At 40.6% G+C, this 52000-nt stretch overlaps 2 protein-coding genes across 2 annotated transcripts; one reads left to right on the forward strand and one right to left on the reverse strand.

Moving 5' to 3' along the window:
- Positions 1-20298: 20298 nt before the first annotated feature.
- On the reverse strand, positions 20299-42829 carry lpcat1 (lysophosphatidylcholine acyltransferase 1). Its single transcript, XM_084562937.1, has 14 exons — positions 42668-42829; positions 35755-35894; positions 34168-34382; positions 33322-33434; positions 33116-33176; positions 28653-28711; positions 25709-25743; positions 25357-25411; positions 25084-25166; positions 24848-24973; positions 23545-23698; positions 22700-22798; positions 22489-22630; positions 20299-22013 (listed from the first exon to the last, which is right to left on the reverse strand). Exons 1-14 carry the CDS (start codon positions 42752-42754, stop codon positions 21880-21882), a joined length of 1503 nt encoding a protein of 500 aa, XP_084419063.1. The 5' UTR covers positions 42755-42829; the 3' UTR covers positions 20299-21879.
- A 3768-nt stretch (positions 42830-46597) lies between these two features.
- On the forward strand, positions 46598-48694 carry ndufs6 (NADH:ubiquinone oxidoreductase subunit S6). The gene is made up of 4 exons (XM_084562552.1): positions 46598-46770; positions 47080-47133; positions 47508-47630; positions 48557-48694. Exons 1-4 carry the CDS (start codon positions 46627-46629, stop codon positions 48623-48625), a joined length of 390 nt encoding a protein of 129 aa, XP_084418678.1. The 5' UTR covers positions 46598-46626; the 3' UTR covers positions 48626-48694.
- The last annotated feature ends 3306 nt before the right edge of the window (positions 48695-52000 follow it).

A 52000-nucleotide genomic window follows, 5' to 3' on the forward strand; every position in this document is an offset into this window, starting at 1 on the left:
ATTCTGATTGCAACCTTTTTTTTTAGAAAATATAAAAGGTTTATTTGTTTATTTGCCAGATTATTTCCCCTGAGATTACAGGAAAAAGTCCATTCTAAATTATTTGTATGAATGAAAGTATGTATTAAAAAAAATGATACACAGAAAAGCAGCTGTACGAAATGGGTATGTTTGTTTGCAATAGGTTTTTTCTCTTCTACTTTTGGCAAAGTCCATAACACATCATGTCCGTGTATGAGTTGACGTATGTGCCATCACAGGGACTATTTTCTGTCTCTGTTGTCGACATGCTCCTCACACTTTGAGACCATGTTTGCATGGCTGATTTCAGCAGGCTAGGTTTATTAGCAAGTGTATGTATGTGCATAATGAGATAGAAAAGTGGAAGCGGCGCCAGCGTTTCCTGTGAAGATGGAGGCTGATATGCTCCACTGGCTGCAAGGCTTGGGAGTGTGAGTCACACTGTTGCAGGAGAGAAGCACACAGCCGAGGATTGGGCTGCAGTCTGCTAGGCTGATTGGCAGGCCCATCCATTCCAGCGAGTGTGTGTGTGGGGGGGGGTTGCTTTTGCTCTATCTCTGGGTGCTTGGGAGTCTGCTGTTCTGATATGATACTGTAACATCTCATCTGCTGTGGAAAACAGACACAAAGCTGGTATGTCTCTCAGCTACCGTGCAGGGTTGGGCACTGACTGCATCAAAACAGGTTGGTTTCTAGGTTTTCATGTGGAAAATGATAAATCAGTCCTAGTTCTAAATACAGGCTTGACTGAGATACAGGATCTTGACACTTTTAAAGGAAAATAAAAGCACTCTAAATGACTGCTACAGTGGCATTGTTTAATGTCAGATGATCATCACAAATGTGCAATCAACTTGGATAGCATAGAAAAAAACATGCCCAAAGGTGAATGCATTTATGCCAGAAATAACTTCATTTTATCCATATTTTGTACACAGGGTATATAATATGTTCAGTGTTTTACACAGAGTTGCTGGCTCAGCAAACCCAAGCATCAACAATTAGAAGAATCAAGCCAATGTGGCATTTGAAAAAACTTGCCAATTGAGGCTGGCTCCAAAAGTGATTCCTATAAGTTCTATTTTAAAATGCTCCAGTGTACAGCATAAAATAAAACATGTTTACAGCCTGGCAAAAACCTTGGTAAAGCTGGGAGCCATCATAGGTTGCTAGCTACAGTATATGCCACATGCTCCAGCTGCACTAATAGGTGGTTTACACTTCTGCGTTAAGTTGACACAGAGGATACGGCGACAATGCAGACACCTGTGCAGAGGCTAGCAGTCACCCAGTTGACATGCACCTCCCTAAAAATATAACTACGAACTACGAGGTTGGGTGATATAAATGTTTGTATGACTCATCTTCGGCTGACTTCAGTCGCCAGTGTTGAAAGTGAAGAAGGACGTGGAAAGTGAAGCAGGAAGTAGAACCAAAAAAAAATGAACCTGACTGGCAAAAAAGACACAGCGCCGACTAGCATTTTGGGCGGTGTTTTTACAGAGCGCACAAGTATAAATGGCTTGCACCGGCGTAGGCTATGTGCATAGGTTATGGCGTCAATGTCCCGCAGAGGTATAAAGGACCATCTTTAGATACATTTACTGAGCAGGCCAAATATGGTTTGAGCTAACATGCAAACATCTAGTAGGTATGTTCCCTCCCCTTAGGTTAACATGTGAGCTTGCAGGTATAACTGTGTGTTTGGCCACAAACTAAAACCTGAACTTATCAAAATTGATTATAATGCATATGAATTAAACCACATAGCACTTCATTTAAAAGTTAATGAGACACATAAGGAATAAAGATTTGTAGGTTTTGTTAAGCAACAATAATAGGCTCAAATTTGACTATTTGCTTCCTATTAACAAACTCTCCATGCTTAGGTTTGTCACCTGTTTTATACCTGCTAAAATCCAAAGATATATGGTGAATTCCCTGCTGTTACGCTACACAAACGAACAATGAAGACAATTCATGTACATTCATACAATTAACAATTAAACCTATCAGGCACCACCTTCATAATAGTAGGTCTCCCTTGTGCTTCCAAAACAATTCTGACAACACCCAAAGGCCCCCACTAACATCAATAGTGGGGGCCTTTGGGTCCTATGTGTTGAGGGGAGGGGCCTCTGTGGATCATCCCACAGATACTTGATCAGTTTGGGATCTAGTGAATTTGGAGGCCAGGTCAACACCTTGTGCTGTTCTTCATGTTTTTTGTTATTTACTTCTCCTGTCAGTGGTTTTAATGTTGTGGCTGATCAGTGTATATTCTCACAATTCACTGAGGTGGTGTTTATCATTTGACGATCATTACTACTGTTTTGCTGAACCAAACTCACTTTTATTTTCACACTGGCCTCTGTTGTCTCTTGTTGTTTGCATTTTTCTTCTGACTCTCACCAATCTACAGATCGGAGGTTACGATATTAATGCAACAGAGCAAAACCACAAAAGCAGAATGTTGAGAATTCATGTCCAATTTTTGCCTTCACAATAATATTACCATCACCTGTGCAGCACTGAACTCCACACTGACTTGAGAAGCAATAAAAGAGCAGAGAGTTGAGTAAAGGGAAGGGGGGAAAATACAGGGCTGCCGCAGCAAATAGGAACTCCTTATCATTTTTATTTGTCATTACATGCCTCCAGGCTGAAATTAACATTTTCTTCTAAAAGAACTGAACGCACGCATGGCTCCATTACAATGGAAGCCACAGCAGGCAATCACATTGCCAATGAACTCATCAGAATTCTTGAGATGGTCACGGTTGACCAGGCTGATGTCTCACACATCATGACATGAAGAGATGTTATTTCCCTCCGCAACCACAACTCAATCTAAGCATTTGCAATGGCCAAACTCTTATCTGAGCAGCACCGATGTGAAGTCACTGTGAAATACACAGCTGCAGGCCACTGCTGTATGCACGTAGACAATATAGGAAAGTGTGTGTATCTATAGACAAAGTCATGTCAGTTAGGAGAAATGTTTACTAGGTACCATTTTACTCAACGGCAGCCTGAACTATTTCATACGGAATCAGCCCTCTGATGTGCTCTCTGTACATTCGAGACGAAGTCCTCCACATCCCACAACCAATCAACCTTTACTGAGCTCACGTAAGAAGCTCTGAAGATGAAACACGATCTGGTGGGCAGACCAACACCCTGTTTCATCAGCCCAAAGTCTCATTAAGAGTCCAACCTCCCACATCAAAAAGAAAATCTGCAAGCCAGAGGAAAAAAAAAAAAAAGAAATCAAAGATATTTATAGCCATGTCTTTCCAATCACACGCTTTATTTACAAGACACTGAGTGGAAGATCAAACTAAAAATCACACACCGCTGAGCAAATTTACGTTAAGGTCAATCTTTATTAAAAAATCGTAGCAATTCTATGAATAAAAACTCAATTCAGAGCGCAACAATGGTTATTTATCACCCTATGTTCTGTTTCACTGAGCAGTGCTGGGTTAACCTAATCATTGTGATTAGTTTTTAAGTGATGTTGCTATGGTTATTTGGCAATTCAGTTACCTTAGTGAAAATGAATAAGGCAGTGTTTTAAATGAGAAATGCTCATATTTTTACAGCCTCACTGATGAGTTTAAACATTTAAAAATCTTTAATGATCCACCCAAGGACAAGTACAATGGACTTTTTATATATAATTCTTTCAGCTGGCCACACACTCAGTCCACCCTGTGGTTTAACTGTTTAAATGTCTGAAGTCAGCAAGTGAAATTGAACATTTAGGTAGGACCCAAACGCAGGACACAAGGGGCAGCAGGAACAGGAAAGAAAAGAACAGGTAGGCAGGTAATACAAAATAAGGTAATACAAAAACCAAAAACTCTGGAAATCAGGAACCACAAGAACACAACAACAAGCGGGTAACAAAACAGTGACAACCCAACAGAGGTAACTTCTTCTGTAATCGCTTGTCTTGTGAAGGGTCGCCAAGAATCACCAATGAACCTAACGAGCATGTCTTTGGACAGTGGGAGGAAGTTGCCAGTCAGCTCATGGATTCGAACCTGGAACATTCTTGCTGAGAGGAATCAGCGCTAACCACCACACCACTGGTTGAAATTTAACCCAATGAAGAGGTTGTTATGTTTAGTGGTGAGGTAGGACCCAAATGCAGGACACAAGGGGCTGGAAGCGCTGCAGGATAGGGAGGTATGGCAAGAGTGGAATCATAGGGAATCATGGAATCATAGGGGTGGGAAAAGACAGAGACAAAGAAAACCAATTTCAAAATAAAGCATGAAACCAAACTGGATAAGAAAAGGTGCCAAAACACAAAATCATGGGAGGGGTACCCTAAAGTTCAGTACCACTGATAGGTGCAGTCTCTCTGGCTCTAATAGACGTGTCTACAAAAATCCTTAACTTCTCTCATAAAACACTAAGTCAGTAAATTCGATTGACATTATTTATTCATTACCAATAGTAAATTTAGTAAATTACTAAAAGAGAGGTATGTTTGTGGCATGACTGACGTGTGCATTATAGATAACGTCACCCTGCACAGACAATCACAACACCGCCATATTGGCAGGAAAGAATGCTTTTTCTCGGTTGACAACTGCGGCAACTAACTTGTCCTTGTACCACTTACATGGACTACAGTTGAAAATTAGCCTGCTGGCTAACACTGGCACATTTACATAAATGTTGATTAATGTGCACTGTCCTTAAATAAATAAATGAAATGAAATGAAATCCAAAAAATGGTCGACAGCTGTTGTGCCCCAGGATGCCAGAATAGTCTGGGACAAGCAAAGGGGAAATCGTTTGTGGATTACTGCAATAAAACAAGCAAGAAGCAGGAACGAGAAAATGGAGCTGTGGGATCCCTCAAGAAACGGGTTTGGCTTGTGTAGCGATCACTTTATATCAGGTACAGAATCCAACGTCTTCCAAGTGTAATGTCTGTTAGCATGTTTTTAACACGATGTCCAACAGATTTCTTTTCATAAAGGCAAGTTAGGCAAATGTGTATAACGTGGATTACAAAGGGGTGTTGCTCATTCAGCAATAAAACTACTCACAATGAGAAAGAAATTCGGGATTAAACATTTACTTGTTATTGTAGTTGCGTTATTGTCATGAACCTCCTCAGAAAAATTCTTCAATGTATGCTTTCAATGACTCTCCAGAGTAGGACGAAGGAAAGTGAATGAGGTAGTTACATATATCCAGATACTGCAGGCCAGGAACATTGAGCATTGTCCTTGCTGGCTCTTTCAAACCACACCTGGGACATGATAAGGGTCCCTGATATATAATCTGTCGAGTTGCCTTGTACTGGTCAATTTCTATCTTCTATCTTAAAGTGCTGACGGCTTGAAATCAGCGTTGGCACCATTCATTTTCCCTCAGAGTTTTCCCGCCAATATGGTGGTGTCAACAAAAAAAGGTCATGTGACGCCAGGAGCTCTACACAGTACTTTTTATTGGGTGCTTTCACACCTAATATACAAGATTTAGGTTTAGGTTTAAATGATACAATATTGTTACAATGTTGCATTTAACCTTGATTTGGTTCCTGCTCACATAGTAACTGAGACTCAGTTCTGACAAGCCCTCAACACTACGTTCTTGCAAACAGATTTGGTCATAATTTTGCAGGGGGGAAAACTAGACTTGTAATTTGTTCCTCCAGTCATGAAATCTTTATTGTACAGTACATATTACTCTTATCTCAGACTGGCAGCATTATTACTAGTAGTATTACCAATGTGAACATTTAAAATATCATCATTTAAATAAAATATATGCTATAATAAATGAAGAAATTAATGACTTATCAGCAGACAAGTCTTACTGTATTCTGTATAACCTTTACTATTATAAAAGATTTTATTGGATGGGTAGTCATGCCTTAGATCAATAAATTTAATGTACCATATAAAACCAAGTATAAGCCATGGGCTCAAAAACAAACCAGTGAGCAGGCAATCAGTGCATAAATTTAGAGCTCAAGTTCACACCAGGTGTTTACCACTGGTGTTGAATTTTTCAGCAGCTGATTTCAGATAGGACAAAGGTACTGGAAATTAAAAATTCAAAACTTGTGGTCTTAAAACCATCCTGAAGTCGCATGAAACCTTATACAGTATTTCTACTGTTGTGATATTAATGCCCCCCAAATGCCCACTTAGATTGAAGCCACTACTCATGCCTCCCTGGAGGTTGTCACTAGTCATTCATGCAAAAGCAGGAAAAAAAAAATGACATGACGCTTAGACGAGAAGAGAAGAAGAAAAAAGTAGATTAAAACCCTTCATCACAAAATAACTTCTGGAGTCCATTAGAAATAATATATTAGTGGTGTATAACAAAGTAAGATGATCTGAGGTTTTTAATTTCAGTTTTAATAACTTGTAAAAGTCTATCTTTTTCTCCCAACAGTTTCATCTACTGTGTTGATCCATCTTGTTTAAGTATTTATGAGAGGAAGGTGTTAATAAGGTAGCTAAATTCAAGACTGCAGGTATGCAGAGACAGGTCTTAATAAAGTGGTAAGCAGTGCTTTGAATTATTATTCTGACTTAAGACAAATCCCTTGTGGAATAAGTGGAAGTGTGCCGTAAGTGCCGAGTTCTGCTTCTCCACACTGATTTCCTTACATGTCATAACATTGTATCCCAATGAGCATTAATTGTGTAATTCTAGTTTAAATATAAATCTGTGTCATATTAAAGGAGGGCACATATAAGATTACCCCACTTAGTATGACAACAGAAGGCAACGCTGTCATCCCTGATAAGAATGATAAATGACAAATAAGGATTTTTGTGTTTATATGGTATTATACACTGCCAGGCTCAAAAACAAAAGGTCACACACTCTAATATTTCGTTGGACCGCCTTTAGCTTTGATTACAGCACGCATTTGCTGTGGCATTGTTGTGATAATCTTCTGCAATGTCACCAGATTTATTTCCATCCAGTGTCGCATTCATTTTCACCAAGATCTTGTATTGATGATGGGAGAGTCTGACCACTGAGCAAAGCCTTCTCCAGCACATCCCAAAGATTCTCAATGGGGTCATGGTCTGGACTCTGTGGAGGCCAATCCATGTGTGAAAATGATGTCTCATGCTCCCTGAACCACTCTTTCACAATTTGAGCCCCATGAATCCTGGCATTGTCATCTTGGAATATGCCCGTGAACATCAGGGAAGAAAAAATCCATTGATGGAATACCCTGGTCATTCAGTATATTCAGGTAGTCAGCTGACCTCATTCTTTGGACACATAATGTTGCTGAACCTAGACCTGAGCAACTGCAGCAACCCCAGATCATAGCACTGCCCCCACAGGCTTGTACAGTAGACACTAGGCATGATGGGTGCATCACTTCATCTGCCTCTCTTCTTACCCTGATGCCCCCATCTCTCTGGAACAGGGTAAATCTGGACTCATCAGACCACATGACCTTCTTCCATTGCTCCAGAGTCCAATCGTTATGCTCCTTAGCAAACTGAAGCCTTTTTTCCAGTTAGCCTCACCAATTAATGGTTTTCTTAAGGCTACACAGCTGTTCAGTCCCAATCCCTGGAGTTCCCTTTGCATTGTACGTGTGGAAATGCTCTTACTTTCACTATTAAACATAGTCCTGAGTTCTTCGATTTGATTTCACCAAATGTTAAAGTGATCACCGATCACCGTCAATCAGGATTTTTTTCCGACCACATTTCTTCCTGATAGACGGTGGTTCCCCACTATCCTTCCAGTTTTTAATAATGTGTTGGACAGTTCTTAACACAATTTTAGTAGTTTCTTCAATCTCCTTAGATGTTTTCTCTGCTTGATACATGCCAATGATTTGACCCTTCTCAAACATCTTATCCACGACCACAGGCTTTGTCTTTAGACATGGTTGTTTAAGAAATGAGAAGCTACTCATTGCATCAGTTGGGGTTAAATAACTTGTTGCCAGCTGAAAGATAACCACCCATGCTGTAATTTTCCAATAGGAGGCTCGTACCTGTTTACTTAGTTAAATCCACGTAGTGACTTTTTTTTGGCCAGGCAGTGTAGTTTGACTGTGTTTCCTAGTATATTTAAAGATTATCTTCTTTCTTTTTTTTAATACGTCTACAATGTCAATTTAAAGTCAACTGACAGGAGAGCCCAAACACATCGCGCTCCTAATCAAAAGTTTGCATTGCGTAAAAAGTCGTTTTTCCCTCTCCTTTGTCTGGAACCCATCAGGAGATTTGGCACAGTCAAACACCTCTCCATATTTGCAGTCACCATTGGTTTGTTGAGCATTAAAAATGTTAATTGGAATTTTTAAAAAGGAAAGAAAATATCGCATTACCATCCCACCTCCTCCAGTCACAGGCTGTCAAAATGCAATATTCCAAATTAGATTGTATTTGGATAATCTTTTGAACTGTAATAGGTTTCCAGCCAGCAGGCATATTACTATTGGCACATCATTATTAAACAAAAGTGACACCGAACCATCACTTTGCAGGCGCCGCCAGATAAACGTTCGACACCGTGCAAATAATATTAGTTCTGCTTCCAGAGTCACTGGCTTATCTCTGGGATGCTATATTGGGTTCATATCCCTGTCGGCTGGCGAGGGCCTTCTGACGGAAGTGTCTAAATTTATGAGTAGCCCATATGTGAGGTGCATGTATGAATAGGCTGCTGTGTGTGTGCACGCTGCCTAACGTGTGTGTCTCACATTAACCCTTTTATATGTAAATGCTGTGTATGTGTGGGCGGATAGATGAGTGTGTGCTTGCTTGTGGGTGTGCGTGCAAAACTGGATACATTCATATGTAAATAGGCAGTGTATGTGAGCCTGTATATGCAGACGCGACCCATATCATGGCATAATGAGATCCGCCACTGTTGGTTACCCTCAGACAGTGGTAATTATGGCTGCAGTGAAAAGGACTGATGCTGAAGGCAGGATGGACGCTTACACACTAACAGATTCCAGCCACCACACAGGCCTCAGTCCCACTGACAGCCGGCTGCAGGCAAAATGACGTCCTGTCCATTTGGCACCAAGACGGCAACGCGGCTCCGTTAACTGGATGTGATAAATTAGACCTGCATCCGCTTTCTAATCAGCTTTACAAAACCTGAATACCTGTTAAAGTCTTCAATACCAGAAAGATAGAGGACATTCACCGCCGTGTCATGTCATTTAAAACCGGATAAAGGAACCTAACAGGGGACAGCATGATGCAAAGAGCTACCAATGAAAGGAAAGCGTTTTGTTTCTTTATTCAGCCATATCATGTAACCCTCTCAGTTTCACACTGCTTCCAGGAATGCCAAATTGAACATTACACCTCCTAACAGCCAGTCAAGTGCTCTGGGTTGTGTTAAATGGACCAAACAGCCGGTTCTTTATTGAAATGGGGAAAGCCTGGTTAGTAAAACAGCGTGTGGTGCCTTTCACAAACTCCCACATGAAATTATCATTGATTCCTTGGTATAATCTATTAATAAAAAGTGGTAAATTAAATTATAGGTTGTGTTGAGTGATAACATATAGTTGTCAGATCCCATTAAAGACCAGCAGCACTACTCCATTGTATTCTCCATTGGGACAGTCAGACCATGCCCCAGCAAAGGGAGAAAGAAGGGGATTGCTGTACCACATTTAGCCACAGTGTCTGTCTGTCTGTCTGGCTGGCTGGCTGTCAGTGACTGCCACTGCTGTAGGTTATCCACAATGTCTCTGACTATATTCCAATCAGCATCCAGCCATGAACCATGGAGTACTGATGGCCTGTTCTTTTTGGGGTAATTTCAATCTGGCTGCAAATCACCTAGATCTTTCTTAGAACTCTCATGCTAAGGTACTTTTTGATTTAAAACTGCAGGGTTCCTCTAGTGATTTGTCTTATTTAACCTATTTTATGCTTCCTTTTCATTCATTGGGAAAGCCATTTGGCTTGCTGGTCCCCCTCAGGTTGCTGGTTGTTTCCCTTATGGCCAGAGATGGTTTTAAGGCGCTCCCAGACTCAGCTGGAGTTGTTCTGCTGCAACCGGTTCCCCAAGTTCCTCTTGCAAACACACTTCCCCTCTCTGATCCTCCTCCACGGCTCCCTCTGCACAGTCTTCAGGTCGTCCTTGATTCCTGACTTGAAGGCCCTCCTCTTTCCCCGAAGGAGAGCCTTAATGTCTGGAGTAATCCGCGGCTTGCTATTGGAGAAACACCAAACAGTCCCGGTGGGTACAACATTCTCCACACAGAAGTTGACACAGTCGGTTACACACTGCGTGAGGCTGTCAATGTCATCTCCATGATCCTCTGCAAACACCTCCCACACAGTTGACTCGAAGCAGTCACTGAGAGTCTCTTCAGTCCCATCAGACCATTTCTTTACTGTGCGAAAGATGGCTGGTTGCCAGTTCTTTTTAAATTTGATTTATTTTTATTTTTTAAAAAATTCTGCACTGTGGCCTCAGCTGCAAGCACATTATAGTTTATATCATACTACGATCTGAGTGAATACTTGATTCTGATTGGCTGCAAGATGTCTGATTTAGGACCTGTGTTCATAGTTCTCACTGAATGTGTTGGCTTGGCCCGCATCTTAACTTTGTAACAGTTAGGTCTTCCATTTTCATTTTATTGCAGCACTCAAGCTAACATCTGTTTTAACACATCTACTCTGGCCTGTAAACCTCTGCTGGAACAACATCTAACTCAACATTAGAAATAAATTCAATGAAAAAAAAAAAAAACTAGACATCTCTCATACCACTGAGTGTAGCCCTTCTGTGCCTCGTCCATGAACAGCATGGGATGGAAACCATTTCATGCACAATGTAAGAAGCTGGCTACACTGGCCGTGTGAATGCGTTGGTAATTTGTATCACACAACCGATCATCTGGCATCCTTTTAGCTATTAAATTCCCTGCTCTGCAAGCTGCAGACAGCGGTACACGGCCGAGTCTTGTAGTTAAACATACTGTTAAATTACATTTACTGTCAACCACGCGCAGTCCTATTCTCTTTGTAGCCTGCCACCATAAAGTTAGCTTTGTGGCTCAGAGCTGAGTCAAAGAATGCTAAGAGCAGACAAATTTACTGTGTCTAAGGTTGGTCCTATTTACTGGAGTAGTGAACAACATTGATCATGATATTAGAATCTTATAGGATGGTAATGATGGTTCCAGGTATTCATCCAAACCGCAGGTGTTAGGGAAGGTGGGTAATGGCGGGTCATTCCTTTACTTATTCCTAATAATGATCAACAAATACTGAACATTTTCACATTTTATATATATATAGCTTCCCCACCGCCCGACTGATTATTATTGGTCCTCTTCAGCAGCTTTAGTTGATGGATCAGTTGCTGCCACTGCTGTTTTTTTAAAGTAAATCTCAGATTAAATTAAATATGGCATTCTGTTAGGGTGTTAATACAGTTTAGGTATATTTTGTGTGTTTTGTTTCTTGTGACAATGTGATAAAAAAAAGCACATTTTAATCAACACTTAATACTACATTTAAATATTTACATTTCTGCCATTTGCTTTTATAGTTTTTATACGGGCTTATAGGGAGTACTCTCTCACCAAACTGGAACACTCTTCAGCAGTAATGTAAAGGGCTGATGATGGATGGAAACATGATTGGTGTTTGCTTCCGGGTTTACAGTGTCCAATGTTCATTTCTAGCATTTGTCATCACTGTAATTGTCCTTGTCCCACTGTTTCTAAAAAAGCCCATCCTCGTCTCTGATGTTGCTGACAGGCAGTTCTACCTGATAGGCTCCACATCCTGTTTGCACACTTGACAATCGCATCAGCCAAGTTCTGATTTATGGTCTTGGTACTTACCTTGAACCTTTCAGCCACAATCTCGCTCACTTTACATCTCTCCATCTCTGAATGCAAGTGTTTCCTCCCAGCTTGTCTCACCGGCTAATGGGCTCCACACAGCGCGGCGTGTCTTATACGGTGAGGGTCCCTTGATCAAGTGCATGTTTCGTTGTCTCATATATGTGACACAGAGGGGAAACATGAAGGATGTGGCAATATTCTATGGATGCAACCCGCCGACCATCTATATGCTGCACTCAGAGAGCAGGCACGCGCGCATATCCATTCTCCACAGCTTTTTACTTGAATACTTCTTTAAACGGCTGAAATTTTCCTACAGCTGCTTGTCAACACAGGCCATTTTCGAAATTCCAAACCGCTTACCAACCTCGTCGATAGTGCTAGCATGGTGTGCTCTGAATCACAACATATCTAATCATCGCTGCTCTGATGTAGATGGGGATGAAAAAAGCAACTTAAAATTCTGTGAAAAGCAGCATTGCCTGCGGTGCTCGCTTCTTGGCATGATTTTGATATAGTGGAGTCACCGCGGCTCAAACAGCGGGGTGCCTCTTCCTTTTTCTAAGAAACATTTTTTTCCTTAGGTTCCTTGACTTTTGATGTATAAAAAAAAACATCTTTGGCTATGACATAGAGGATGGATGTTCAGAAAGTGAGCAGATTCGGCTATGAAAACACTGAAAGTGACTCAGAAGTATTTGGAACATGAAGCTCTACTTCAACACCTACACTGCTCTGTTTTTTTTTTGGTGCTGGCGCTGCACGGAATCCTTGCGAGGGAAAGGAGAAGTGTAGTCTGTGGAAGCCAACGGCCCAGATAAGAATAAAACCTCCACAGGCGGCCCACAGATGTCGTGCTGCTCTTTACACTCGACCACAACAAAGTGGGTTGAGCCCACAGTCAGCCACAGAAATATATACTTTTATTAAGCCTGCAGCATCCCATTGACAAAAGAAGAGATAAACACAGGAGGAGGAGTGGCATCCTACTTTCAGTCAGTAGGTTGCATCTGCTCTAGGTGAATCGCAGTGGTATTGTCAGTCCACCATTTCAACAGCTATCGAATGAACTGACTGATGATTTAGCTGATATTCATGTTCCCCAGAGGATGCAGCATGTTGACTATGGGGATCCTCCCGGCTTTTGCCTAAAAAAATATTCCCGATTATTTTGCAAGTCTGCTCAGACAGGAGTGTTCATTACTTTTCCAAGGTAATCTTAGTTAAGGGAAACTTGTTTAAAGAGCCTGTATCACATTATTAGGCAAATCACATTCTAACTCAATACTGGGAGGGAGAGAAATCGTTCCGAAAATGAAAAGCCCGGAGTTCATCGAACTCTGAAAGCGTTTGTGTGTAATATAGAGTGAATTATAGGAGATAAAGGCTAATTAGGGAAAATCAGCAGATGATAGTCTTGCTCACAGCTGTGAGCTCATTCCTCAACGTGGGTCCTGGGCCAGTAGCAGGAATAGTGCAGCTTCTTCAGATTTGCTCATTACGCAGATGCTGCGGTGTGAGGCTTTTGCTCACAGGTTTGTAGCCACGGACGGCTATTAATGAATAAAGGCAATCTACGGTAGAGATCCCCGGTGTTCAGTCAGGAATGCTATCTTTATCCTCATTCATTCTCAGCTCTCTCCCTCTATTCACGCTTCGCTAATCAGACGACTATATGGAGTTTGCAGCTTAACCGTTCAGATTTTGCCGTGATCTCAATCAGCCATTCATGTCCTTTCTGTCAAACTTTAAATATATCAGCGGTTATTTCAGTTCCAAATTGCTGCAAGCCTCCTCCAACTCGTTCACATCCACGGCCTAGGTCAAGCTCATCAGAGTCCATCCAGTCTGGGTCTCCATTCTCTTTTTCTTCTCTCATCGGCAGTCTCCAGTTGACATACCAAGCACAGCCTTGCCCTCTCCCCCTCAAATATGATGGAAACGAAAAACACATTTCTGTTATTGGGCACATTATTAGGTAAACTCATTACTGTTTATTCAGATGGTCTCTAATGTAGCTATAAGAAAGTCACTGAAGGAAACAGGTATTTAAATCTTTGGGATCTTCTCAATATAAAATATTCCAAAGGCACATTTTGGCAACCAGAGAAAGCTATTTGGAGGGCTAAATACAGAAAAGCTATGCTGCACCAGTTCGTCCAGATGGATGGGGCCTTGGATGGCCGGTGGACGGCCACCCTGTCCCAACAAAACTGAGACATCAGTGAAGTGATGATCTGCTCAGGACTAGCGGGAAGAAAGATCCATGTGAGCTCTCTGGAGGTGTCAAAACAACCTCCGCAAGATGTGTGGAGTATCTACTGACCATTTCCTGCCGTGGCCTGATGTGAAGAATCAAGGCCGCAGGGAGGAATTTATTTCCATTCAGGGCAACACACCATCTGCACAAAACTCCACGGACTCCTTGGTTGCTATGGGAATAAAAGGAGAAAAATATGCTGCGTGGCCACCATCACCCCCTGACCTCAAGCCTGCGGAGCATCCTTAAAAATAAATCTATGAGGGTGGGCGGCCGTATGTCTCAGAACAGCAGCCCTGGGAGGCAGCACGGGGATCCTCAAATGAAATCCAGCTCAAGTTCAATGAATGTGGTGAAATGGACATTCAGACACAATAAATAGAGCAACACAGCATAAGGCCTTTTCAGAATAGGCAAATTTTAAGCACTACCCATTGATCTTTAATCATTTAATAATCAGGTCTAGATTTTGTTTTTTCTTTCCTGATGGTGCATAGCATTTCAGCTAATCCCAGCTGATACTGTGAACTGATTTACTTATAAATAATACTCAAAAGACAAACAAATGATTGTGTAATAAGCCGTTACATACAGTCCTTTTCCAACCCGACCAACTAATGCCTCAGAGACTTTCCCTGGTGACGACTTGATGCATGATTTTGTCAATGCGGGCTGATAGGCACAGGGGAATCAAAACTTGACGTTGAGCGGGAGGCAAAGCTGACAGGTGTGCTCAGATGTACACGTCCCCCAAAATACGTTTCTTCAGCAGTGAACAGTTGAGCGGAATCAGGTCACAGCTAAAACCCACTGAAATGCAGGATATTTAAATGATGCCAGCTAAAGAGAACGTCTACAGTGACACCAAGGCTGTAAAACATAGTTACAATTACTGTAACGGTTAAGAGAGGAGAGATGACGGAATTTGACAGCAAAAAGGGATGTTCAAGGTCTCAAGGTTCTACTTAAACCTTGAGACAATGATAACAACTTCAAAGGAGTCCTCAGATTCAGAAGAAGTACAGAGACTTACATAAATAATACTTGTACAGTCAGATTCTTCATTAATTGGACAATTATGTGTGCAGCATATGGCGTTAGTCTGTAGGCACGGGTCCATTTATGTATTATCTTCTTACCTTCTTCAGTTTCAAAACATAAGAACGCACATAAGATGCTTGAGCAACACAAAAAATTCAAATCAAACTCATGCATCTTTAATAATTATTCTAATCTATTCCCACACACATGCATATCCGTAGCTGTTTCCAGAGATATATACGTACTAGTCTGTCAAATGAACAACCCAAATGTGAGGACTTTATAATATGAATAAAAGAAATATAGCATCAAATGAACAAACTCACAAACTAATTTACTAGCTGGGTTAAGGTTAAATAAAGGTGAGACTGTAGGCAAGTGTTAAGGATCTTTTACATTCCTCCATCTTTTTTGTCTGGTATGTACATTGTTGCCATAAGAGATATTATGATTCAGAACAACCAGAGCATTGTTTCTAACTATAGTATCTGATCCACTCAAGGACTCATTGATCCAACGTATTGATCCCACAGTTTGAACCATTTATTCACTTCCTTTAAATTCAGAATCAGAACTGAATGTGTTAAAGGTCTGGATTTAAATAAAGAAGGAGCTGTTTTAAATAGAAAATGAACTGTATAGACTGTGCATGAACAGATAAGGTGTTCATGTAATGCATAGACACAGACTGTGTAGCATATATTGACTTGTGAGGGTAAATAAGAGTCCGTGCATATGTGTGTGTGATGGGTGGGGGGGGGGTTGTTTGTGAGTACTTTTTATGTATTTATTTGTTAATTTCTTGCACAAGATGCCTCCAGTCGTATTCTACTGTTGTATGTGCTTTCTAGAAAATTATAATAAAATCTTAATTTATATTTTTTCAATGTAGCCATGTCATTTGAACCCATTACCTATTACTTTTAGCTAACCGTGTGTTTTCTATAAATCTTTATACAGCTTTGTGTGTATCAACAGGCTGTTGTGTCTTTAGTCAAGTGACTCGTGACATTTAATATCCTTCCTTTGCCGAGTGCAGACACTCAGCTCAAGAGCACTGTCCTTCACAGTCCTCAATCAGAACAGCAACACTCATCAAAGAACATTTGGTTATATATTACTGTCAGCATTCAGTATGACTATTTCAGTCTGGTCCATTTGTTTTTTCACCATTAGGGCAGGGAGCAGCGGGGAGGAGGCTGAGTGGGATCACAGACATTTCCCTGTTCTTCCGGAAAGTGTTGATGAACTTGCAGGACAAATTGTCCCCATAGGTTCAAACCATAGACTGTAAATAAAGATGTACGCCAAAGCAAGTAGAGCTCCCCCTGGTGCCTGGCTGCAGTATAGGTCATAAGCTCCACCCCCTCCATGTTAGTGGATGGGCCTTGGGCCAAACTAAAACATGAAAGTACATATCAAAGAACTTTTCAAGGATGGTTTCTGTCATTTTAGGTAGTTAATCTAATACTCACGCGTATTCAAGTGTAATTTTTTTTTTTCTGATAAGTTTCATTTTAGTTATTTGATGCTCTAGAAACAATTAAACAAAAGCGCAAGTAAGTCTGGAGGAAGTGTGGGTGGGTCATCGTTAACGTGGCTCCGCATGTCTCCACTCTCGGACCGTACTGCACAGACTCTGGCTCCAAACTCACAAGATGGTGCTGCCTTCATCCCTGGGAAAATGCCGTCAGTTTGGCCAATGCAAGGAAGTGGGGATGTGTTGTCCATATTTATGTGCAGTCAGTAGTTCAAACTCCTAAATGTTTCAGTGTGCTCACAAGTTACAGTAGTAATTCACACTTTAACTTTCCATTTTGATGGCCTTGTACATTATTGGAATGAAGCCCACTGAGCAGTCTAACAAAAAAAAAAAAAAAAAATAGCAAAACAAAACAAACACTGGAACAGCTCGTTTTGTGGCGTCTTCCACTGCCACTTATGTGTGAACTTGTTTCTTCTTAAGATACGCTGTTGGAGAGATGGAGTATTTGGTGCAGGAAACAGTTCTTGGATCTTTATTTTATTATTTTTTTTTTTTTTTTGCATTGACATTGCCTTCTTTTATCTCTTACAGATGGAGAAGGATAAGCAAAGCCATTCATGTAACAGCTTTTATCAGCTGACTGCTACATGAATCACTGTTACTTTTCAGCAGTTCAGAAAGCAACAATGGTGACTTTTATTTATATGAAAATGTCATTGAATTGAACAGGCACCTCCAAAACTGAAGGATGTTTACAGTTGACAAATGCAAACCTCAAATTCAATCAGCAGTTATTTTAATGAACATTTTTTTTTATCCTTTTTTCCGTTATCCAGGTGGCTTTAAAGTACATCCTTGGAATAAAAAAATATGTTTAATTGTTTACACTAGAATAATTTCTAGGTTTACAACTGGTAAAGGGGTTTCTAGTTCGTTTTATTTGGTTTGGCCTTCTTCTCATAAGGTGTTGACCTGGCCTCCAAATTCACTAGATCCCAAACTGATCAAGTAGCTGTGGGATGATCCACAGAGGCCCCTCCCCTCAACCCATAGGACCCAAAGGCCCCCACTAACAACATTCTGTTGCCAGACACCACAGGACACCCTCAGAAGGTCCATGTCCATTCTCTGATGAGTCACAACTGTTTTGGAGGCACAAGAGAGACCTACACAGTATTCGGCAGGTGGCACAATGATATGGCTGATGGGTGTATTGCTTTTATTTAGAACACGTAAAGGAGACCTCAACCAACACAGTATGTTTGTTAAGTTCCTGTTACATTTACTTAATAATTGAATAAACTCACTGTAACATTTAGTCGAAACTGACTCAGTAATTTCTTCACACTCTCAACATGGCAAAGAAAAACTTCATTATAGTCTCTTTATGTTTAACTCATGTCATAAAATGTATATGGGGAATTTACAAATAACGGGAAAAAAAGGCCTAAAATGGCAGATAGAGAAGTCTTGGAACAATGTTGGACCTCAGAAGTGGCCAACCGTCTATTATTCCACCAAGAGCATGGTAATGAGTCATCCAGGAAGTCACGAGAGAAACCAGAATCCAAAGTAGGACACTCACCTTGATAAAGGTCAGTGTTCAGAATTCTCAAAAAAATATAATCCACGGGAGAGTGATGAGGTGAAAATCACTGGTAACCCAGAAGAAAATGAAGGTATTTTTAGGTTTTGACATACCTTGATGATATTCAAAGTTTTTAAGAAAATGCTTTATGAAAGCCTGGCTGTTTGAACGATGGATGTTGTCATATTTGGCCTAAATCAAACACAGAATTTTGCAAAAAGAATTGTACACAGTATCACAGGGGCGGCTGTGGCTCAGTAGGTAGAGCGGGTTGTCCACGACCAGAGGGTTAGCGGAATGTGCCACAAGTGTCCTTGAGCAAGACACTGAACCCCCAGTTGCTCCCAGTGTGTGGCACTGGTGTGTGAATGTGTGTGTGCTTGTGTGAGCGAATGGGTAGATGTGTCTGTGACTGTTAAGCACTTTGAGTACCAATAGGTAGAAAAGCGCTATATAAAAGCAAGGCCATTTACCATTTACCATCTACAAAGAGGCATGGGGGAGGCAGAATCATGTTCTGTTGCTCCAGGACAACAGGGAAATGTATTCTGCTCCAACAGGAAATCCTGCTGGAGAAAGTCAGTCTGGGAGTTGAAGTTTGAATACAGCTGGGTTATGCAGCAAGACAGTGATCCCAAATACAACCTTGGAATGGAATATAAAGGAAAGTGGAAACTGGCAAGAAATTAAAGTTTTGGAGGGACCATGTCAAAACCCAGACCTGAACCCACTAAGAGGCTGCGGCGAGACCTGAACAGAGGAGTTCATGCTTGCAAAGGCTCCCATGTGGCTGCAGTACAGCAGATCAGTGTTAGAAGAACTAATACAGTTCACAGTAGGATAAACATGTGAAAAAAAGAAGGCATTCTCACTATGGGCCACTCATCAATATGGTTTCATTCATTTCAGCTTTTTTTTTTTTTTTTAAACCAGGCATCCAATAATATTCACAATCTCTCTTTCTCTGTCTTCTCACTAATTAGTTGAGTGCGCTCACTAAAAAGCATAAAATCATAATATGCATTTTTTTTTCAAAGTAACTGAGCTGCTCCACAATCTTTCCATGTACCTTTTGGCAGCTGCAGTGGAAACCCTGGAGTGCATGTACCCTTGATTGGGAATAACTGAGCAAAATCCCGTTTGATAAAACATTTACACTTACAAATCTTTGATTCAAAATATTGTAGCTGGCAGGCCACACATCCACAACCTGACTCAGAGAAAAGCAAACAGGCTAATTTCCAGGCAACAAGAGGCTCATCCACTTGGCCTTTACAACAACAATAAATAACTGTTATCTGAGCTGGATCCTTGACCCTGCAAAGTACAGTTACCACAAGGGATCTCCGGTGGGTGTACTGTGATGTTTCCGTAACTACAGTCATTGGGATTAGGTCCAGGTTTGTGTTTACTGTAGGGGGGATTTTGCTTGGCCAGGAGGATGGCTGGAGATGGATCCCTAAATACTGTGAACAGATTCCAGCCCTCCTATGTGAAGGGCCGTGGGCTACAGCTGCTGTCTTTTTATGGCAGATTCCTTTGAGGCAGGAGTATCTGAGGGAGACTGCAGAGAGGCACTGCTCAATGAGCAATTTATATGTTCTCAACAAAGCTTCTTCTTTAGAGCCTGGAGGCAGGTCTTAATTGTTAGACGTGATATCTCCACTCTCCCTCTCCTCTTTCTTTGACTGTTTTCTTCTCCCTCCTCCCACCCTGCCTCCCTCCAGCTATTAGGAATTGGATTTGGAGCAGAACGATCCATTTAGTCTCTCTCCTCCATCTCTATCCCTCTCTCCCTGCTTCCACACCTCCTCTGTAGGTTTCTCTCATCAAAGCCCAGGCTTAATCTGTCTATTTTTACCTGAAGGAATGAAAGGAAGGGATGAGGTAATGCTTTTCCTGTCCATCAGGTGGGCAGTGGTGCATGGGCTCTCTGGTGTGTATAGCATAAGGAGCTAGCACCATCAAGTGGACTGAGAAGAGAAGAGCCACCATGAATGACATAGGCTGAGTGCAGCCTACTCATTTACTTACTGTGTGGTGGCCAGTATTGATCAGAGGAGAATATAAAGTCCCTGAGAAGTGATTATATGGACTGAGGACAAAGGTGGAGGAAAGAGAGTAATTAACAAACTACAACTATGAATAGTTTTAGTACAAGTGTGAACCTCTGGATTCGCTCGGCACAGAGATATCAAACCACACTGAAGTGAATGTGTGAAAGCAAAGCTCCATCTAGTGGATAAAGACAGTAAATGACAACCTCAAAATCAAAATGATTTTATTAGCATAATATGACCAAAGAGCTTTGATTTGTGCGTTTAAGACGGTTATCGAGAAATGAAACTAGAACATTGCAGTCATTCATAAGATACAAAATGTGTCAGTACAGCGTAAATCGTCTGAAATCAACATTTAAACCAGCACAGAAGTGCAAATACTGTTGATATATGGTATGTATTTGCCGCTTGTACAGAGATTTGTTAATCCAGAATTGAATTTGGAAGCAGCTGCATTTTTGGAGGAAAAATGACCAGTTTTTAAAAATTGCCACTTTTATATTATTCATCAAACTACTGTACCGGTGGAAACTTTTGGACCTGGAATTCATGTGGATGTTACTTAGACAGGTACCATCCACCTAGACCAGACCAGGCACCCCCACCCCATGTGGATGGGGTGAGCAGCAAATCTAATGTTAGCAACACATCCACACTAGTTCATTGTTTGGCTTCCACGCTGGCTGCCACCGTATGACTATGGATAAGTAATTCATACAACCCCATTTCAAAGAAACTAAGCTGTCTCTTTAAGCTTTTTGTAAGGCATTTACAACATTGTGCATTTAGAATTTCACCGTTAGCTAACACTCCAAACAGCGGCTGTCTGAAAAACTACAGAATGTCATAATTTGCAGCTCAGAAGATCAAAGAAACACACTGTCTACACTCACAGTGTTTTCTCTCTTTGATGAAAAAGACTGTCAATTCAAATTGTGAGGTAGGAGTGGTTTTCCTTCCAAGTTAACTTTTACCACAATCCCTAGGACTCTGAGACAGCTGATAAATATGTTCCAAGTCATTAGTGTGAACACTTTTTTGCTCATTAAATAACAGGGTTGCCATTGCCTAAAGTATTTGAATTCACATCTTTGGTATGATAATCCAGACTCATCACTGAACGGCAGCACGCTGTATATTTGGATCCATTTAACCTGAAAATTTCTTTATTGGTTTGGATGAAACTGAAGAGTAGCAGAAAAGGGCTAGCGTCCATTTACCTGAGTTAATGACAGTCCTAACCTTCACACTTCACAAGTCATCCATGAGGAGAATAAAAACACTCCTCTTTTTACCTACTGATTTCTTAAATATTTATACTAAACATATAAGAAAATAAATTTAAATAAATATTTGCAAAATGTTTTAAAAAATGTCAATCTTAATTAATTAGAAATAATGGAAGACAAAAAAATAGCTGAGAACTGAAATAAGACATGAAGTACACATTCTTACCCTTTCTAACAACTTTGTTTTTTCTCTACCTGCACTTAAAGGCACAGAGGTGGCAGGCTGGCTGCAGCATCAGGAGATGCTTCCGTCACGTAAATGGTGGGAACGGTCCGTAATCTAGTCAGCCTTGTTGTGGTTTTGGCCGTTGCAGCTCTTAGGCCGGCCGAAACAGAATTTACGTGGATGGTCTTTAAAATCGAGGCAGTCCAGGACGAAGCGCGGATGCTGCTGTATAAAATGATGGAGCACGTCTGGGGAAAAGGGGGGGAGAGATTGAAAAAAAACATTCTGTGTACTTTTTAGCGAAGAGGGAGTGGAATAAAGTTTTAATTAAAAATTTAAGGCGCAACATTTCAATATTTAATTCGTTCTTTCATTTAGACGGTATTACTATGATAAGATTAAAAGCTCCTGGCTGTATACGACATTTAACATTTTGTACAGATGGAAAATCTGCAGTGTTTTATGGGAAAAGGAGACAAGAAAAGAGACTACAGACAAGCTTTGACAGTTTCTAGAAAAAGCAGATGGTGGTTGTAAAATCTCTTCAAACCAACAGATGGTATTTATCTTCTTCAGTAAAGATAAGATGAAATCAGATGTGACGGTGACAGCACAAAGTGGGGGACACATTGACATACTCCGTGCTGTCAATCATCTCTAACGAGTCCTCCTTTTAAACAGTGCCACTGTAAATAAAAACAATGAACAAAAACCGGGTCTTACCATAAGTGATCCTCCCCGTGTCCTGGCCCTCAAGGGTTAAAAACAGACCCGAGAGTTCCACTTCCTTCACTCCCAGCATTATTTCCAAGATGGCCACCAGCTCCTCCTCTAGGATTTCTCCATCCTCCTCGCTCTCATACATCTGCAAACCGACATTTCTTTAGTGTAATGCTATAAAACATCAATCAAATTCAGTGGTAAAAACGCTTACCTTGAAGGCCAGTTTGAGGGTGTCCATTGACTTTGAAGGTTGATGAACAGTAGACAGAGCGATGACGTAGTGTCTGATGTCGATCTGTCCATCTCCATTCTGGAAGCAAAATTATCTCAGTGAGCCAAAGCAGATATTGTTTCCATTTCAACAAAACTTTCATTATCTTTAAGTAGTATCTAAACTTAGGTAGATATAGATTTTCTGTGTTTTAAATGGAATGTGGATTGCCTTATGCCTTGCCTTATGTGATCAGGCTCACAGATCTAGTAGACTGTCATCACAAATAGGACATATGTATAAAAGAACAAACAAACAAACACTGACCTCATTAATGTGCATTGTCAGCAAATGTAATGATTTAATGTCTTTATGGAGTACTTGTAGAGAGTCAAATCACCTTTGTCCTAATAAACCAACTAGCTTGTTAATCTGAACTTGTCTGCACAGAGTCTTAGAGAATTACTGTAATTTCTGGGGTATCAGTGTTTAATAAGCAATAATGTTTTTTGTTTTTTTTAAATAAAGTGCTCAGTAAATACATTTTATGATTATTACATTTATGCAACAAGATTCTCCAAACCCTCACTGTTAAAATTATTTTTAATTAAGCTTGTCCATATTGAGGAGCTGAGTCATTGTCAAATCATACAACACCCTTTAGGAAACCAAACACAGCAGTTAAAACCTTTGGGTGTTTAATTTAAGTGAGAAATACTTACCCTTCTTTCAGTTAAAGAAAGAAACTAAACCCAGAATGTAAAACAATGTGTCTTCTTGTACCATATCGTCCATATCCACTCACAAACAAAGCTTTATTGTTCCTTGCATGTCTTAGGGTTTACCTGATTAAACATGCTGTGGACTTGTTTAAGTGTATCTGTAACTGGTAGGCTGATGAACTGAGCAAAGTCCTCCAAACCCAGTCTTTCCTCATGAAGCTTTTTGGCTCTCCTGGCTTGCTCTTCAAGGGCCTTGTCTGAGGTCCCTGTTCTCACTCTGTTACAATAAGGGAAAGCAGAGAAAACCACATGTTTGACACACTTGTGTACAAAGTTTGGTACATTCAATTTGGTTAGCTTGCAGAAATCCCACAAACTACTAGCATTTTAAAAATAACTCAAGCAAACAAAGTGTGAGGGATGTATTTTATCTGCATTGACACGGTCAGGCGTGCTGGTGCACTGTGACTTGCACTGGTGGGAAATTGGAGATTTAAATTTACTCAGGAACTACCAAGTAAACTTTTTGAGGTACTTTACTTATTTTCATGTAATCGTTGCTTATGACTATATTCCACTATGTACGTGTTATATTTAGTGACTACATGCAGATTAAGACTCATAATACATTCTAAATTATGAGTACTTTATGCTATATGTTGATGCTCTAAGGACCAGTAAGATAGCAAGTACATTTTCAATAAAATATGCATTTCAAATGGTACGTTGAAGTTGATAAGTAACTGTGAAAGCAATTCCAGCACAAAGATCAAGTCTCATTTTGAAATAATTAATGCTGGCACATACAGTAAACTCGCACAGGATTTTATTGCAAAAGAAATTTATATAATTATATAATCTAATTATGGAACACAGCATGCTTAGTTTTTGGAAGATAGTTAAATTAAAAAACTTGATCTTTTTGCATAAAATGACATGGTTAAAAGAAGTATCTGGTGAAGAAGTGCTTACTGTTCCAGATGATAAATTTAGTCTTATGACTAAGAATCATATGATCACAAGTATGTTATTATGGCTGTGATTGCAACATTTTTAGGACAAACAAAGCAAGAGCTGCTCCTACAATGTCTCTATTTATCAAACATTTATACCTCTGGTGTTCAAATGAAATGAAAAAATACATGCAGAAAGCTGATTTTATTAGTGCTCTTTAAAGTGACACTAATTATCACCCTTTTGACTCCCTTATATCTTCTCTAATTAACAAAAAAGTTACACATTATGGCTCCTTGCACCTTATTATGCTATTTGAATGTATTTAGCCTTGAGAGGAAGATCTCGCTGTGTGTGTTTCTGCCCTGCCACCATTAGGTGTCAGTGTTTATACACCTTTATTGCCCCAACGTTTTGAATCACACCCACCCACTACCAGTTCAACCAGTCAATCCAGTCTCCCTCAACTCACCCTAAGCGATACATTAGCTGGTTAAACTCCAACAGGCTGCTGTAGTCATATATGCGCAGAGGGCCCCGTGACAGGCTGATCTCACGGTCATCAAATGACAGGTTTGTGAGGGGCAGATCCAAAGCCCTGTCAGGACACAGGAAAAAAACGTAAGGTCTGTAAGTTTTGGGATTACTAAGCAAGAGTGTGCAAACACTCTGACGCAGATCAAGGCAAAGAGGTTAATACACACTCACTTGGCCATGAGCTTTCTGACATTATTGGCAAACAGAGCAGGATTTTCCTTCTCCTCGTCTGATGGAGTATAAACAGGTAAGTACTACAGAGAGAGAAAGAATGTAAACTCATTCGTTCTGTCATAGCTCTGCATTGAAGCAAAACATAATAAATACAAAAATCACACTGGATGACTGGCTAATACAATTTAAATTTTAGGCTCAATTTGAAAAAAAGACTGATGATATTGATACAAAAAACAAAGCACATTTACAGATTTTTGGTTTACTCACCTCAACCTCCATGGAGTTATGAAGCTGGCACAGAGTAAGCCATAAGATCTTGAACCTGCAAGAAGAAAGAAGTAGCTCTGTCTAAACATGACGAGATGGCATCAGGAAGAGTAAATAATGATGAATTGAGACAAGGCTGAACAGATGGTCATAGATACTGCAGGTTCCCCTACAGTATCTTACCGCGTTCTTTTCTAATGGAATACAGGTCAGCGGTGTTATAACCACATACTTAACTGAGGGTGAGTAGAAGCTCTGTGTATGTGTGTGTGTGTGTGTGTGTGTGTGTGTGTGTGTGGTGTTTGGTGTTTGTCAGTGTGTGGGTGTGTGAATGAAAGACAGAAACACTCACGCTCCAGGACCTTGCCATGTCCATGTAACAGTATCCTGTGGAGAGGGAGAGGAAAGAGGAAATGGCTGAGAACAAACACAAAGACACCTCACGAAGGCAGTTTCATACAACTGATATCTTACTGTTGATCATTGCCTGAATACTGATAGCTGTATCGATTATGCAGAAATCTTTTAAGCCAGCATGCGAGATTACAGTTCTACTGTCATTGCTGCAATCTTACTTTACATAAAGTCCACCCAAAAACAAGTTTGACTTATTGTTACTTTACTTCGCTGAGCAGAAATATTACATATTCATTTAATTTCCGTAAAGAGGAAGTTTCTCTGTGCAGAACCTTAAATCTGAGTTTAACAATGTATCTGTCTGTACATATGCTGAAGCATATCATATTTGTATAACTAGCTCGAAGGTTAATGCTGTGTTTTCAGATCAGATTGTTTTTTTGTTTTGTTTAGTTTTTTGCGCCGGCTGAAGCTGGCAGCTGCTTGCAACAGCTCTTACTCGATCTCTCTTTCTTTTTTTCGAATTTAATTCACTTTTTGTGGAGATTATTTTTGTATATACTTTTTCAGACAGCATTGCACCGGCCGGCGTAACTATGCAAGAAGCGGCCAGCGTGCGCATTGTTTACAGGAGGGAACAGCTGATAGCCCTGCGTAGCGCTGTAGTGTTCCCTAGGGACAGACATGAGATCCTCACGGAGATACTTCATAAGACCCGCCGTGGATGCCGAGCAGGAAAACAACATCGAGAAAAGAAGAGACGCTTCACTTCTCAGCACTGTTCTCCCCTCCGTTACCATGGGCAACGTGAGATCGCTGCCATATAAGACGTTCGAACTGGCCGCACTCTGCAAGCTCTGTGGTGGCGTCGGCCATCCTGTGTGGAGTGGTCTGCTGGAGCAGTGGCATAGCAGAGAGGGAAAGGAAGAAGCTGGATAAGATCATCAGGAAGTCCAGCTCTGTCCTGGGCTGCCCCTTGGACTCGGTGGGGGAAGTGGGTGACAGGAGAGTTCTGGCTGAACTGTCCTCCATGCTGGACAATGAGTCCCGCCCCCTGCACGGTGGCCTGGTGGAGCTGAGGAGCAGCTTCAGTGACAGACTGCTTCACCCTCGATGTGTGAAGGAAAGATACAGAAGGTCTTTCCTTCCTGCTGCTGTTAGGCTCCACAACGAGCACTCCTAATATGTCCAATATATCTGTGCAATATGTCTATCATCTATTCTATCTCTGTCATTTCTGCATGCTGTTGTAAACTGCAATTTCCCCATTGTGGGACTAATAAAGGTTTTCTTATTCTTATTCTTATTATTATTATTATGATAGATGGGAAAAGGCTTGTATTTATTAATTCTTTTCTACCTATTGATATGCAAAGCACTTTACAATCACAGTGTCACACTTACCCAATCGTTCACACAAGCACACACATTCGTACACTTTCACACACCAGTGCCATACCTACAGTGACGTGGCTGCATACTGTAGGAGACTGTATACTGCATTTTTCATACAGAACTCAATACAGAAACTCCAAGTTGGTTAAAAGGTTTCAAGGCCAACCACTGTATATGTGAAGATGTTGAATAAAGGCTTTTGTTCACTCAAGCAGGGAACAGGGTGGAGTCTGAGTGTTCTCATGGGAGGTCACCTGAGTCAGTGTAGATGTGAAGATTAAAAAAATAATAAAAAATGGTGATGTGGCATTAGGAAGAAATGGGAATAAAATACTTCTGCAGCCTGCCCCTCCTGCCGGAGCAGCCAAAGGGCAAATATGTACATAAGTCAATGGTGAGAGAGTAACTGTGCCACTTTAAAGATAATGTTGCGAGTTAAGATAGTTCAACTTTAAGTTATAAAACTGTTGAAGTACAAGACTGCTTACACACCATAAAAGTGGTGTAAGTGACTTCACCATCACTTTCTCTTAGTGCCTGTGTTACGCTGCATCCTGCTGGAGATGGCTGTGGCCGTCAAGGAGTGTGATTGTCATGGGGTTGGGGTGCCTGGTCTGGTCTAGGTGAGTGCTACATTTGTAGCATTCACACCAATGCCACGTCCGAAAGTTTCCCAGCAGAACAAGGCATTGTCACAATATGGTCAATGTTATTCACTTCACCTGTCCGTGGTTTAAATGTTATGGCTGATCAGTCCCAGTGTATCCAACAGAAGTTTGTCTCTCTATTTGTTCATGTGTAGTACAAAGTGAAAGAAACAGTTAACCGCCTGAAGCTGAAATGCAACAGTACATTGTATTCTGATCTGACCTGCATTACCAATATTATCTCAGATGCGCCGTATCAACTTCTTTTCATGATTTTTGGTGTTTCAGTCATAGTTACAAAAAGTGTTACTAGTTGAGTTATTTCCTGTCCAGTTGACCACCCTGTCTACAGTACTTTAACATACAGACATAGATGGAATGGAAATCAATAAGGCTTGTGTAGAAAGAGAAAATCTGGACAGGAACACATAAAACTAGGGATAAGTCATTTGACCTGCTTAACTGCCTTGTGGTGCCATGATGGTCACAAAAATCAACGCAGTGACTACATAAGTGCAGTGACAAAAGCTTTCTAGGGAAACAGACAGGAAAAGCTAAGTAATAAGAACTGCATAAGTCATGAGAGAGCGAGAAGAGGTGCAGAGAGAGAGACATGACACCTGTGTGCACTTGTGTGTGGGATGTGTGTGTGAGAGAGAGAAAGAACAGGATGAAATATCACCCTACTAGAACATGAAGTCATTCAACACAAGAGGAAGACACACTAATGTGGAGGAAAGAAACCATTACATCATAGGTGTGCCAATGTGCATGGGTGTGTGCGTATATACAGGTGGACTCAAGTTAAACATGAACTATGTCCAAGGTTGCCAGTATAGAGCAGACTTCAAAAAGAAAGTGGAAGTAGAAGATTAGGGCAAGATGCAAGACATTTACCAGTTTGTTTGGGTAGCGTAGTACCACTGGCTGCACAGGGAGTCCTGGGATGAAAGCACCTGAGAAAGACAAGAGAGGAGGAATGTGGTGGGAGATAAACAGAAAAGATTTGTTTTTAAGTGAGGTGAACACAACAAAGAGTGACAGAGTGATGTACTGGGTTAAACTGTGTGTTCTGGCTTAGATGAGAGAGACAAGCAGTCAACCTTAGGATAACCTCTAGCACTGGCTGGCAGCCTTTCTATTGAGATTATATTATGTCCTGTTGATGACAGCTGAGCTGATAGGAGCAACATGAAGTATTTATCCCTGGACAAAGACCTATTTGAGCTATTGTGTGGCATTTGAAAGGACATATATTATTACATATTACACATATATTACATATAAAATGAAGGCTTATGCTTTAACAATATAATATATCATTGTGTTATAGATATGGCGAAGGTGTTAGCCAATGGTTCTGGTTTATACATCCAGCAGACACATTGCAACATAAGCATTCATTCTAAGTCATGTTATTGACACCTGAAGTCTATAGACTGAAGTCAGTATTCACACTTATTCTGGCTTCCACTAGCCTCTGGGGGAAATGTGTGTTTTTAGATGCAACATGGTCCTACACTCTACGTTCACTGGCTAGTTGCTAACTTCATCTGTCTGGCATTAGCACTGGGCACAGAGCAAACATTAGCTTTATTTATATATAAGCTATTGTGATGAAAACATCTGCCATGTGCTATGGTAATAGCACATGGCACTCGACCAACATTTGTGGCTCAAGCTAAACACTAAGCTAGACACTAAAACACTTCACAGGCTGAAGAGAAGTACAGAAATGTTTTTTGTTTTTTTTGTTTTTTTAATTGATATGTTTTGGTCATTAAAAGTTTGAGATCAAATTGCCATTGTCACAACTGATCATATTCAGTTACTGATTTGTGTAGCTTTAACTGATGTAGAACCAAACCAAAATTCATTATTCTTACAGTTTGTATAAATTGTGTATTTTTTCTACATTTTTAAATGGACCATCAGATAACTGCTACAAAACACGTAGCCTATATACATGTGAAAAGGTATATAATTAAAAAAGGCCAAGTCTGGTTTCAACTTTAACAAGACGCCTGTTATGGTGTTGTACTAATAAAATTCCCAAATCAGAGAACATTATCAGTGATTACTATAGTGTTATGAAATTACATATATAACACATTCCATCTTAGTGGCTGTAATCAACAATAAATGGTGATGACTGGATGAAATCTGATTTTAAATACAACAGAAAATGATATTGTTCAAGCTTCACATGAGAACATAAAAAGATCACTGCCTGCTGCGTCTGAGCAAATGGGACTGTGGTAAGAGGGCAGAAGGGTGGAAAAGAGTGAAAATAAAAGAGGCAGTTTGAAGTGAGAAAGGGACAGAATGTACAATGCCTGGCCAAAAAAAAACATGTCACCACCAAAAAAAGAAAAAAGGTCACACTCTCTAATATTTTGTTGAAGGGCCTTTAACTTTGATTACAGCATGCATTTCCTGTGGCATTGCTGTGATAAGCTTCTGCAATGTCACCAGATTTATTTCCATCCAGTGTTGCATTCATTTTTTCACCAAGATCTTGTGTTGATGATGGGAGAGTCTGACCACTGAGCAAAGCCTTCTCCAGCACATCCCAAAGATTCTCAATGGGGTTAAGGTCTGGACTCTGTGGTGGCCAATCCATGTGTGAAAATGATGTCTCATGCTCCCTGAACCACTCTTTCACAATTTGAGCCCCATGAATCCTGGCATTGTCATCTTGGAATATGCCCGTGAACATCAGGGAAGAAAAAATCCATTGATGGAATAACCTGATCATTCAGTATATTCAGGTAGTCAGCTGACCTCATTCTTTGGACACATAATGTTGCTGAACCTAGACCTGAGCAACTGTAGCAACCCCAGATCATAGCACTGCCTCCACAGGCTTGTACAGTAGACACTAGGCATGATGGGTGCATCACTTCATCTGCCTCTCTTCTTACCCTGATGCCCCCATCTCTCTGGAACAGGGTAAATGTGAACTCATCAGACCACATGACCTTCTTCCATTGCTCCAGAGTCCAATCGTTATGCTCCTTAGCAAACTGAAGCCTTTTTTCCAGTTAGCCTCACCAATTAATGGTTTTCTTCAGGCTACACAGCTGTTCAGTCCCAATCCCTTGAGTTCCCTTCTCACTGTCTATATTGAAATGCTCTTACTTTCACTATTAAACATATCCCAGAGTTCTTCTGTTGTTTGTTGTTTTTCTTCCATTTGATTTCACCAAACGTTTAAGTGATCGCCAATCACGATCAATCAGGATTTTTTTCTCAACACGAAGACAATGGTTCCCCACTATCCTTCCAGGTTTCAATAATACGTTGGACAGTTCTTAACCTAATTTTAATAGTTTCTACAATCTCCTTAGATGTTTTCTCTGCTTGATGCATGCCAATGATTTGACCCTTCTCAAACAGACTGACATCTTTTCCACAACCACAAGATGTGTCTTGTTTAAGAAATGATTGTTTAAGAAATGAGAAGCTACTCATTGCATCAATTGGGATTAAATAACCAGTTGCCGGCTGAAAGATAATCACCCATGCAGTAATTTTCCAATAGGAGGCTAATACCTATTTGCTTAGTTAGATCCAGGTGGCGACTTTTTTTTGTCCATGCACCAGGGCAGTGGCACATTAACACAGACACAGAGACACATGATGATCTGTTGTGCTGGGAGCCAGTGATGAGACATAACTAGAGGAGACACTTCCAGAGAGAACTGGTAACACACAACAGACAGATGAAGCTGGGCAAAAACTGTACAACGAAAGCAGGACAGAGTGTGACCAACGGGGCTTACTGGGAATGACAGAATTACAGACTGGAAGAAAGGGGATTAGGCAGAGCAGGCAATGGACAATGGCATACAACATCATGCACGCGCACGCGCACACAGACACACAAGCAGAAAAACAAGTACCAAAACAGATGTGTTCAACAGTTATGTGATGAAGTGTCCTGGAGCAAGAACCTCTAAACCTGCAGGGCCAGCATTAAATTAATCTGTCCAGACATCTACACCTGGAGTTGGCAGCTATGCAGTCAACTCCATGCATAAATAATCAGTACAAGTCCCGCCACACTAAATGAAAGGAATACTGAACAAATTAAATCTCTCTGTTAACACCACCAAATACCTTTCTGGGCACTGGTTTGCACAGTTATTGCATCGGGTAAACAAAGAGCAACAATTATTATTTGTACTTTATGTAGCAGACATATTTTGTCATTTACAAAGAACTACAACTGTTGGTTTCCAAACAAAAACATCTGAGAATCTTTCAAACTCATACAATTCACAAATGCAGTACTAAAACGCTGTATTGTATTATATCATTTGCCTCTGGTTGGTCTCTATCTGGGAGAGAGTTCTGGGTAGCAAGCTAGCAGGGCTGTGTAGCAGCACTATAGTTGTGTTGTTGTCACATACTTGATCACTTGAAAATTTGAAGTCAAAAAGAGAAATGGTTCACTTCCACTTTCTTGCCAATTTTACAACATGCATCTATTTTATGCTGCTCACCATCTATGAATAAGCTTGAACAACAAAAAAAAGTCTAAAGCAGTACAGACAAGCAGGAAACTAATGTCAGCAATACACGTCGACAAAGCTAACATACTGACTTTTAGCATAAAGAGGAGGTTTTCCTTTCTGCCATATAGTACGTCATGTGCCTGCGTGACAAGAATTAACACTTTATACTAGCAGGTGGTAGTAGTCTGTACTTGTCAATAAAATCATAAACTATAAGAACTACTATTAGCTGGGAGGCCAGGAAAAACTGCAAACCATCACACAGAGATGACTTTGTCAGATCCGTGGGTCTGCAGTTTACTCATCAAAGTGTAAATGTTGTAAAATACTTGTGTATTTGAATGTTCAGGTTAGATGAAGACGAAATGGGAAAAAAGCCTTCTCTGTGCCCTTTGAATGTCGTCGTTTTGTTCACTTTTGTCACTTCCATTTCTCTGCTCGTGCAATGATTTGCCAAGTTGATCACCAGACTAATCTCTCTCAGCAATGCACACCACTGCTGATTCAACACGCTGAATCAGCTGAAAATCTGCCAACAGGGGTTCGACTAGTGAAAACGCTGGCCCTAAACTCAGAATCTAGGGCCAGACGAGCATCAACAGCAACTTTGAAGTTATTCATGTTGACTGATAAAATAAACAGAATTATAAGAGAAAATAAGAGGAAAATAGGCATCAATCTGTCATGATTTTCAGTTCACAAAGAATAAAGTTGTGTTTTAAATAAGACTTTTATCAAGGTAGGGTAACTTGACACTGATAAGGATAAACACACAAAACCAGATTATCTTCTATATAGTTTTATGATTAACCTAAAATAGAAAAAGGACTGAATACATACCAGCCTTGAATAAGATGAGACCTGACCTGTTGGTGCAGGTCCCCTCTGGGAATATCATGATCTGGAACAGACAAATCCCCATTAAGGCACTCAAACTGACACAAGTAAATGCACTGTACTCATGCTATCACCTTTCGGTAACAAGATGATGTGAGCAGGGGTCAAATCTGTTTGTGTGCATTTTCATGTGCATACTCATATTTTACCTGAGGCCACTTCCCTCCAGAGAGGGCTCTTCGCTTGATCTCCGCTACAGTTTTTCTTCTTGAATCCTGGTCTGACCGAAACACAAACACTGGCCTGATGTAGCTGATCAAAGCTGGGAGAGCAATGATGAACGGGTCGATTTGTGATGTAAACAAGACATGAGAGAGAGAGAAAAAATTGTTATGTTTCAGAACTTACTTCACTAATCAATTGTTCTTGTAAATTAAGGGTAAGAATGTTATTTCAGGTACTGTCAGACATACTGAGCCATAGAGGTGCATGTTAACTAGCCACTGAGATAAATTATACATCTGTAAGTTTGACCACAGAGCATGTGCTATTTTTGAATCTTTTAAATTAGATCACCCATTTTTACTAAACAATAAAACATGCTTACATCCCTGTATATGCTTAATGGATGAGATTAAATTGATTTTCTGTCCTTTTTTTAATTTATAGACTATTGCTCTGCTCGAACAGATGACTCAGACAGCAAACATGGTTTAATCTCTAGCCAATATTCTGCCTTATCCTGGACATACTGCCTGCTTTAAAAGCTGAATGTAAAATAAAAACTGAATATGAGTTTGGAAAAACACAGAGTTAATAAACATAGTGTTTAATCTGATTTCCAGGATAAACCACAAAAAGTGTAATTAACACTTTATTATTCACAATTTAAATTCAGTTTAAATATAGTTATGTAATATATTACAGTAATTCAGACACAAATTTAGAAATATACATATATTAACATATATATAACTTGTGTAGACTGTTTGAAAAGCTATGCGAGCTCAAGCTTTATTAGATCTACGCAAGATTTTGCATTTACGTTCACTTACTGCCCCAGACTGGAATGCTCCTGCTCTCCAGTTTGGTGACAATGGAGCACATGGTCATGGTGACTGGGATGGCATCAAAGTAAGTAGAATGTGGTGCCACCGTGAGGATGGGAACTTCAGAAGGTGGCGCCCGTTCTCCTTTCACCTTGACCCAATGGAAACCTCCGCAAAACCACATGGCTCGCATGATTACTCGTAGACACAGGTCTATACACCTGATAAAGCACAAATAGAGATTTACACATTTCTGTGTGGTTCCATACACACTGCCCAAAAAAATTAAGGAACACTTTTTAATCTGAGCATAGCATCAAGTCAATTAAACTTCGGTGATATTGATCTGGTTAGTTAAGTAGCAGAGGGGGTGTCACTACCGGTAGCATGAGGCGATATCTGGACCCTACAGTGCTTCACAGGCAGTCCAACTCCTCCAGGATGGCACATCAATACATGCCATTACCAGAGATGAGTCGCCCAGCACAGTCTTAAGAGCATGGAGGAGATTCCAAGAACTCTAGGAGAGCTGAGCAGGGACGTAGGAGGTCCTCAACCCATCAACAGGATCGGTAGCTGCTCCTTTGTGCAAGGAGGAACAGGGTGAGCACAACCAGAGCCCTACAAAATGACCTCCAGCAGGCCACTGGTGTGAATGTCTCCGACCAATCAATCAACATCCTCCAGTGGACCCTGTGCTCAATGCCCGGCATCGTGGAGCTCGATTGGCATTTGCCATAGAACACAAGAATTGGCAGGTTGGCCACTGGTGCCCTGTGCTCTTCACAGATGAGACTAGGTTCAAGTCATTCAGCATGACTGCTTTGGTTGTGCGTCAGTGATGGTCTGAGGAGGCATATCCATGGAGGGACGCACAGACCTCTACAGGCTAGACAAAGACACACTGACTGCCATTAGGTACTGGGATGAAATCCTGGGGCCCATTGTTAGACACCTACGCTGGTACAATGGGTCCTGGATTCCTCCTCGTGCACGACAGTGCCCGGCCTCATGTGGTGAGAGTATGCAAGCAGTTCCTGGAGCATTGAGGAATTGATACCATTGATACCATTGACCGACCTAAATCCAATAGAACACCTCTGGGACATTATGTTTCAGTGTATGTTAAAAGGGTGTTTACCTGTCAAAACATTTTTATCAACTCTCCATTCCTTTAGTGTGTAAGCTAGTACTCCCTGTGTGCATTACTGTGTATTTAAAAGTGTAGGTGTTCACAAATTCACATCATAAGCAGTCACTTTAAGCATACAGATTTTATGATTGCCCGGTTAAAGAAATACCAAGAAATATCCAAATCCCCAAAAGTGATATGTTAATCCAGCTGTTTAATTCTAGATATTCTCAATATAAACAGATTCACTGTACGAAATGATATCAGAGCAGTCATCAGCAGACACAAAACAATCAGCTCGGCAAAACAAAAGGCTTGTTGGTCTTGCACAGTCTAACTAATGGCTATTTATAGGATCTTAAAAACTTCACACATTTCCGTGCAATCTTGTATGTTATGCACAAGCTATTTTAACACTTCCATCACACTCACAAATAACAAACAAATATTCACCAACGCACCTTCTCCACCAGTACTGCGGCTCAATGTCAAAGTCGGAACGTCCCAGGGAGGCTATGAAGGCAAACGGCCATGCCAGCAGCATGAAGAAACACACCAACAGCAGCCGCACTGGAAAAACCGTTACCGACATCAATCCAATCTGAAAAGAGATATAAATATAGACATTCAGTGAGCCAGGTTAAGTGTGCCCAGACATATAGAGTCACTTAGTTACTGTTACAATGCATTTCCACAACTTATTATTCACTGCAACATTCCTGCCAAACAAGAATTACAGAGTCCAAGCACCCTGTACATTTGTTTACAGCAGATAGATACACCTATATGCTCCTCCGTGTCAAGAGGAGGAGTCTCACATTCCATCTGTTCCTCAAGAAAGACACAAGCACGCACCCACTAATCACACTAACATTCCTGATCTAATCACACTTTCCTGTGTAGGAACACCTGGAGCCCACAGGCTTTTACGTCCACTAGGTTATCAATACCACTTACCTAATGTCAACAGAATCTGCAGATATATAAAATGTCTTTTAATAGATAAACAAGCATTAATATGATCCCCAAAACCACTTTTAGTTACATGGGTATTGTTATTGATTCCAAGATTTATTTTCAACACCCACAGAGATTCTGTTGTGTAAATCAGGGCCTGCTAGATTCTGCTCAAGGTTTCTCATGGTTTTTTCTTGCCACAGTTGACTTTGTGCTTGCTCTGGAGGTTTCAGGCCGGGTGTTGTAAAGCGTCTTGAGACAATTTGCATTGTTATTGATGTTATTTAAATAACATGTAACTGAATTCTTTAGAGATCCATACAGAATAATTGTTTTTACTTGACTTGAACCTTCTGCCTCATGCTTTCCCTTTTAAACTTATTTACAATATGTTTCTACTGATTTTCCTTGGTCAGACTTTTTTTTTTTCTTTTTACAATTTATATAATTCTTTACAATTACTTTGTTTACAGACTTTTTTATGCAAACCTAACATTCTCCTAATTCAAATCTAAACTGCTCAACAACAACACAAGGCTTCTTTGATTCTGAAGCAACCGTAACAAATGCAGTGTCTCTGTCACAGCTGTCTGCTTCTGTGAAAGGTGACCAACTTAACTGAGATCTGGTGGAGTGGTAAATACAATGTAATGACGTGTCCACTGACCATAAAGATGGACGAACCCTCTGGGGAGTCACCCATGGGACTCCTGAAGTGCGCTTTTGGAGATCAGTGTGGTGGCACCAGCCATTGTTGTCTTGGCAGAGCCCGTCTCCGCTTAACTCCCGGCTAATTTAATAACTGGCAAAGAGATGGAGCGTGAGAGGAGCTGTGGCAGGCGGGTGATGCCTTGGCAAACAGCTAGACACCTGAGACAGCCCTCTGTCACTCAAATTGGCATCTCCCTTAATTATGCATAATTTTAAGCCTTAATAATATGTAATTGAGTTACATGAGTTACATGAAACTGCACATACATTTGTCATAAATGGCGGAATTATCTGTGGAGAACAAAACTGTTTCTTGTACCAGGCTGTAGGCATTTTTAGTTGTGCTTTAAGCCTCTGAGGTTGCTCCTTGGTCAGGAGCCTCTTGGTCGAAGGCTAATGAATCCTAGTGAATAAAGCTTTTTAAACAATGTAATCAAAATTGAGGAGTGTGCTGACAGTTTACAATATGTACTGTATACTAGGCCAGAAATTAGATAAGGCAAACAGTGTGCGAGTTCAAACATTGGTCACACGGTTTAAGTATTGTCATTTATATAAAGTTTATTAAAGCCTGAGGTCCACAGAAGAGATGATAGGTCATCTGACTGACCCGTCATGCCTTTTCTCTTACTGTGTAATGAGAGAGATGTGGTGTGTATGTACTAGCAGGGTCACAAAGCCACGGCCTCCAGTGTAAATTCGGACTGTGTGACATTTTAAGCTCCTTTCTTCTAGTTGTCTAACCTCTCTTACAAATCTTCCTCCCACGCTTTCATTGCAATCCCTCATACCAGGCTCCTTGTTGTAATCTCCAATCCCGAAGGAGTTCCTCTCCTCAACTATCCATCATGCCATCCATCCGTCAATCTTTACACTCCGTCTGTTTGCTCAGCTGCACCTTCATTTATCATTCTGCTGTCCTTTCAAATGTTATCCTACTTTGCACTGATGTGCTCTTTGTCACCACTCAGGGGAGTCATATCTAACCTCCCCTCCCTTCCTGTCCCATCTTTCCTTTCTTCGCAGTGTATTTCTCTTTCTGGAGGAGCCCAGGTGCACACTTCAGGGCTGAATTAATAAATAAACAGCAATGGGGCTGATTTATGATGCTCTAATGCCTCTTCCTGACTCTCAACCCCCCATGCCTGTGCGTCATCATCAGAGCTTAACAAATCCATCTGGGAGGATCCACTGACATTTTCACAGGAGGTGGCATAAGAATGAGCTGGGGCAGGGCAGAGGGGAGCAATTTCGAGTGTTTTATGGGCGCAGACGCCAATCTACAGCTGATGATTTGAAATCTGTAGTAGAAAAGGGGCTTCAGTAGTGCTGGGTTCAATTGTATCACACAGCCATGTTGGAATTAAAAAGTGACATGCTAGTCTTTTTGTCTTGGCACATCTTTTTGCTCCTGTACCCCTATTTGGGCATAAAATCTACCCACCTGTTTTTACACACCACTCCTCATGAAGAGTACAACTCCTCAAAATGACTGTGGTCGAAATGGTTTCTAAGTAACGGAAAAGCTGAAAAAACCTTAATGATGCCATCAGTGCTAAATTTAATTATGCCTGAAGCATTGAAATTGTATCAAAAGGGGTGTGTTGCAAACTTAGTGCATGAGGTTTGAAAGATTTTATTAAATAAGGGCATTTACAAAGGTTTAGGAATATTGTTACATTACGGGAATAGATGAGATTGCAGATTGACTAGAGACGAAAAGCCAGCCTTTGTGGCCTTGCCATGACCTTTGTGGCAAATCTTTTATCTTCCTTATGATAATGTGGTGCCTTCATTACCTTCGGTGCATCTAGATAACAGACAATTTGGTCTAGGATTCTGGTGTGTTATGCAGCCAGTTCAGCCTTTAGTAGGGCTGTGGAGCAGACTATAGAGGTCAAGTAAGCACACATTTCTACCTCATTCTCCAAACATTCAAGTTAAATATATATCTATAGAAAATATAGCAACAAAAAAATATATATACTGACACAAGCACGCTAGTAATGCACGAATGGGTTCTGACGCCAATCCAGTGCATGCATTAATCATCCACCTGCCACCCCTGAATGAATTATTTTCTCTGATTTAAGGACTTGCACCCCATCACATTTCTCAATGGGATACGTGTAAATGTGATGACATGGTAACAGCATTCTGGTTTTAAATAAACATTTATTCATAACAAAAAAAAAAATTATTTTTCTGTATAAAAGAAAAGATGAATGTTTGTTAATTCATGTCTGATTAGATTGGCATTTGGCATCTCACTCCCACATTAACCACAGATATAACTGCAGTCTGCACAGCATACAGAGGGAACACATTTATATTTATACAATTATATATTAAAGTTTGACTGTGCTTATTCATTTAGTTATCCATTTTTTAAAAAAAGCTAAGACTTCTGTTGTAAACAATATTTAAGAGGTCCTGGGATGGCACAAGAACCTCCAGCTCAAATTTAGAGCAGCAGTAAAGCGGCCAGGGGCCACTGACCCCCCTGAGGGGCAGGTATCTAGCCAAGCAGCAGGAACAGGACACTACAACAAATGGATGTTACGTTATGATGTTTGTTTTGCTAAATGTAATAATTTTCTGAAGTATTCTGTTGCCGTTGTCATCTCACTCTAACCAGCCCTGGCAGACGAGTTTCACCCAATTAAATCAGAGTTTCTATTTCCCCACTGTCGCCAAGTGCTTGCTCAGGAAGGAGGAATTCTAGATTTCTGTCTGTGATAATGTAAGGTCTTGACTTAACTATGTAAAGTGGATTTAGATAAATTAAGATTTGATAAACTTCATACACAAATAAAACTAAATCATACTAAATCTGTTTTTGCAGTCCTAACTGCTTATTTTAAAACAAAAAGTATTTCCAGGCCTCCACTGACACCATTTTCCATTGCGATGCCATACTGTATAACACTCATCTCCCTGGGTAATGTGGATCAGTACAATTTTAACTGCTCTATACCCTGTAGTGATAGCTAATTGCTCTTGGATAATTGTTTTCAGTGAGCCAGGTTAAGTGTGCCCTGGTTTCCACCTGGGGGCCAGGAAGCACTCAGTATGCCCTACTGTTTGTCAGATTCAGGCAGCGTGTCAAGAAAGATGAAAAACCAAGTAGTTGGAATGGAGTTCACCAGATCAGAGCCAAAGGTGACAGACAGTACCTGTTACACACATATTGTTGAAGCCAAATACAGCATTAAATATTGTCTTAGTTAAGAAGCTCTCTATCAAGTCACTCTCCAGCTCTGCTGAAAGTCACAGGTATTTTGCCTGCAAGCTGGAGAGCTCTCTGCAATGTCTGTGTTATTCACTGTTCAGCAATGCGTGACTCAGCTGGAATGAGCACTACTATAGGCCTACATCTGTTTCACTTGTTGACCTAGTTGATCTACAGGATCAAGATCATGTTTGCTAGAAGAGCGGTAGCAAGAGAGAGAAATGTGCTTATGCGTCAAGACGTCACTTCTCTACAACAAAACCCACGGATTGAATAGCCGAATGAATGCATGTTATGCAGTGGTCATAGAGCCATCTAAACAGCAATACATCTATTTTTAATTTGAATTTTAATTCTTCTTTTGTTTGGTTTGTTTCCATTCAGGCAGAGCTCATGTTTGTTTTCATAAGTGCGTGCAACACATGTGGCGAGTGGAAAAAAAACACACCTCACTGCCACATTAGAGGCAGGCAAGGTGGAGTGAACCAGCTTACATTCACTGACACGCTGCCGTCATCTGGCACAGACACACAACTGTTTACAATCTCCTGCAAACTCCAACTGAAAACCTGTTAAACACATTCTAATGAAGATGCTCTAATAGCTAGAGAAGCACGACAAGGAAAAGGTGTAGTTAGAGCAACCAGCAAAACAAAGAGAAATAGCCATGTATGACTTACTACAATAAACACATACAAAACCCAATGGGCAAAAAAGCCTGTTTTTACCATTTACAGTGGAATTTTAATTGGTGGGAACCAGTGTTAACACGAAGGCCAAGTTCCTGAGCCTGGTGTTTTATATGTTTTGCTCTGAACGAAAGCCAAGCATTGTCACTGGTTTCAGCAGTTTCTTTAAAAATGTGTATTCACTTGAAAGTGAATAAAACCATCAATAAAACAAGTGTTTCATGTTCGTATATAAAAAAGATAAAATGGCTCTTTCAGTTGATCAGTCTGGCTATTTGTGTGTTCAAGACATTGACATGCTGTCAGCTCACCCTACTAATCACTAAGCATGTGAATCTATTGATCCATTGCTTGATTGTTAAGGATGTATTTCAGCCACACTGCACTCCTCCAGCAGGGATCCCATTGATTTTTGTCGATGGTTCAGGGAGGTAGCCACAGCTGTATGTGTGTAACAGACCCCGCAGATTGTCTCACCTGCACTTTTATAATCATGTCTGGCTTTAACATCTTACGTGTGCTACCACTATATTCAGGTAAATTGGTCAACATTTTAGACTAAAGAGCCCAGATGTCTGGGTTCTTCAATACTGTTGTTGGATTTGTCGTCACGGCAATATCTCCATAAAGCCAAGCCTACTCAAGGGCAAGTTTAATCAATGTAAACAGGACAAGATGACAAACTGAGATGGCTTTGTTCAAGGAAATCCAGCGGTGATTATGCCATTCTTGTATTAGTTGCTATCACTACACTGATAATAAGAGCATTTTAAGTATTGCACTCAGCAGATCCTTGATCAACCAGCTCTGACAAGCAACGTACTGAAAATGTGACAATGTACACATAAAACGTTTTAAGCTATCAGATTGTTTAGCCCTTTAGAAACACTACTGGCCCGTGCGGGCTGGGTGAGTGAAAAGAAACAGAGAAGTGCGGACTCATACAGAGGAAGTCCAATGCATGCCAGTTTGAGTAGCACATGTCAGATGATTCGATCAATACAATGTGCTTGGGGTGTATTTTGTGTGAGCTCTCACCAATGAAAGCAGGGGCGTATTAAAAACACAATGCAAATATCCGATATGCAAATGGGGTCAATCAAGATTCACCTCTGGCTTGGCACCATCCATCCAGCAGGAAAATGTGACTTAGTGGTCTTATAGTGATAACACGTACAATCCAATGCAGCACATGGGCCAGCACCGCAGACACAAAACTATACAGGTGTGAGTGGGGAAAAGAGCTGTTGGCTAAATGAGAGATTGCACAGGTGTCCCTGTTATCTCTGAGGCTACAGACTTTTTTTATATACTGTATATATATTTCCCATTAGCAGTTTGATTTAACGTTTGAAGTGATCTGTATTTTCACTGACATTCAAAGAGGTACATCAAACTGAGCTAAGACAACTGGGATAAACATAAATGAAATATATGTGCTAGGTTAACAAATCCTGAAAGTTTATGGAAGTGAAGAACAACCAGGAAACACTGAGATACTATATTTCCTAGACAGACACAACATTTCCCCTGCAGCTGCCAGTCATGAAGGACGTCTCCTTGCTTTTTATGACAATGTTTATATATTATTTTACCAGAGTATCAACTTACCCACAAAGCACGTCATGTCACAAAATAGCCCACACAAGGTGGGTAAAGTATAGCTGTGGAAAATTGACAAAATACCAGCAGCACTAACTACACACGGTACGTTGAAAATAACTTTAGAGGACGAAAGAAGATGTTTAACGACACACACACACATGGTAGCATTTGTTTTCTTACCTTTATTTTCTCTGTCACGGTGAATTTCGGTTCGTGGAGAAATGGGTTTCTGCCCACTCTTGAGGGGTAACTGCTGGACGTCTGCATTTTATGACAAGCTGACACCCAGGCAACTAAAGAAAAGTCGGGTCCTAATCGTCCTGTAAGCGCTGAGTGAGGAGTTCACTGCGCTGTTCCACGCCGTCTCCCTCCCCTGACCCTGGCACAGACTGATGCTGCCTGGCTGGGCTGGGCGGGGAGGAGGATAGCTCTTTTACTGCTGCTCACTCACAACAAGCTAACCGGAAAAAAACCGGAACACGCGGCGCGGTTTCCGTTTAGGGGATTCAAAATAAAACGCGCGTGTTCAGGTTTTTAGTGCGGCATGTTTTTTAATGATGCTGCGATGACGTGTGATTTGACATCGTGAATAACACCCTGTTACGTTACGCGTTACCCAGTTTATATTTGTTATTCTTTGGGGTTTCACCTTACGACTCAAGTGTGGCACGTTTTGCAAATGATGTCTTCTTCGGACTTTTATTTTGAAAGCAATGAAAAAATCTGAAGAGAACATTAACGCACATAGAGTATATGGTCTATATTCATACATAATATATGACTAAATTATCTTATAAATAACCTTCTGAATAATTAACGACCTAAATGCAACAATACACCTTTCTGGCTTGTCACAGTAGTCTTAATTATGGCTACATTTCACTTAAAGCATTTCCTGTTTCTGGGACTGCTGGCTCACTGCCATTGAGACACTTATTTATTATTAGAAACACCCGGCTATACAAATTTAGATTCACCTTTCACAACATGGACTTTTTGTAAACACAAAAGGACATCTGAAACAGTTAAGTCTCTCATCAAAGCGACACGATCGCAGAAACAGACACATACTCCCATGACACAAACTTGCTGGCTATGGAATGCATTTTTGAGATGTTTTAGAAGATTGGCTTTGATTCAAGGACAGCAGGCATCCGAAGTTTTCTCCCACTTTTGATCCACCCATCCATTTCTTCATATATTTCCTAGATGACAGCATTTGTCCATGTAAACAGACTTTGATGAGCCTCAAAGCCACAGATGTATGATCTATGTATGGTGGCCGGAGATCACTGGTTTATCAGGTTCACATCAAACATTGCCATTGTCCGTGAACTCAACCTAGCCTACAGCTTAAAAGAACCCACACAGGAAACGTGTTTCTCTATAGCCATGAGTTTCAGGACAGTTCTCTGAAATTATATTGAATGATAACAAACACTGGAATTGTAGTTTCCTGAACATGTACTTTAAGTGTTCCTCCATCAGTAAATATTAACCTTTAGAAACCATTAAAACAGGCCCAGTCCTACATTCAGTGTTTGTTGCCAAACATCTTTCAACCAGCCGGGTTCCTTTTGCTTTGTGTTGCGTGCATTGGGCTTTCTATCTTTAAGAAATCATACAACAACATAAAATGTCTACAAAATGTGGAGTATTCGGATAAAATAACTAATTTATCACAAAGCCTGGGAAGCACACTGTGATACAGACCACTTAAATAACAACGGTTTGGAAAAGGTTGGCGGCTGTATTCTCGTAGCAAAGACTTTGGCTCTCTCTAGTGGAAGAGAAGTGCAAGTGAATCTGACACAGAAGAGGCTAATGATGTTGGTTAACCGCTTCTTTAATCCTGTAGACAGGATGAACAACTCTGCTCAGTCTATGTAACTCAAGGACTGATCTACAGAAACGTTTTGATTTCTTATTTATAACGCCCCATAAACCTATACTTTACAGTATACGGTCAAAAATGACAGAAGAGTCTTTTCATTGTAACACTGCATCCAAAAATGGTGGGATGCTTTATTAACTAAAAATAGTGAAATCAAAACCGACAGCAACTTTGTTTTTTTTCTGGAGAAAATATGTGTTCATTTTGAATTTGATCCCACCGACGCGTTTCAAAAAAAGTTAGGATGGAGGTTTACCACTGTGTTGCGTCACCTCCTCTTTTAACAACACTGTGCAAATGTTCAAGAACTGATGAGATCAATTGCTGTAGTTTTAAAAGTGAAATGTTTCCCATTCTTTCTTGATTTAGGATTTCAGCCAGTTAACATTTGAGGGTATTTTTTGTATTTTTTTTTTTTTATTCTGAGCCAAATGTTTTTAATGGATGACAGCACCTAGACTCTTAATGTGCATCACTGATGATGAAATCTGAGGCAAAAACAATGTGGCTCCTTGGCTGTGAATTTATTTTTTATTTTTTTACCATTGTCGATTAGAGGGAAACACAAAAAGCGTCAAAAGAGCTGTGAACATTTTTCAGTCACACGATTTATTACTGCTGCACAGTTCTTGTAAATATCCACAACAAAATGATTTTCTCAACAATCCCTCAACACTTTAGCCCTGCCTCTGCTTGTGCCTTGGATTCGTCTTGCAGAACACAAACAAATGACCCCTCCTTCGTGCAAAGAAGCAGTCCTTGCAGCGCCTCTTCAGGGAAGACTTGGTTTTCATCCCCGCAGAGGGTTGGACGGAGGCAAGGTGCTGACACTGTCCCAAGAGAGATTGTCCACAGTGAGCTGAGAAGCCAGATGAGAGGGGCTGGGTGGGTCCGACTCTAGCTGATGGCAGGAGCAGTGAGCGCGGAGCAGTGCCAAGTGTGCAGAGACATCTGTAAGCACTGGCTGCTGATGAGAAGGTCAGATTGAACTGCCTCATCTGGGCCACTCGCTGAGTGAGGGAGGTAGTCAGGTGCTTCACCAGGAGCATGGTCATGGTGTCAAAGGCTGCAAAGAGAATTGCATGCTGTTATCAAAACAGATATTCCAGGTATCAATATATTATAAAGTATATTTATTATAAAGTCACTTCTGCTCAGCAATCCTATGAAACATGGATTAAGTTAATCCGTCAAGTACACTAGTTCTAAGATGCCAGCCCTACTCTAAATCACATTTTCCTGAAGGTTCTGACATTCAGCATATGTTTCAAAATCAGAAAGCGGTTCATTCAACAATGATTTGTGCTTTGGAGCCTGTGTGTTGTAGAACTGTTGAATTATATTGTGTTTAAACAACACGTGTTATTATTTTACAACCCCGTTATAATCAGCAGAATAAGCTAACAGAAACACTTCTGTGTTTAAATCAACCCAGTTTAACATCATGACAAACTACTTCCTCCAAATAATCATCTAGTTGAATTACCACATTTCTGACGCTGGTTTGAACATTAGAACAAGTCATAAATAAGCATTTAGTGCAGGACTGTTGTATCAGAATGCATTTGTTTTCACTGGGGTAACTAATATTTCAGCAAGTGAATGTAAATGATCTGATTTCTGAAACAAGCATATGTACAAGCATAAAACAGACAGCAAATGGTATTTTTACACGTTAAAAAGCCCTCATCACCCTTGTGCTGTGATACACAGCCTCAGTCCGGTGTCACTGTAGCATTAGCTGTGCAACACGCCAAGGAGACGAGCATGTCAAGGCTGACCCGCTACCTTCAAAGCCAGACATTAAACGGCCAAACAAATTAGTCAAAAAAAGAACGCAGTCACATAATCGAAAAATGTGAACAAACCTGTCAGAACGTCCTAAAAGGTTTTCAACGGGGGGTTAAGCCCCTGAATGATGTGTTTTAATTTCGACCGCAGCGAAGTTCTTGCTTGCTTTTACACAACAGCTTCCGGTGTGCGTAACCTGTTATTAAAAGTAGGGTCCTCAGTTTTGCCTCTCAGGCAGTTTTCCTCTCTGTCTGTTGAAAACGCTCGCCTTCCTCGAACTTTGTATGACCTAACTACAACACATCAATCGTCGTATTTGTTAACTTTTCGAAAACTATAAAAATATAAGAATGTTATTAGTAGTTTGTACCTGACAGGCAAAACTCGGGGTATGCGGTTTTGTCTTCAAACTGGATCTACGCAAGGGACCTTGGGAAAACGGGTTGTTGTAAACATGGCGGCCGCAGTGGGCAGAGTACTGTCCTTCAGTAAAAATGCTAAGGCGCTCGTTTCCCCTTTGAGGCTGGCTGCTGTGCCTGCTCACCGTTATAGCGTAGAGGTTGCCAGTACCGGTGAGGCCATTACTCACACTGGCCAGGTAAGATTAAACCTCCCTCTTTTTTGTCAATATTACCCACTAGCCAAACGTTAACTAACCTTAGCCTAGCATCACTGTAGCTAATAGCGCAATTGCGTCCATTATCGGACAAACCTTTTAATTTGCCTCTAAACATGTTTCTTCTACATAAAATTGTTGGTTGTTGATTATGCGAATGCACACTTTTGTTTAAAGGACAACTGCTTTGTTCCCTCTATGTTAGCTAAATTGTTACCAAAACAGGTTAAGTCACTAAAAAAAATAGAAAAAAACGCCACTGTTGCTCAAATGCATAATGTTTCCGCGCAGGTTTTTGATGAAAAAGATCCCAGGAGAGCCAGATTCGTTGGCAGACAGAAAGAGGTAAGTAGAAACCAACAAACAAGCTTAATGAAGTTCAGATCTCTTGTAATGTTCAATTTAACTGTAATGTTCATTATCTCAAAAAGGCTTGCATCTGGGTATAATACTAAAACAATAATAACAATATTTGAACAAGTGTCAAACTACAAGAATGTCATTTGAATTAAACTATCACTCCTCACTAAAGCGATATATATATCGCTTTAGTGAGTCTCCTCACTAAAGCGATATATATCTTAACCTTCATACATCTGCACAAACAAGATCACAGTCCCACAATGATGAAAATATTATATGCAAAAAGTGTCTCACTGTGTCTTATCACTTCATGTTTTATGAGATGTATTGTTGTTTTTTTTATTGTTCATGATAAGGTGAATACGAAGTTTGCCATCAAGTTGGTGGCAGAGGAGCCAGTGAAGGACGTTGAGGACAGAGTGGTGTCTTGCGATGGCGGTGGAGGAGCTCTAGGTCACCCCAAAGTCTACATCAACTTGGTAAGAACCTAAATGCATCAGTAAGATAAAATAGTTAATAAAATAAATAAGTGTTAACCTTGAAGATTTCAATCCTGATGGAATTCCTAACAGAGTTCTGTAGGCAGCAAAATAAACAATAGCAATTCTTAAAAAGAAGTCACATAATGTTTTTTTGCTATTAATGTGCAGCTGCTGCAGGAAATGTTAGCAGCATTCTCTGAACACACAGACTAATAGCGATTTATCATTCTGCATTCATATCCAGATATGATTATATACACTCACGAGGTGAAACACTTGGCACACTACTGAATACTAATACATTCTCATGTAACAGTCCTGCACTACATCCCCCTACATGACTTGTAATGTTCAGTTTGTGTTGAAATAGTAAGAAAGGTTGTAATGTAACTAGATGATTATTTTGGATATGTAGTTTGTGATGCTGGCTTAAATCAAATACAGTGGGCTAAAAACTCAGTCATCTTCGCGTTACCTCATCTGAAGAAGGGGATTTGAAATTTGTTTAATTTAAAAACCTTAAGATTTCCCCTTGCCAGTGCTTTATGCCTTCACCTGGTTAAGTGTGCTTAACAGTCATACTGTTTGATTACTAAACAAGACACCCTTAAACCTAGCAGTCGTTTATATCTTGAACACAGGGCCATTGCTCTGAAGAATTTTACATAAGTTTTATGTAAGACACTGTGGGACTCAAAGAGACTGATGAACCACTAGCAAAAGCCCCAGTTTCTCCAGCTGTAGCTTAAATAACCACTAATAATTATGAAGCTGCATCATTTAATCACACAAACACGGACTATAGCCTTACTCTAAACTAGTCTGTGAGGATTTTTATTAATAGACTGTTGCTATAATCACTTTAATATGTGGTAAAGAAGATGCAAATGTCCCAACACTAACTCTTGTATTTCTGTCTCAAGGATAAAGACACAAAAGTGGGAACGTGTGGCTACTGTGGATTACAGTTCAAGCAGAAGCATCATCACTGAAACATTACCCCTGTCTTTGCTTCTCTGTATAAATTGCCATATTGGTTAATAAATTATATGTAGTCTGTCTGAGAGTGTTTTTTATTTCTTAATTAAGATTGGTAGAATAATATCATCGTTCTCAGCTGCGCTGTGCAAAATGTTCCATAAATGGTCAAATGTGTCTTATTTGATAAAGTTTGAACGGATGCTCCTGCACGTATGGTTGCGGTAGCTGCAGTTCCACCATGTGACAGACAGAGGTCAGCAGTGTCCTGCAGATATGTTTGAGAGTTCAAAGACTGGGTTCATTGATTTAAAAAATAAAACATTCAGTTTGAGGTGGTTTCCAAAAAAAAAAAACTAAAATTTCTGTGTCCATACCTAACACTAAAAGGGTTTGTTTGCAAGAAACCTGTAATTGGTGAACTCCAAAAAAAAAAAAAGATATCTAATTAAACTTGCGCTTAACCTTAAAATTTGAATCTACCCCAATGTTGTTATTGCTACACTGGGTTTATTGCTTTTTTTCGCATTAATAACTCATCTACAAATATAGGTAGGCAAGATGAGTCTTGCCTCAACTGTTTACTGCAAGCAGCGCTGAGAGAACTTTAGCATTCCTTGTGCATCGGCTTCCCACAATCTGCGCTGTAAAGTCTTGCGCTGCCAAGCCCGGAAGATACCAGGAGGGAGCCAGCCTGATAAGACACAGCAGCGCGGAACAATACATGTTTGAAGAAGATCATATATATATTTCATCAGGCTTATTCTCCATAGACCTCTGCATGCCAAATTGGCCTGCGCTCCAGACAGCACTAGCCTGTTCTGTCCCCAGTGATGCAGCCAGTGGAACTGCATTTTCCACACCATAGAGCTCAGGTTGGGAAGAGTTGTCAGGCTGATATAATTGGCCCTGGTGACTCCTGGAAGTGAGGCTTATGCTGTAGTTAACCTCATCTATAGTCAGACCGCAGTGGATGATTGAAGGGGAGAGAGGGGCATTGTAAAAATGAGGCAGACGAGCCGGGTCAGTGTCAGAGAGCTGACTGGCTGGTCTTGCGGTTGGTAAGTCTGAGTGGTTCAGAGGTGGTGGTTGGTTGAGTTGGAGGCACTGCCAGGGGCAAAATCTTCAGATGAAACTGAGCATATGAATTGTTCTGAATTAAACAGCGCTGTGTTTTTCTGCTGGGTTAAACTGCACTCTTTAATTATTCAATGCCCTTAAATGCCTCACCCAGCATTGTATGATATTCTTCAACATCATATATGTCAAGTAACTCCAGATTGCAAAGGTGGATTCAACCAATTTGAAGATGGATTCATTCATTATCCGTTTCTGCATGATATTATATAGTAATTGCAAACACAACCCTTAAGCATAATATGACCCGCGCTGCTGGGTCAGACCATTCAGACAAAAATATGCTCAAATGAGCCTGCAATCATATTGAAAGTGTTCTCACTACTGAGCCCCACAATAGATAATGGAGTTAAATGCCACTGAATTCCTTAACACGCCGTCTCTCCACAACAATCACTCACTCCACACAAAACATCCTCCTCATCGCTGTAATTGCCCTATTAAAATATTTTTCCTTGAAGATATGTCACATTACAGACCCTGAGGCTCATTATGGAGCTCCCTGCAGCCAATTATCTGAGCCTCGATGTCTGGAAGCCACTGTGACCAAAAGGGGCTCACAGACAGATCTGGGAGCAGCCCGTCCTCCTCAAATCTACACTCACGGTATGAGAGGCAAAACACAAAACTGACCTTTGGTCATGGTCTCGGGGCGACTCCACTCAGCTCCACTTTAGAGTCAGGTGACAGAGCTTCTGACCTTTACCATGGAAATAATGACTTGTTCTTGTGCCAGGAGCTCAGAGGGTTACTGCGGGGAGCGAGACACCTCTGGCGACATGTGACAGTTTTTGGAGGAGAGGGTTTGCACTCAGCACTTTGATAGCCCCGGAAAACCAAAGTGTGTGTGACAAGACACAAGAGACTCAGAACTGTGTGTATATGTATGCCAGCAAGTGTGTGTGTGTTTGGGTATGCAACAGAGACACAGGCAGTGTTGAAAGGAAATAGGTGTCAGACGGAAGGTGCAGAGAGCAGTAATTTGAAGTTGTCAATACTTCCTGTGCAGACATTCCACCTGGAAGTACAAGTGATTCAGAAAAAGGGTCAAAGTGTGGCGAGAAAATAATACTATGAACATACAGAAATGTTAATACAGTTAACGCAAAACATTTATGAACTCATCAGAGTTACATAAAAAGCCCGTAGCCTATCAGTTCTGTGTCCATTCTCCCAGAGGATAAAGCAACACAAAGGGCCAAGCAACTCCCGGCGCTGTGAGCCAGATGAGTAAACAGTGGGTCTAACATTCCCCGACCTGTGCGGCAACACACTGAGTCTTAATCACATCATATGGCCCAGGGAGCAGGTCTTCATGTCAGACTGGCTGTTGAGTGGTCGAGAGCAGCCGGAGGTGAGGTGAAATGAATGAGGGGACGAATGAGGACTAAGGGAAGGTGGAAGATGGAAGGAAAGAGATGGTTGGAGGAGCAGGGAAAGACAGCTTTGACTATTTAAAATTATTTAAATTTCTTAGTGTTTAGCCAGTTAATAAAAAGATATTACCACTAGCATAGATAGGACTACTAGCATTCCAACGTATCAGTCTTATGTAAGTGACGAGCAAACAGAGATTTGATGCCAGACTTTTCTGTTACCCTCAGCTACGCAAAGATTTGTTAGCTCATTGTTTTGGTTTTCTGGCCATCCTACAATGTTTTAGTTCAGTCTCACAGTTCGCATTGCGTCCTTTTTGGTTTAAAGTGAAAAATCTCTGAAAAAAAACAAAAAAACAACTACTGTACACAGCAGTTAAATGAAGTCAGTAACCAGTTGGTGAGCTTAATGGAGGGCTTAACGTTCCCCTTTGGGATCAATGAAGTCTTACTTGGGGATCAACAAAGTCTTATTTTATCAGCTAATAAGTCTCAAATGGAGCGAAAAGAAGATTGGACTTGGATTCAGGTGGCGGTGAGCACGGCTCCAAATGATGCTGCATCATACGGCATGTATCTGCTGGATATCTATATAATCCTTGAACGTAAACGTTAAGGATGGCGGCCACGGCCCGTTTCTGCTGCCCCCTGCGGCCAAAACATGCGTTGTCTGCTGTGACTTTAAAATGTAAATGGGGACAATTATTTTTTTGTCAATTATTCATAAATTACAGAGAAGCAGAATGAATAAAACATGAGCGATAAAGAAACAACCGCATTTTGACAAAAGCAGAGGACAAAGGTAAGAAGACTTTCCAGGAAATTCCTGCTTAGCCCTGGAAATAAGTGAACTTTAAGTGAACTTAACACTAAAAT

This window comes from Chelon labrosus (assembly GCF_963514085.1).
Source record: "Chelon labrosus genome assembly, chromosome: 16".
Taxonomy (NCBI): Eukaryota; Metazoa; Chordata; class Actinopteri; order Mugiliformes; family Mugilidae; genus Chelon; species Chelon labrosus.

Coding starts and splice junctions, on each gene's coding strand:
- ndufs6 (XM_084562552.1), top strand. CDS start 46,627: ATGGCGGCCGCAGTGGGCAGAGTACTGTCCTTCAGTAAAAATGCTAAG. Junction 47,134..47,507: donor TCGTTGGCAGACAGAAAGAG/GTAAGTAGAAAC, acceptor GTTCATGATAAG/GTGAATACGAAGTTTGCCAT. Junction 47,631..48,556: donor CCAAAGTCTACATCAACTTG/GTAAGAACCTAA, acceptor TTCTGTCTCAAG/GATAAAGACACAAAAGTGGG.
- lpcat1 (XM_084562937.1), bottom strand. CDS start 42,754: ATGCAGACGTCCAGCAGTTACCCCTCAAGAGTGGGCAGAAACCCATTT. Junction 25,744..28,652: donor TACGCTACCCAAACAAACTG/GTAAATGTCTTG, acceptor CCCTCTCCACAG/GATACTGTTACATGGACATG. Junction 22,799..23,544: donor TCCACAGCATGTTTAATCAG/GTAAACCCTAAG, acceptor TTTTGCTTCCAG/AATGGAGATGGACAGATCGA.